Genomic DNA, 66,436 nt, shown 5'->3' with positions numbered 1-66,436 from the left:
AAAAAAAAAAAAAAAAAAAAAAAAAAAAAAAAGTGGGGTCCTGCATATTTTTATATGTTTATTAGCCACACATGTTTCTCTCCATCTCAATTGTTAATTTATATTTTTGGCATTTTCTCATGTAAATTTTAAGCTATCTTTGTAGAAATCTAAAAGAAATATATTTGTAATACTAATCGTTATTGTATATACTGTAGATCCTTCTTCAAGGCTATGACTTTTCATTTCTTCATGATGGTTTTAGATAAACAAGTTTTTTGTTGTTGTTTATTAACTAGATTTTACTTTTTTCTTTCAACTTTAATAAAATTAAATATATCAGTCGGTTCTTGTGTTCTTTTGTATCTGTTTTTTTTTTTTTTTTTTTGCGTTATGTGGGCCTCTCACTGTCGTGGCCTCTCTCGTTGCGGAGCACAGGCTCCGGACATGCTGGCTCAGCGGCCATGGCTTATGGGCCTAGCCGCTCTGCGGCATGTGGGATCTTCCTGGACCAGGGCACGAACCCGTGTCCCCTGCATCGGCAGGTGGACTCTCAACCACTGCGCCACCAGGGAAGCCCTTTTGTATCTGTTTTAAAAGTTCATTCTACACCCAAAGGTAATGATGATATCCTAAAATATTTTCTTCTAAAGAGTTTTAAGTGTTGCTCTTCATATTTGAGGCTTTGATGAACACAAAGTTGACTGGTATAATAGTGAGAGAGACAGTGTGAAGGGGAAGACTAAATATAAATTTTTAGGGAATTCCTGGTGGTCCAGTGGTTAGGATTCTGCACTTTCACTGCTGAGGGCGTGGGCTCAATCCCTGGCCAAGGAACTAAACTCCCACAAGCCACAAGGCATGGCCAAAAATACATAAATAAAAATTTTAAAAATAAATAAATATAACTTTTTCTTCCCCATGTAAATATCCAATGACCCCAGCATCATTTGTTGTAGAGACCATCACTTTAGAGTAATTGCAATACCACCTCTGTCATATACCAAGTTCCTTCTTATGTGTAGGTCTGTTTCAGTGCCCTTCATTCTTTTCTATTGGCTGGATTCTTTTCACATATATTTTAATTTTCCTATCAAGTGATATCTATTCAGGTATATTTTCTTCCTAATTTTATCCATATGCAATTTTATTCTCCTTTATAAATATTTCATATCATTTTTGTATGGTGAGTCGACATAGTAATCTCCATTTTTGTTTTATGATCCTGTTTTCTGACTGTTAGATTTTGCATTTTGATTTTAATTTTTACTCACATTTTATGAGATCATTGACTTTTTGATTGTTACTTTTATGGTGACAAATCCAGACTGTTCATGATTTAGATTACAAATGTTCCTCCTGATAGCCTGGAGCCTGGTATCAATTCCAATTATTTAAATTAATTTAATTAAAAATAAAATTAAAATCCTTTTCTATCGAAAATAATTAGCATACTCCAAAGACTCTACTCTCGATTATTCTCAATATTTTAGAAGGTTGGAAATTAATGGCAATTAGACATGCTGTAAAGTTTAAACATTTACAATAAATTAGATAACATCATTGCAGCAAAAGGCAGTCTAACTGAGATAAAGTGTTAATTATCTCCAAAGAGTTAGAATAGCATTTTTATGATAACCATTTGCATTTAAAGAAAATAATTGAATTTTTATCAACCATCTTCTGAATTAAAGAGAAAACTATCGTTTAAAAATTATCATGGCACTACTAGTAATTCTGATAATCTTCTTATCCCCTGAGATATTTTTAAAGGCACAGAAAAATAAAATAATTTTTTCAGATATGTTTCTCTGGTGCCATTGAAACTGATTATAATGAAAAAATAGGTTTATAAATGTTCAGTTTGTGTACATGGTATTATGGGAGAAATTTGAAGAAGAAAAATACCTTAGCTACGTCTCTAGTACTCGCGAAGTTTATAATCTGAGTGGGGAATCAAAACTACGAAATATAAAAAAATGAATAACCAGAGGAGAGGTTATGTGGAGTATTGAGGTATTTGAGGTGTGGCAAAGAAATATATGTCATGCAAGACCAAGTCAGGAGGCGATAAGTAACTGAAAAGAGCAGGCTTGTGGTTCACCAAGTGAATCTGGGTGAGAACACTGGGAATCTGCATAGAATGGAAACGGAAAAAATATTTATTGAACATCTAGCATAGGTTTAGCATTGTGCTCAGAGTTTGCTACCTTATTTAATCCTCACAATGCTGTGAGGTCAACGTTTTTGTTTCTCACAATTTTTAAATGAGAAAACTGTTACTGATAAAGCTTAAATAACTTGCCCAAGACGGTGGAGTCAGGATTTGTATTCATATTGCTGCGATTCCAAAGACAACTCTTAAAATAAAACATGGGAAACAAAGTCCTAAAGACCTTAATAAACCATTCTATTAATCTTTCTAAACAATCTATCTAACCATCTAAATAATCTGTATTTCTGATTTTCCCATTTGGAAAGGAGCATGTTTAGCTGGGACCTGCAATCTATTTTATCCCTAACCAATCTGGGTAAGGAAGAATAAGATTACCTCACCAATCCCCTTGTAAATTGCAAGTAACAAGTGTCCATACAAACATACCGATGGACTTTACTAGCGAGTCCTTATCTATGAAATGGTTTTAGTGTCATGTACCAGGTCCATCCTGATTGTTAAATTCAATAAATGAAACCAAAATGCATGGCTTTATAGAGCATAAACATATGACATAAGCTATGCAAGTGTTTGAGTATACATGAAGGAGGTTTTATAATCAAACTAGCCCTTTTGTTATGATGTTCCACTTAGTTGTTGAATCAGGGTCAGGATACATTCTAATGTGGTGAGAAAGGACTTGGGGAGAAAGTGGTTGCTCTATGCCTCTCATGTATCATGTGATTAGCTGTACCTTTTGTTTTCTTCTTTGTAGGATGAGCTGGTGGGGGAAAAAAAATTAAGAAAAAGTGCACACAAGGGCACAAGGGCAAAGGCAAAAAGCAGGCAGAAGAAAAGCTGGGGCTCTCTGCTCTCCAAACCTATTGGTGACCTGAGCTGGGTTTAGTGTCTTGGGAGACTCTCACCCTCAAACCTCCCCAGGGGCCACTGTCCCAGGCAGCCCAAAGGTATCTATGCCCAACAGACCTCGTCTTTGGGAATCCCTTGCCAAACAAAGAAAACACAATTTGTCATTAGGAGGGAGGTTCCTTTCACCAAGAAGAGAAAGGGGGGCGGGTCCTGGAGGCAGAAGACAAGGCAGAGTGGCAGGATGCCAGCCTTATTCAGTTTGATACCAAGCACAGTGCACTGAACACAACTATTCAATAAATATTTGTGGAAGAATAAACTACAGTTTTCTTTGTATCTTATATTGCTCTGAACAGCCCAGTGGTTACTATTTAGTTAAAATTAATAAAATAATAGATTTTTAAAAATATCATTTAAATAGATGACCGCTGTGAAAAAATATGGTTTCCTCAATATTTGAAAAATCTATTCCAACCTTCCTGTCCATTCCTTGTTTTTTCCTTCCTAAGAAGTTTGCCTTAGAAAAATAGAATCAAAAAAGGCTACTAGAGTATAGTTAATAATACTATAATGCATATTTGAAAGTTGCTAAGAGAGTAGATGTTAAATGTCCTAACCACAAGAAAAAAAAATTGTAACTATGCATGGGGACAGATGTTAACTTAGTGTGGCTATCATTTTGCAGTATATTCAAATATTGAATCATTATGTTATACCCCTAACAATAATATAATGCTATATGTAAATTATAGCTCAATTCAAAAAACAGAACCTGTAATGATACATTAAATATTAATACCACCACCAGAAAAATAAAAAGGGCCACCAGAAGTGAAGTTAAATTTAATAATTTCCTCTTATTTAACTCTAAATTTTTGTTGTTGTTGGTAATCATTAAATTTATCATACCCCTTCCAAATTTGATTAAATGACTTCCCAACAAATTTCCCTTCTTCCCTCTATCATCCACATGCAGAGCACCCAACTTCTGTATGTGGATAATACAGAGTCAGTGCTGCCCTCCCTTGTCACCATGTACTGAATACTCAGCAACAATTCCTCAGGATTTCTGAATTCTAGATAAGCCGAAAAAGATGAATCTCCCCTTTGATCCACATCAAAGAGATTTATTCATTCACTTGTACTAAACTCCACAATAGTCATGGAGTCTATATCTTAATTAACATTTTAAAAACAAAACAAAAATAACAAGAAATTGTCATTTTTCCATCCTTCTGTGTTTTATAATTGGAGTTCTTTTTTCTTATAACACTCCAGTTCAGCAGAAACAGCCAATTTTCTCAAGTAATTAGGTTGTCTATTTTGGGTAAATATGCTATAGTGTGAGAGTATGTAAAAGTGTCTGTGTGACTTGATAGAAATTGTGTTAATTAAACACACCATTGTTGTAAGCAATATCTTCTAAAAACAACCACCAGGGATTTAGTCTTTCACATAGTAATCAAATTCTGGTGCTTGGAAGACTTAAGTCTAATGAGCCCTGGGAACTAACACCAAGTGAAGATTTTATGTTCTCAGTGACCTGGATCCACTGTGGGGCAGAGATGGGGTGAGTGTGTCAATTGAAGTTATCAGTGTCACTCTGCAAGGCAGTCATCAATAGGGCTAACACTGAAGACAGAGCTGGGAGCAGAAAAGCAAATGTTTACTGAGTACAGACTGTAACCCCCAAACAAGGCCATGTGCTAGATGACATCCATGCATCTCTTTTAAAAGCTGCTATAAGCTGTTCTTTTCACAAACATATGGGGATATATTTTCTCTAAAGAGGGCTAACTTGAACCCAAGTTTGCAGACCTTGGAAGTAACTTAGTAACTTCCAAGTTACTAAGTAACTTAGAGGTCACTAACTAAAGAGAGGTTACAGAACCAAGAAGAAACTTTACAGAAAGCAAGGAAGCTGGGAACATCCCGTGTATCTGATGGAAGCTTATGCAATTGGAGGAAAACTCCTTACAGAAAAAAATAAAAAATTGTGAATAGAAAATTAAACATGGGGGCTTGGGAATTCACACATGAAAACAAGTAGCTCCAAAGATGCTGTTGTGCATTATAACATAATAAAACACCTCCAAAATGTAATAGCTTAAATCAATAAATTACTATTATCCTTCACATTTCTGGGGGTTGATAGGACTGACTAGGAAGTGTAATAGGGAAGAAACTTTGTATTATACTACAGGTTAATCACTAAAGGAATGCTGTCTATAAGCTTAAACTATGCATAGTGGCCTATCTCTGGGAACCCTGCATCTCAGGTAATGAGTATTAAGCTAAAATAACTTTGCTCAGATCATAGGAAACATCTTGACCTGACCCACCTGTGAATGGCTACAAGAAGGAAGAAATTAACATATCCCCTCTGGAGGCTGACCAGAACCAGGAAATGTTTGACTTTACTCCTTCCCTTTTTAGTATAAAGGAAGCCTGAATTCTAACTCAGGCAATATGGTTCTTTGGGACACAAGTCCATCATCTTCTCAGTCTGTCAGCTTGCCCCAACAACTCATCTCTCCATGTACTGGCCTGTCCTGTGGTAAGCAGTACGAGCTTGGACACAGTAACAGTGTTCTTCATGTAGCTGGAATTGGATACCAACTGAAGCTAGAGTCACCTGAGCATTTGATGAGCTGGACAACCAAGATGACTCATTCGCATGGCTGGCATTTCCTGCTGGTGGTCAACTGAGTGCTTAGCCAGGGTTGTTGACCATGATCTTATCTGGGGCTCTCATTATGGCTCCTTCACGTGGCTTGTGCTTCTCAGAGCATGACAGGGTTCTGAGAGGTGGTATCACAAGACGCAGCTTTCCGAAAAGAATGTAACAGATTTTACAAGTCCTTTTAAAGAGTTACCAGAAATTGCATACCATTACTTCTACTGTTTTCTACTGGTTAGGCAGTCATTGGGCTAATCTAGACCTAAGAGAAAGGGAAATAAACTCCATGCCCAATGTGGGGAGCATGACAGAATTTGTAGCCATATTTAATCTACCTCTGCAAAGCAGATAAAATCCTACTGAAGAAATTAACAGAGCACTGTGGAATTTCAACAATGGTAAACTTGAACAGACAAATAAGCTGGTGATAAACACTGGAGTTTAAAAATGACCAAAACAAATAGGAAATCTTATTACTTTTCTGCCTTTCTTTTAACCCGATGCTGATGCAAGAAATAGAGAAAATGGTAAGGGCAGAAATTTAAGAGGTTAATCTATAAATTGCGCCAAGGAAGAATGAGAGAATATTTTCAGCTGGGAGAATCAAGATTACCAATCACACTTACATTACATATAAGAAAACTGACTAGGGTAAGGTAAGTGAATTGCTCAAAATGACAAGCAAGTAAGGGACAGGATAAGATTAATTCTGGGTTTTATAATCTTATAAATTTACAAGTTACAAAATCTAAAATTAAATTAAAAAAGAGTTAAATTTTTTAAAATCTCTTTTTCACTTATTTTACGTAAGTAAATGACAATTTACTTATGTAAATTTACACCAATTTAAATTTAGCCACAGGTAAAAACGTTTGCGGAGTGAGAATCCAAGTTTTTAGTTTGAACATTCATTCTTGTACTCATCATAATGTATGCTTCCCGAAGGAAGATAATGTGTCTCCTTTACTCAACTTTGCATTTCTGGGATTGAGCACAATGCCTGGTACATGACATAAAGACATTAAATAAATACTTTAAATAAATAAATAGCTTTTATTCTTTTGACTTTCTCAAATGTCTTAAAAGGTAAATGTAATTTGTTTGTCCAGTTGATATCTCAACTTATCAGTAAGGTAATATACTATGTATATTGTTTCTTACTCTCCACCTTCTTCCCTGGAAGCCCACACTGAGGCCTGTTAGAATGTATGTCACTGAGGTTTCCGGTGCTTTATTATATAGCAATAGCTGACCAATAAAAAAAATATTTTTGTTTGTTTTTGGTTATTGTTGGTTTTTCTTTTTTTCTTAAATTATTGTTTTGAAAAAAATAAACAAAAAGAAATCCAGAAGGTTACCATTACTTTTTGTCACTAAGAATACATTAATAGTATCCTTCCATGCACCAAAATATAGAAATCTGAGGACGTGGAATCATCCAAGGAGTAGGGACAATTCTTAAAGCTAGACAGAAAAAAGCTAGCGACAAATGTCTTCCACTTTACAAGTTAACTTGAGTTTAATCATTAGAAAATATTAAAAAGAATTTTCTAGGATAATACAAACAATAAACTGGTTTAGTCTCCAGTTTGTTGTACTTGCCCCATTTTTAAATCCCATTTAATTAAATGATAATAGGAATCATTAAGCTAAATGCATAACTAGTCTCAGCAGATTTCTATGTACGAAAATGTTCATATCCAAAGGTTTTCAAAAGGTTTCTGTTGAAGTAAAACTTAGCAGTGATATAAGGGAATACACGTTCACCTAATCATATGACTATCAGGCTACTGAAGATAATTGAGGACTTGAAGCATTTTAGGTAAGAACAAAAATCTTAGTTCCAGGTTTCTTTTTCCAGGGAGACATAGCATCAATGGTTCTGCAGAACTGAGATAAGCATAGTTATACCAATCCCCCAAATTCCCAAATATAAAATTATGTCTCATGGCCTTATCAAATTTTCTCCTGTTCTGGGTTGTATACCAGTGAAAGGGAAATGCACTGGTGTACAATGCTTTAGATACTTATGATTAACAGAGAAAACAGAAATTATAAGGCCATGTAACTGGATGGATGCTCATGGGAACAATGAATACTATAGATACAATTAGCAAAGCAGGTCTCCCACCCCAAAGTCAAGATTCTGATTGGGAAGGAAGGAAACTCTAAGATTCGAATTTAGTGACATCTGGGGTGATGCATTTAAAAATCTTGAGTTCCCATGACATTTACTATTGTCCTGCTCCTCCCTATTGAAGGCCAGTTCTATCCCCATACTGGAAGATGATTAAAAACCTCTATTGATCTGCTCTCAATTACTTTTTGGCCATTACGTCATTAAAACAACATAATAGAGTCAAATAAGTGCTGGACCTTGAAAGGAGGAAGAATACTGTACACTAAATGACCTGCAGAACTAGCCATTAAGTACAAGCAAGAATTGGGAGTGTATTTATATGAATGGATTCTGAGACTTCTAGATCAAGGGGCTTAAACATGAAATTGGATAAAGTTGAGATTGTTTATAGGGGATTCATCTTCCATTTTATAGGATTTTACCCTCCGGAAAAGACCCTTGGAAATAGAACCAACAAGTGGAAACCAGAAATGCCCTAACCACTGTGGCAGATAGTGGACCCAGGGATCAAAAGGCTCAGAGAATTAGATGCTAGAGAGGAGATCCTATGAACACTTTATATTAGGGACGCAACGTGAAAAACTGTAAAGAATAAATATAACCTCCTAAACAGTACTCCGGGATCAATTTAATTCAAGGAATAGTAGAGAGATATTTATTAAACTCTTTCAAGGGCATATAAACAGAAGAACTTGCAAGGTAAAGAAAATTAATTAAAAATTTTCATAGAAGAACAAATTCAAGACAATAATTTATGACTATAATGTTTAGAGAATGGGAGAAGGAAAAGAAAAAGGCTTTTCAAGGTGTTAATGGACGTGCATTGAACTTTCCAATCCCATATTAGAGTGAAAATGTGATGAGTAGGGAAGGAAGGACATAGAGCACAGACTGGCATTTTCCCAATTGTAACATGTCTTTACAGGTTTAAATTTCCCCAGGGAACAAATGACAATATTTTTAATGACCGAGGGGATGACCTCTGCTTCTGTGTGTGTATTGGAGCTAAGCAGTTTCCTCAGTCTGGGGCATCTTCTAGCCTGCCTTGTGTCTCAGCTGAGTACATTTAAAGGGAATGGGAGTATAAATATCTCTTAGAGACACGGATACTGTGTTGGTTGACAATATTACACAAATAAAGATAACGTGAAGTAAGATAAGTGTTCAAAGAGAGGTAGTTTATGTATGGCAGGGCAACTCTAAATTCTATTCGCCAGAACTATTGTATCTGACATGTGAGCCTTATGTAAGGATTTAGATAAAATCAAACATAATACCCATAACAAGCTATTAAAACTTGGATTATTTTCACTAATATCCTTCAAATTATGACTACGTCAAGAACAATAATATTCATTTGCAATATGCCTGATGCTTACCTGCCCATACTTCCTGCACCTCTGCCCAAATTTCACATATATGATTAAATTTATTACATAAAATTGTATATGAGTATATATATATATTACATATAACTGTATGTGATATAGTTACATGTATATGTATATACTTATACATATAATTTATTTTTAGGTTTGAAGGTGAATTCCTTGGAATTTTTTTCTGAATTCAGTTTAAATTGATATGTGTAAGAAAAGTACTTCGAAGGCAATCAGCTTATTGTGTTACAGTGTTCTGAGGAAGATAAAATTACTTTGGCCTAAGGTGACAATAAAGTTTCCTTGATAAATGGGATAAGCTTTCTAATTTTTTTCTTTTTTCACTTGGAGGTTGAAGGGTGAATGATGAAATGTTCAGAAGTAATTGTTCTATAACTGTCCATGGAGTTGCTGTCATAGCCTAGAACCTCTTGCTATGGTGTCTTAAACTATTCTTTTTTTCTTTTTTCTTTTTAAAACATCATTATTTTCATAATTATGTTTCCTTATAGAGGGATCAGCATGAAAATCATCAGCCTTGTATTCAAGATCCATTATGGCTTGAAAGTAGCCAGAATTCTATTTATTGCCACTCGCCCATAAGTCACAGTAGAAACAGCAACAACAACAAAACAACAACAAAAAATGTTATCTGGACACATAAGACCATATTCTTACTTTTAGTCAGGAAACTTCCCCATTTTTCACCCATTTAAAAGTCATTGTTGAACACTCCAAGGAGAAGATACTGTGCTAGACTTACATCAGTCCACTTATATCCTAAACTTTCTTCAGGACCCATCTTAGTAGACCTCAAAAAAAAAGTTCTGGATTCATCCTGACTTAGATGAACACCCTTGGTTTTATTCCCACATAACTTAGGTGTACCTAAGTAGGTTCTGAATTATTCCAAGATGTTCTAGAACATGTTCCCTTGAAGTTGTACTCAAGCCATTTAAATTTACCTTGATAGCTATTGCTGCCTCAAATAAAGTTTCTTCCTTAAGAGCAAGGAACCATTTCTCTTTGTCTTTCCCATTTTTCTTAATAGAGTGTAGTACAATACCACAGTACTTGGCAATGTATTCCATATTTGAATACATCTTATTTTATAAATATGCTCTATAAGTCAAATTTTATTTTGTGCTCTCCTCTATTGGTTTATGTTACAATTATGGCAGCTATCTTCTTATTGATCACCCAACTTCAGTTGGCAGTACCACCACTCTAATTCCTTTCTCTCTCTTACCTAACTGTTTGCAGCCACAAAGGCTGTTAGTTAGCTGGTTGGTTACTTTAAACAGTGCTGGAAGGTACTAGGGAAGCTGGCTACCTAAGAAACTCTGCAAAGAGTGCATCAGTATTATTTATTTACTTAAAAGTGTAATTATCAACACAAATTCCCAATGTTATCAAACTACCCTTCTTCCAGACATATCCAAATTATCTTTGGGACCTGTCATTTGATAACCTGGGTTATTTAAAAATATTTATTTGTTTTATTTTTGGCCGCATCAGGTCCTAGTTGTGGCATGTGGGGCTTCTGTAGTTGTGGTGCACGGGCTCCAGAGCACACAGGCTTAGTTGCCCCGCGGCATGTGGGATCTTAGTTGCACGACCAGGGAATCGAACCTGCATCCCCTGCACTGGAAGGCGGATTCTTAACCACTGGACCACCAGGGAAGTCCCAATACCCTGGGTTTTCATAACCTAGTAAGGTCCATAGTTTCATGGGTAATTCCCTTCTGGTATCATGCTGTGTTCTCTCACTCTCTAACTCCCTATTTCTTTCCCTTTCCATCTTTGTTCTGCAGCTGATGGATACTTAAGAAACCTCCTAGAAGCAGAAACAGCATGACATTATTTATTACACAACTGGATGATGAGAAATTCCCCTCTCCAGTATGGAAACAAGAAGGAAAAGAAGACAGTACAGTCAGCTTCTTTATATACTTGAAGTTAAAGGAATTATACAGTTGCATAAAATGAGCAGTTAGTGAGATATAAAAGTATAAACTGTCTTCTATTGTGCCACTTCATATGAATTCTATCACATCAAATCATAACAACCCTGTGAAGGTATAATAGTCATTGTAGCAGCCAGCATTTATCTAATTGGAAAATAACTCATTAACTACTCTATGACCTTAGGACGTATATCTGTAGGAAGCTCTCTATATGTTAATTCAGTGCCTACAGAAAATGTGATTGGTAGGAGAATCAACTTTTTGTTTGTTTGTTTAAATGAGGCCTGCAGAACCAAGAAAGTTCCCCAAGGTATACAGCTAGAGTGACATTTTATGGATAAAATCTAAGTTCTTGTCATCCCAAACCTAGGCCTTTTCTCCAAAGGCCTATTTGTGAAATAAGAGAAATTGTTTCAACTCTTCCCCCTTAAACCCTCTCTGTCCATCTGGACTTTCATAGTTTTCAATAATACCATTGGTTCTCAAGACACCTACATCTCTCCCCTCTCTTATAACCTCCCCAAAAGCTGTGTTTTTTTTTTGTTTTTTTTTGCAGTACGTGGGCCTCTCATTGCTGTGGCCTCTCCCGTTGCCGAGCACAGGCTCCGGACGCGCAGGCCCAGCGGCCATGGCTCACGGGCCCAGCTGCTCCGCAGCACGTGGGATGCTCCCAGACTGGGGCACGAACCTGCGTCCCCTGCATCGTCAGGCGGACCCTCAACCACTGTGCCACCAGGGAAGCCCAAAGCTGTGTTTTAATAATAAAATATTTAAAAGATCTAATTCACACTATAATGAGAATGTTAAGAATAGCTTAATGTGCTACTTTTTCAGATATGTTACTTTTTTTTTCCAAATTACCTTCTTTTTTGATGTTTATACTCATAAATTTCATCTTTCACATTTTGCTTATCCTCACCCTAAAAATGTAAACTCAATTACAACAGGTCCATTGCCTGTCTTATTCAATACGTCATTACCAGTGTAATGGTATGGAGTGAGTATATGATAAATACTAATTAATGAATTGTTTGATACTGGTTATTTGTTTGAATGAATCCAATATTTTTAAAAGATTTTTTTGATGTGGACAATTTTTAAAGTCTTTACTAAATTTGTTACAATATTGCTTCTGTTTTATGTTTTGTATTTTTGGCCACAAGGCAGGTGGGATCTTAGCTCCCCACCCAGGAATCAAACCCACACCCTCTGCATTGGAAGGTGGAGTCATAACCACTGGACAGCCAGGGAAGTCCCTAATATCCTGATATTTTTCTTTCTTTCTTTCTTTTTTTGGTTATACATCTTTTTTTTTTTTTTTTTTTTTTTTTTTGTGGTATGCAGGTCTCTTACTGTTGTGGCCTCTCCCGTTGTGGAGCACAAGCTCCGGACGCACAGGCTCAGCGGCCATGGCTCATGGGCCCAGCCGCTCCGCGGCATGTGGGATCTTCCCGGACCCAGGGCACGAACTCGTGTCCCCTGCATCGGCAGGCAGACTCTCAACCACTGTGCAACCAGGGAAGCCCTATCCATCTAATTTTAATTATTCTGCTTAAAAGGTGGAATGAATTCCATAGCACAACTCTATTCCTAAGACCTGTCAGTATGAATAAAAGTCATATGAATAAAAGTCAACAAAATTTAACAACTGATTATCAATTTATTAAAAATGTTGATTTAAGTATCTGCAATGGTGACTTCAACCTCGATTCCTGGCTCAATACTGATGGAAGTGATCTGCTTGACAATCTCAGAAGGATGTGCAGGTCAATGAGTCGCTTGTGGATCCTCATCTGAAAATGATCCCAAGTCTTAGAACCTTCACCGCAAGGAGTTTTCCTTGTAGTTTCCTTGTTATTCTCAGAGTTTTGGTAGGGGTCTGAACTGGTCCTTTCACTTTGAGATTCTTTTCCTTCGCACCAATGATCAGATCAGCACATACCCTCTCCAAAGACTTCATGTTGCAGCTGGTGAGGGTGATTCTAATCTGGTGAATCACCACCTGTGTCTCCATGGGATTCTTTCTGCTATCTTTATTGTTTTATTTTATTTTTCTGGAGTATAATTTTATTTTATTTTTTTGGAGTATAATTGCTTCCCTCTTAAGCTTCCCTCCCACCCCCCAATCCCACCCCTCTAGGTTGTCAAAAAACACCGAGATGATCTCCCTGTGCTATGCAGCTGCTTCCCACTAGCTATCTATTTTACATTTGGGAGTGTATATGTCGCTACTACACTCACTTCGTCCCAGCTTCCCCACTGTGTCTGCAAGTCCATGGTCTATGTTTACATCTTTACTCCTGTCCTGCCATTAGCTTCATCAGTACCATTTTTTTTTTTTTTTTAGATTCCATATATATGCATCAGCATACGGTATTTGTTTTTCTCTTTCTGACTTACTTCAGTCTGTATGACAGACTCTAGGTCCATCCACCTCACTACAGATAACTCAATTTTATTTCTTTTCATGGCTGAGTAATATTCCATTGTATATATGTGCCACATCTTTTTTATCCATTCATCTGTCGATGGACATTTATGTGGCTTCTATGTCCTGGCTATTGTAAATAGTGCTGCAATGAATCTGATTGAAAAATGAGCAGAAGACCTAAATAGACATTTCTCCAAAGATGACTTACAGATGACCAAGAGGCACGTGAAAAGATGCTCCACATCACTAATCATTAGAGAAATGCAAATCAAAACTACAATGAGGTATCACCTCACACCAGTCAGAATGGCCATCAACAAAAAATCTAGAAACAATAAATGCTGGAGAGGGCGTGGAGAAAAAGGAATCTTCTGCACTGTTGGTGGGAATGTAAATTGATACAGCCACTATGGAGAACAGTATGGACGTTCCTTAAAAAACTAAAAATAGAACTACCATAGAACCCAGCAATTCCACTACTGGGCATATACCCTGAGAAAACCATAATTCAAAAAGAGTCATGTACCACAATGTTCATTGCAGCTCTATTTACAATAGCCAGGACATGGAAGCAACCTAAGTGTCCATCAACTGATGAATGCACTGTTGGTGGGAATGTAAATTGATACAACCACTATGGAGAACAGTATGGAAGTTCCTTAAAAAACTAAAAATAGAGCTACCGTATGATCCAGCAATCCCACTGCTGGGCATATACCCTGAGAAAACCATAATTCAAAAAGAGACATGTTCGGCTCTCTTTAAAAGCCATGGCTGTAGCACATCTTCCTGACCGACTTGTTCTTCAGCAAAAGTGAAGAGCGGTGAGTCAGGAGCAGATGCGTGTGACCCAAGGCTCCTCTGCAGCGGTGACAGAGTCTTCCTCAAAGAGCTTCTTTCATTTTTAATTATATTTTTTATCTTATATTTCCATGGCCCTTCCACTATTTGCTTTTAGCTAATCACTAATCCTAAAGTGAGAGACTGTATCAAACTTCTGAGAGCAGTAAGTAAAAAATCACCTGTGGGGCTTCCCTGGTGGTGCAATGATTGAGGGTCCGCCTGCCAATGCAGAGGACACGGGTTGGTGCCCCGGTCCGGAAAGATCCCACATGCCGCGGAGCGGCTGGGCCCGTGAGCCATGGCCGCTGAGCCTGCTCGTCCGGAGCCTGTGCTCCGCAACGGGAGAGGGCACAACAGTGAGAGGCCCGCGTACCGCAAAAAAAATAAATAAATAAATCACCAGTGTCCACATTACCGAGGTGACAAATTCACCTGTAATTCATAACACACGTGATTTATCTCCACAGCTTAGTTTCTTTTTCTTTTTTCCTATTTTTCCCATTTTATTTCTTATGTTCAACTCTTTTATACATCTAACATTATTTTTATGTGCCATGTAAGATAAAGATCTTTGTGTTTTTAAATATTAGCTCATAATTTTTGTAAAATAATTTACTGAGGAAAACACGGGTTTGAAAAGGCTAGTCTAGGCTTGATATAGAGATTTGAACATTGTGAGCACAGAGATATATTTTTTGAAGCTGACAGGTTGGATGTGATCTCCAGGAAAAGTGTTCTGAGTATGAAAGCATATACCCTTATAATTTTTTTCTACTCAAATTTATTTATTCTTGGATGAATTTAAATAACTTTTTATGAATTTTCTATTTCATTCCATCTATTTGTGTATTTATTCTTATGCATACATAAGAATGTGCAAGATTATAGATTATGCAGTGTTTCAATTTCCAACTATATTTCTTGATATCTTCTATTATTTATTTATCCTTATAAACTCAAAAATGAAGTACTCATGATATCTGCTTTGCCCCACAAAACGTCTTAGTAGCTTCTACCTAACAGCCTGTTCTTCATACTAAGCCAGGGTTTATAATGAACGATCAATGAATTTAAACTATATTACTTCTTAAGAGAGCTAACATCTGAGAAATGTGGAGAGAGTTCCATTGACATGACTGAGTATTCGCTATTTCTGGTGAAGCTGCTGAACTAATTGTTGATTTTTATATGTTCCATATAAAGAAGTCAGACTTGGACAGAGAGAAACCTCTGAAAGCACTTGCTTTAAAATTAAAATCAGTTAAAATCATGAATTTGAAGATAAATCTAAGTGAGGTAGTTCCTATGGACCCTGTATTAGTTTGCTAGGGCTGCTAGAAGAAAGTACCACAGACAGAATGGTTTAAATAACAGAAATTTATTTTCTCACAATTCTGGGGCTGGAAGTTCAAGATCAAGGTGCCAGTAGGATTGATATCTACTGAAGTTTCTCTCCTTGGCTTACAGACAGCCACCTTCTTGCTGTGTCTTCACATGGTCTTTTTTCTGTGCCCATACATCTCTGGTGTATTTTCCTCTTTTTATAAGAACACAAGTCTTATCAGATTACGGTCCCACTCATATGACCTCATTTAATCTTAATTAACCCCTTAAAGGCCCCATCTCCAAATATAATCACATTGGGGGTGAAAGCTTCAGCATATGAATATCAACGGGATACAGTTCAGCCAATAATAGATCCTATGGACTTGCCATGCTTTCTTTACCCCTCTAGATTTGGGGGTTTTGGTGGGACTATGCAATAAGTATTTCTATATTAACGCAAAATGTTGTTTGCTTCCTCTGAAAATGGAATAAGTTCTTGATGTCATTTTCAGTTGGTTCCTTTATGCACTAAATTTTGTTTTAAATAAATTACTTGTAGTTTTTTTCTTCCTGAATAGTGACAACCTTTTATATTTTCTAACGTTTTTGTAAGAATATTTTTGCTTTAAAAAACTTATCAACAGTATTCAGATACTACAATCACATATGCAAAAATCAATCACTTAATTCAATTAATCTTTGTAGTTTATGAAGTTTCATATGCATAGTTTTAGTTGTTCTTCCAGACTCACTTGTAAGATAAGTTGGGTGTGGGTGGATATGAGGCTATTCAGAGCAGATTTGACAGGAGGTAACATGTAGGAGAACTACTGAAGAATCATCCTGAGATGAGCCTTCGACAAAAGACATCAATGTTAGTTCCTTTTCCTCCCTACTAGGAAAAAAAAAAAGTAAGAGTAGCAATCTCTAATCTTCTTGATGCTTAGAAGGATTAAGTTCTAAGAGAAAAACTAAAATGAAAGAAGAATTTAAGGCAAGAATTTTATGTGAAGGGGCCACCCCTTGACTGGTAGCAAGATAATGGCTACAAAGCCCAAAGAAATTCCCAGGCATACAGAGAAGAGTGTACTCTGTTTATTCAGAGCACTACAACAAGGTTGGCAAGAGAGATGTGTGGTAATCTCCTTGGGTAATACACTGTTACAAAGGGTAAAAAAAGTGTATGTTCTATGTAAAAGAAAAAGCAAGGAAAAGTCCTTTTCCTGCAATACCTATAACCCCATGACTTCTCACCTCTTCATAACCTTGGCTTTGAGTTGAGGAACGATATATTATGTACTAAATTTTATCTCGTTTTGTATGAAAACAAACATAAAAATTACTCTTTCTCTGTGATGACTTCTTATGCAACCCAGAAATGCCCTTCTTGTTTCCAAGTCCCTCTTCACAGATCTACTTCTTTAGCCAGGTGTTTTTAAATAATAGCTGCACTAGTGTGTACTCAAACGTACAGTTTAAAAATAAGATAGCAATATTCTGAATATTTCTGAGAATAAATGTTTTCTTGTTTTTATTTTACGTTTGTGGAGTCAGTGATACAAGTACAAAACAGGAGATGCCAAGAAGTCAAGAGAAATAAGTGAGTTACTCACAATGGGCATGAAACTGTTAAAGAACAAAGCCTTCTCCAGGTGCAGGAAGCTTAGCCCTACGATCAAACAGGCTCTTGGTAGTGCAGGTATGTGTAGTAATCATCATGAAGTAAGCATAAAGACAACATCTTTAAAATGGTGGTGAGGTGATGCTGAGGCTAGAAGATATTTCTTCTTCACTTTCTTATGAAGATAGCCTGTTTCCAGGAAAAGGAGATATTCAAATATCTGATCCCACTTGAAGGGAAACATACAGGACAGCTATAACTTGTTATTCAGTAAAATATTTATTAATCTATTAGGTATATATTAAGTGGAAGGCACCAGAGGTATAGAAATGAGCAGATTTGTGCAATAGAGTTTTGGACACAGATAAAAATAAAAATGCACAGACATGAAAACAGAAACAAAAATAGAAATGAACAACTCCAAGCATAAAAGGTACAATGTCTATAGTAAAAGGAGTAAGCTTGGATTAATTAAATACTGTAGAAAAAGAAATTAACAGTAATAGTACCTGATGTAACTGAGAGGACTGAGAAAAGCATGAACCTGGTTTCCTCCTGACTTTACTTCTTCACATTTTCCCTTTGTTAATTTTGATTTGGATCCTTTTGCTGTAGTAAATCATAGTCATGAGTAAGACTATACTGATTCCTGTGAGTCCTGCCCTGACATAGTTGGTGTTAGAAGTGGGATGTGCTAGCGTGACCTTGACCCACTGAAATATGGCAAAAGCATTGTTTGGGAAAAAGCAAGTTCAAAGGGTGGAGAAGGATAAACTTCCACTTGTTGGGTGTCTATAAGTTAGCCATGGTATGAAAGAGCAGCTGAATTGCTGTCTATTGTGAAAGGTAAAAGTTACATATGGAATTTAAAAATGATTTATCTACTCCAGGAGAATCAGCTTGCTGGATTCTCTAGCTATTTTTGGTAATCCAACTACAGTGAGGAGAAAAGAATGCAGTCCGGTAATGTCTTTGGTTGTTGTCTCTCTTCCCAGTGGAAGGAGAAACAAAGAGACCAAATGTTCTCAAATGTGATCTTTAGATAGCCCAGAAATGTTAAAAGTTTATATTTTCTCTCCTCCAAGTGGGAGAAGAAGATTAAATCAGTTGCCAGAATTGGATCAAAGCTTTAGATAAACCAGACGGGGGATAAAAGGAAAAATACTCTTGCCATTTCTTCATCCTAACTGCTTCTTCAACTGCTGCAGACCTCCTGCCTCCGCTGTGCATTGCAGCTGGAGCTCCCCCAGAAACTGTGAACTTAAACCTGTAAATGTGAAACTTACTGATAGAAGTTATAATAAATTTACAATAGCATATAAAGAGATTTTTAATTGGCTTTGTACTTTGTGATTATTGCATCTGAATATATAATAAAATTTTTGTAAATGTTTGTAATTTCACAAATCCTAGAGGGAGCATCACAATCAGGGAAAGCTGCAAAGAAATGTGCTCTTAGGATACAGATTCCTTGCTTTTTATCATGGGTGAGTTGGTTGGAATTGAGGTTCTTGACGTATTTTAAAAATATGGCTTTGTAACTGATGTTTCTGATTCTGATTTTTGCCTACTATTAGAGCCCCTGAATAAAGGGAGATACAAGAACAGAGAGTCAATCTCCAGATGGAGATACAATTTTGATACTGTAAAAACAGTTTTTAATTGCTTATGAGCTCTTATAAAATAAGATATCTGACCCTTAGAGGCAGACACTTTTCTAGCCTAATGTGCATATTTTTGAGTGGATCAGTTTGGACACTCCCACTTACAAGACAAAAAAAGCTCAGGAAATCTTTGCTTGTCACTTGGAGTTGGAATACAGCTGTCTGGTCCTATTGAATTTCGGCTTTGCTGCTGCTAACGAAAAGCCACTGAATTTTTTAGAATCTGAATTCAGATACTCATTACCTGGATCTAACTCCAAGCTAAAACCTAACATTGCCTGTTATGGGCTGTTTTGGCCTCAGCATGTGCTATACTAAAACGAGGCAGGCATACTTCTCTAATAAACAGAACTCAGATTCCAAGACTGCTGCAGGTTTAGGATCTCCCTCTGTGGGATCATAAACTATGAAAATATCCTTGATGATGACTGAACCATCTCTGTCATATTCAAATGCCCACAGAAAAGGGCTTATTCTCTGATGGAACTATCTGAGCTCTGGACCAATTTTATATTTCTGAGACTGATTGCATTCCTAACTTGTGATCTCTGCCAAAGGCTGAAAGTTGGGAAGAGGACACATCATGGGGATGGTGAACCCTCCACCCACGTCCGACAGATGAGACTCTTGACCCACTGGGGAATGTTCACTGCTGTTGACCTGTGTTTGGCTTTTCTGATTAGTTATAGCTTGCAGTCATAAACTGATAGCTTGAGCCTACTTCCCTCAACTTTCTCCTGGTGCCGCAACTCAGTAAGCAATTTTATTACTAAATGCAGCTATTTCCGGAAAAAGGAATTGTGTTTGGTAGGTTGCTCACTAGGTGAGTGATCAGAATGAAAGGGATGGAGGGTGTAGAAACTCATTTCAAAAATTTTTGAAAACTCAGGATTTTGTTCTAATTTCTAAACATGAAGTGTCTTTCTGATTAAGTTGTATACAAGACTTGTTTTTTGTTTGTTTTTGTTTTATTTTGTCTTTTTTTAACTGGAGAAAAAGCTTGGACTCTCTTGCATACAACTTTTCTATATGAATGATTTGGGTAACAGTAGGGATAATTGAAAAAGTATAAAGTTATGATTGCTGAATGAGATACACTTACTTTTTACTAACAGAGTAAAAACAAAACCCTGGTACCTGGGCAGACATGGGGAATGAAGAGGGGATTAATGATCTTTACTTTTCAAAACTGTCCCTGGAAGCTTTTTCCTCCTACCGAAGCAAAGAGAAAAATCCCCAGTGTTGACTTTCCAAGCTGCTGTGAGCATTTTGAATCAATCTTACTGCTGGGCCTATGATCACACCTGTCTCTGAGACAGCAGGGGGTGGCCTCAGCACTTTCCACGCAGAACACCTCCAGATGCCATTCACATTTGCGATGAGGATGAACTGGTGTCAGGGACAAGCAAAACTATTTGGAATTGCCTGTCTCAGGCGGTTCATTTGAAACCAAGAACTGAACTGAGTTAAGTGGACGGGACTTAGAATCCTAGGGCAATAGGCCCCAGGGTGGGAGGCCACATCAAGGGCGCTATTAACTTATACTCTGCCTAATTAATGTAGATCCTGTTTGTGGGTCCCTAACAACGATAAATTCTTTATTATATTATAATGTCCTGCATGTGCCCTCTGGGATTATACTTTTTATGTGTGTATCCTGTCAAGACACTGCCTTACTCCTGGAAGGCATTCAGGTCGACTTGAACTTACAGACCAGAATGCTGCTGTGACTAAATTGCTGCTGTGGACCAGGTTAAAAAGGGTAAGGAGGACGGCACTTGTTTTCTAAGATAGACTTTTATGGTAAATGGGATTTGTTTTAACTGAATAAATTCATGACCCCTAAAGGTTATCACTGAGATAACACTGCAATTTGGTGGGTTCTCCTGATAATAATTTTGTTGTAAATATGCCTTGACCAGAGGGCAAGAGGAGGACCGTGCAGAAAAAAGTTGAAATAACAGGGCTGAAACTGCTTTCCTTAGTAAAGCCTGCTTGCAAGGCTGGCCCTGGGCTGGGGTCTGTTAACTTAGGTTTCAAGGGGGTTCCAGTCATCTCCAGAACTAGTAAGAGTGGTTCACTGTGCCTAACTTGTTTGTACAACAATATGTTTTATGCTGAACACCTGCTTTCCTTCTTGGAGTCTGTAATTTTGATACGTGATAGCCAGAGGGTGCATGCATAACCAACTCCCAATAAATGAGTCTTTAATGAGACTGGTGAGAGCGTTTTACACGTGTTATCATAACTCACTGCTAGAGAAATTATGTGTCTACTGGGAGAGGACTTTTGGAAGCTTATGCCTGATTTCCTTGATACTTTACTACATGTGGCTTTTCCCTTTGCTGATTTTCTTGATATCTGTACTTGTTTACCAGAGCTGTGTAACAAAATACCACAGACAGGGTGGCTTAAACAACAGAAATGTACTTTCTCAAAGTTCTGGATTCTAGAAGTTCTGGATTGACACGTTGATAGGGTTGGTTCCTCCTGGGGCCTCTCTCCCTGGGCTGCAGATGGCCACCCATTTTCTGCCTCTTCACATGGTTGTTTCTCTGTTCATGTGCCCCTGGCATCTATCTGTGTGCCCCAATCTCCACTTATAAAGACACCAGTCATATTGGATTAAGACCCACTCTAATGGCCTCATTTTAACTTAATCACCTTTTAAAGGCTCTGTCTCCAAATACAGTCCCATACTGAGGTACTTGGGGTTAGGACATCCATATATGAATTCGGGAAAGGGTGGGAGAGGCATGATTTTAAGCCCAGAACAGTATCTATTGCTGTAATAAATCATAGTCATGAGTACAACCATATACTGAGTTCTGTGAGTCCTCCTTATAAATTTTCAAACCTGGAGGTGGTGTTGGGGGCTTCCAACAAAATCAGTATATAGTCATTTTTTTGTAAATGTTCTGTGTGTGCTTGGTATGAAAAAAGATTATTTACCAGTTTGGGGGTATGTCATTCTATATGTGTAAATGTCAACTTTGTTAATCATGTTGTCTTCATGGTAATTTTTTTTTCTGGAATGTTTTTTGGTGTCTTTGTTATTTTATTTTATTTTGTTTTATTTATTCTATTTTATTTTTCTGCTGGTTTTCTCTCCTTTCTGTGTACCTTATTTTTGCATCATGAATCAGGCATTTAGTTGAAAAACTATTTGTAGCAATTCTTTTGTAGAAAAGAGGATTTACTTTTTCTCTTGCAAGGCGCCTGGAGACAATGGCAATCTAAATCAGTTCATTCAACTCCACGTTTTGAAATGATTTGAAATTGCTTTACAGCCACTAAGTCTGAAATACTTCCAATTAAACCATAATTTGGGGATGTAGCTTTTAAGAACCCAATGTACAGTTTTTCATACAAGCCCTACAAGGCTGTTGATACCTCTGATACCCGTCTCAGGCATTTACTTTCCTTTACTCAGTTAAAAAATCCCCTAGAAAAAATGTTTCTCAGTTTTATTTCTCTGAATTTCCCTTTTCTCTTGGATCTTATTCTAAGAATGTTTCACAATCTTGTAAGCTCTCAGGATGTTTTTTACTTTTTATCAAGCATTTCTGATCATCCTCAGTAGGTAGATAATTCCAAACTAACTAGTATAAAAGTAGAGGTCCTCTTAGCCTTCATTTCTCATTTATCAAATGTTATTATATCTCTAGTTTGAAGGTTTATGATGATGGTCAAACTAGATGTTTGAGTCAGCCCTTTGAGAAGTTTCTTGGCTGTGGTCTACATATACAAACTCCTTGTTTTCTTCATTTGATTAGCCAGATCAAAGAAATAAATCTTTTGGGATAAGCCCTTTTTTAATGTCTTTTTTTAGTAAATGATACATTCATCTATCACATGAACATTGTGCTGTTAGAAAAGGCATTTTAACCTTATTTACTAAAAGAAAACTTCTCATTTGATGTGAGACCTATGTTTTTTTCAAAGATTAATTCAAGCTCTTTGTCTTTCTGGGAGACAACTATAATCTACTTTTCTCTTAATAAATAGCACTCTAAACCTTCTAATATATTTTATATTAAATATTGCTTGTAAATGTACTTAAATCCTACAATCGTCTAATGAAAAACCATAGCATTTATAGATAGAAAACTGTAGAAGCTGCTCTGGGAATAGATATGTTCATACAGTCAACTTTTTTTTCCTTTGGCCACACCACAGGGCATGTGGATCTTAGTTCCCAGACCAGGGATAGAACCTGCAGCTCCTGCAGTGGAAACATGGAGTCTTAACCACTGGACCACCAGGGAAGTCCCCATACAGTTAACTTTTGTATCCAATTATTTCAAAATATTCTCAGGTGTCTTATAAGTAAAAAAAAAAAAAAAAAGAAAGAAAAAAAATTAAAAAGTGTACTCAAAAAAGCTAGAAAAGTATTTTGAAGGAAGTGTAGAGGAAACAAGCTACACGATTTTGAAATAACGTGTTTCCAAAAGAACTTCTATCACCAGTAGTAAGCACTAGGGAGAAGAGAGCTCTAGACCTCTCCTTAGCAAGCGTAAGTTTCTTTTATGCTTTATCAACTCTTCTAGAAGAGCAGAGTCTGATGGGCAACTTAAATTTCCACTGAATTGTATTTTAAAAGGTAACATAATACTATTGAAAATAAAAGAGATGTTGAAGGTTCCAAGCACAGTAGAGTTATACATTCTTTTCCACAGAACTGATGAACAACTAGAGCATGTTTGTGAAGTTATATTTATTAATAGAATTATATTTGTAATGCAATTCAGTGGATTTTTCATTAAAGGAATTGTGCAATAGTTTGTTAATGGATATAGTTGTTGTCTGATGATATTTAAACTTGAACTTTTAAATATTGGATTTTTTTTTCTAGTAAAATTTTTAAATTATAATATGAATCTCCAACAGCTTGAAATAAAAATTTCCATGGTCTTCAATTGAACTGTATGCCACTTTCTTTTAGAATGTCCTGTTTTTCATTAAAATAACTTCTAAACCACTCTATATGTTCAACCTTCTGCTTAACACTCAGATCTGGGTTTTTGGAAAGGCCACAGGTCATCAACTCCATGAAGTGGCAAATTGGTCCCTGTTTTTGGAAAATCCTCCAGGTATTTATCCAGAAATATATGTTCATGAAATTCTGAACCATCATCATCAAAACCTGCTTCGTTGTTAGCTGGGAACTCCTACCATTTCCCCTCTTTTGTCAACTGGATCATCTCTTCAAAACCATTCTGAAAGTGTTGTACTTTGACTGCCGCTAACTGCTTAGAAAATTCTACATCCCAAAGAGAAGGTGCTGCCTCTGTTTCAGGTGCCTCTTCAGTAACTGCCTTAAGCTCAAAATTATTAAGCCTCTTCCCCTTGAATATATTTTTCCTAAAACTTCTTCTCAAATCAGCAGCCTTCTCTTGGCCAACAAAATCATCAGTCCCTTCATCAAACTGAATCTGATGCACTGGTCTTGTGCTAACTCTCACTGTGGCAGATCTGGCAACTTTCATATCTGATATGACGTTAGTGAAACTAATTTTAGGTCTCTCTCCATCCTTCTGTGCCCTCGAGTCTTCCTCGTGCTGCTGGAGCTGCTTGAGCAGCTCTGACTTGTTCATCTGCTTAACAAAAGGGAGAGAGTCTGCAACCGCGGATGCAGCAGCCACAACTCAGGGACTCACTTCTCTTTGGGGGTCATCTTCTGGAGCTTTCTGAAGTCTGCCAATTGAAGCCTCCAAACTTTTAAGTTGGCTTCTGTTGGGTGGCTTTGTTGTTTGTACATTTACTGTGCTTAATTCAACTTTCATTCCCTTAAGAATCTTTTACGTCTTTTTACGTATTCTCCTTTACACTGTGTTGGCTCTCTGTCTCCTTGGAAATCTCACGAGTTGGAACAGACTGCTCATCTTTCTTGCTATAGATCACGCTGTTAGTGCCAAAACATCTTTGGATATTATTTTTTGTCCTGACCGTGTTCATGCAGAGACGCGAGTAGCACGATGGCGGCTGCCGATACCTCTGGGCCTCCGGAGCACAAAGGGAGGCGGGAAAGGGGGCGAAGAGGGAGGAGCGGAGAAACAGAATTGGGCACACAGGGGCGACAACGCGTCCTCTACATATTGGATATTTTTAAAGCAGTATTGCTCATAGTAATATGGGGATGAATATAAGGAAATGGAATTTTGATTTGATATCTACTGCTTTTGACTGTTCATCATCTATCTCCTCTTCATTGGCAATGAAATGGTGAGTTTCCTTTGGAAAACTACCCTTTGTTTCTCATGCTCTCTTGATTCTACCCTTGTCTAATTAAGAGGAATGTGACTCACTAGGCCAATCAGACGCTTCCTGTTGGGAATTTGAATCTTGAGCAGCATGGTGAGAATAACAAAATGTTTGGAGCTCATTTATCCCAATAATAGTGGCCTGAAAAGTCCAATCAGTTCGGCTGCCTTGGTCCCAGAAGATGCCTTGTGTCCTGTCCTCTGTATTACCTGATTACACTGCTTTCCTTTATTTGTGCCATACCAAATTTTTCCAGTAACTTTGCCCTCCTTTTCTAAGTTAATCAGAATTGTTTTCTGCACACAAGTGCCTAACCAACTGGTGATTTTTATACAGAAAGCACATGGAATAATAGGTAAATCTTTTCGTTTTTTTCTAATTTCAATTTTTAATTGTTGTTTTCATAGAAATACATTTTATATTGGAGTATAGTTGCTTTACAATATTGTGTTAGTTCATAGTGTACAGCAAAGTGAATCAACTATACGTATACATATATCCACTCTTTTTTGCATTTCTTTCTCATTTAGGTCACCACAGAGCATTGAGTAGAGTTCCCTGTGCTACACAGTAGGTTCTCATTAGTTATCTATTTTATACGTAGTATCAGTAGTGTATATATGTCAATGCCAATATCTCCCAATCCATCCCATCCCACCACTTTCCCCCTTTGTATACATACATTTGTTCTCTACGTCTGTGTCTCTATTTCTGCTTTGCAAATAAGATCATCTATACCAATTTTTTCAGATTCCACATATATACCTTAATATATGATATTTGTTTTTCTCTTTCTGACTTACCTCACTCTGTATGACAGTCTCTAAGTCCATCAATGTCTCTACAAATGACCCAATTTCATTCCTTTTTATGGCTGAGTAATATCCCGTTGTGTATAGGTACCACATCTTCTTTATCCATTCCTCTGTCGATGGACATTTAGGTTGCTTCCATGACCTAGCTATTGTAAATAGTGCTGCAGTGAACACTGGAGTGCATGTATCTTTTCGAATTATGGTTTTCTCTGGGTATATGCCCAGTAGTGGGATTGCTGGGTCATATGGTAGTTTTATTTTTAGTTTTTTAAGGAACCTCCATACTGTTCTCCATAGTATCAATTTACATTCCCACCAGCAGTGTAGGAGGGTTCCCTTTTCTCCACACCCTCTGCAGCATTTATTGTTCGTAGATTTTTTGATGATGGCCATTCTGACTGGTATGAGGTGATACCTCATTGTAGTTTTGATTTGCATTTCTCTGATACTTAGTGATGTTGAGCATCTTTCATGTGTAATGAAATTTCTGCTTGTGCTAAACTTATCTACTGCAGTGGTTCCAAAAACTGGCTTCAAATTAAAGTCAATGCACTTTAAAACCATGTTAATTGCCAATTAATTCAGACTGTTGAACATGAAGACCAAGCAAAAATGTGCTTTGTTTGTTTGTTTTATTGTTGTTGTTGTCAGTGCTTTTCATTTTAGCTTATTGTTTTAAATGTGGTTTTATTCTCTTATTTCAAAGAAAACATCTTTTATTGTGAGTTCTAAAATAATATTCCATATTCCCCTCCCTTTTCCTAAGGTCATACAGTCTTAAAGTATGGTTTACCTCAATTTTTATAATATCTTTTATCTTGGGTCAGTAGTAGTTTTATTTGTTTCATTTTTATAGAAAGATTTGTAAACAGTATAAAATACCAAATAATTTATCAAGATTTGTATTGAAAAATGTAGTCCCCTGACTCTTTCATTTCCTATTCCTATTTTTCCTTCTCTGTCTTTGAACTAAGATTTTCCTTCTGGTATTTATTTCATATTATTAAGTAAATAGTCATTTTTTCCTAATTTTTCAATTTTACATAATAAGTATTGTAATTATATTAGTCAGTGTTTTTCAGAGAACCAGTACCAATGGGATATATATTATTATTTATATTATTATTGTATAAGTATTATATTATCTTACTATATATGTTCTTATTGTAGGATATATATCAATTTATTTATTTATTATATATTTATCATTTATTTGTATACATATTATAAGGAATTGGATCATGTGATTATGGAGGCTGAGATGTCCCAAGATCTGCAGCTGGCAAGCTGGAGACCCAGAAGAGCTGATGGTATAGGTTCTAGTCTGAGTTTGAAGACAGAAGACCAATACATTATCTTGGAATCAGTCAGCTGGAGAAAGCAAATTCTTTCTTACTCAGCCTTTTTATCCTAGTCAGGCTTTCAATGGTTTGGATGAGGCCCACCTACATGGAGGAGAGCAATTTGTTTTACTTAGTCTACTAATTTGAATGTTAATCACATCTAATTATGCTAAGAAGTGAGCAAATAATGTGTGATCTCTCATCTACCTATCTATCTATCTCTCTCTCTCTCTATCTTTGGAGCTGGAGCCCCATCCCTTATTCAATGCTGTCACTACTATTGGGTTCATGTCACTCTAATTCAGTTATATTACCCTAACGTTGCCCCTGTCTCCTTCACAGAGGCAAGGTTCTGTAAGCAATTGTTTAGCTTTCTTTTGGTTATGATTAATGATTCTTGGCTTTGGAGTATATTTTACCCGGTAAGCAAGACAAAGCCAGATAAAGAAGAATCTCAGTGTCAAAATCAGTGTCATGGAAAATATTAGTGATTAATAAAATTCCATCTGACAACAACTTAGATATGCAATATGTTAAATTGGAAATAACAATGAAAATAAAGAAAAAGAATATCTTTTCTCATGTTCTCAGTGAAAGAAGTCCAATAAAAATTCAGCAAACTTCCTTAACACCAGTACATGTTTCCTGATTATTTTGTTTTTTGTTGTGTTCTCTCATAAAAAATAGCTACGCCCTTTGGAATATGATTGATTCCATGTTTTGGGGCAGGAAAAATTTAATTTGGACTTTGAATATACTATTATTGCCAGAAGGAAGGATTCTTTCAAGGCTGCCTGGTGGGAGATGGCTAATATTAAAAAGACAAAAGGAACCATATTAAAGGGGCTTATAATGGCTGACTGTGACAATTTTAAATTAATGATGACAGGAAAAAACTCTCAGAATTAATGGAAACAAATTCAGTTCTTCAAAGGCCATGATTTCATAGTAACATGAAACTGAGAGGACTTCCCTGGTGGCACAGTGGTTGAGAATCCATCTATACCAATGCAGGGGACATGGGTTCGAGCCCTGCTCAGAGAAGATCCCACATGCTGTGGAGAAACTAAGCCCATGAGCCACAACTACTGAGCCTGCACTCTAGAGCCTGTGAGCCACAACTACGGAGCCCACACTCCTAAGAATCCGTGCTCTGCAACAAGAGAAGCCATCGCAATGAGAAGCCCGTGCACTGCACCAAAGAGTAGCTCCTGCTCACCGCAACTAAAAAAATAAAAGCCCACTCAAGCAATGAAGACCAAACACAGCCATAAATAAATAAGTTAATTAATTAATTAATTAATTTAAAAAGAAAGTGAGAAATTAACATAAAGTGTATTAATTGCAATACAAAAGTAGGAGAGTATTATTGTATACACATTAACTGTTTTTTCTATTAAGTATATGTTTTTTTTAAACTGCAAAGATGTCCATGTCCTTATTTCTCTCAGAGTAATAGAGAATAATAAATTCTGTGGTGGGGGGAAGGAGTGTTACTTATGCAAATAATTCTAGAGAGGTTAGTGGCTGTACCATGAATAAGAAAAATAAAGTAGTCCCAATGCCGTGTAAAATAGACAGGTAGATGAGGGTCCTGCAGTGTGTTTCAGTTTGGTGTATTGGCTAAATTGTTCCATAAAGGAGAATTTAACATGTAGATGTGATCCTTCATCTAGCATGAAAGACATCTTTTGAAGGACCTACTAAATGGAATTACATACAGATAAAAGATCCTTATGTTTGCTTGTTTGTTTCTGTTTTTTCCCAACATTTTTATCCTAGTAAAATACACATAACATAAAATTTACCACTGTAACCATTTTTAAGTGTACAGTTCAGTAGCATTAAAATACATTCATGATGATGTCCTACCATCACCACCATCCATCTCCACAACTTTTCATCTTCTATAACTAAAATTCTATACAAGGTAAACAAGAACTCCCCATTTGCTCATTGTACCCCAGCCTCTGGCAACCATCATTACATTTCGTCTCTATGATTTTGACTACTCTAAATACCTTATATAAGGAGAGTCATACTGTATGTGTCTTTTATATGACTGACATATCGTTAAGCATAATGACCTCAAGGTTCATCCATGTCATAGCATATGTCAGAATTTTCTTACTTTTTAAGTCTGGATAATATTCCATTATATGTATATACCACGCTTGCCTTATCCATTCATCTGTCAATGGATACTTGGGTTGTTTCCACATTTTAGCTATTGTGAATAACGCTGCTATGAACATGGGTGTATAGACATCCGTATAATTTTAATAATATCTAAGAACAGACAAAACATTAGATTATATAATACTTACTAAAAATAAGAGTGTGCATAATTTGTCTCAAAAACTAGGTTAAAAAAGTCTTACAGGCATACCTCAGAGGCACTGTGAGTTTGGTTCCAAGCCACCACAATAAAGCAAATATCACGATAAAGCAAGTCATACAAATTTTTTGTCTTCCCAGTGGGTATAAAACCTGTGTCTTGTGTTTACATTATTCTGTAGTCTATTAAGTGTACAGTAGTAGCATTATGTCTAAAAAAATAAGGTACATATTTTAATTAAAAATTCTTTATTGATAAAAAATGAAAACCATCATCTGAGTCTTCAGCAGGTCATAATCTTTTTGCTGGTGGAGGGTCTTGCCTTCATGTAGATGACTGCTGGCTGAAAAGAATGGTGGTTGCTGAAGGCTGGGGAAGCTGTGGAAATTTCTTAAGACAAGAATGAAGTTTGCTCCATTAATTACCTCTTCCTTTCGCAAACGATTTCTCTGTAGCAGGCAATGCTGTTTGATGGCATGTTTCTCACGGTAGAACTTCTTTCAAAATTGAAGTCCATCCTCTCAAGCCTGGCTGCTATTTTGTCAACTAAGTTTATATAATATTTTAAATCTTTTGCTGTCATTTTCATAGTATTTTCATAGTATTTTGTTATATGTTACAATTGTCATGATACAATTTTCATAGTATTTTCACCAGGAGTAGATTCTATCTCAAGAAATCACTTTTCTTGCTCACCCATAAGAAGCAAATCTACATCCACTGAAGTTTTATTATGGGGTTGCAGCAATTCAGTCACATATTCAGGCTCCACTTTTTTTTTTTTTTAACATCTTTACTTAGTATAACTGCTTTACAATGGTGTGTTAGTTTCTGCTTTATAACAAAGTGAATCAGCTATACATATACATATATCCCCATATCTCCTCCCTTTGCATCTCCCTCCCTTCTAGGTGGTCACAAAGCACTGAGCTGACCTCCCTGTGCTATGTGGCTGCTTCCCACTAGCTATCTATTTTACATTTGGTAGTATATATAAGTCCATGTCACTCTCTCACTTCATCCCAGCTTACCCTTCCCCCTCCACTTCTAATTCTAGTTTCTTGCTATCTTGACCACTTGTTACTCCACTGAAGTTTTGAAGCCTTCAAAGTCATTCACCAGAGTTTGAATCAACTTCTTCCAAACTCCTGTTAATATTGATATTTTGACCTCTTTCCATGAATCACAAATATTTTTAGTGGCATCTAGAAGGGTGAATCCTTACCAGAAGGTTTTCAATTGGCTTTGCGCAGATTCATCACAGGAATCACTATCTTTGGAAGTTATCACCTTAGGAAATGTACTTCTTAAATAATAAGATCTGAAAGTCAAAATTACTCCTTGATCTATGGGCTACTGAATGGATGTTGTCTTAGCAGACATGGAAACAACTTTAATCTCATTGTACATCTCCAACAGGGTTCTTGGATGACCAGGTATGTTACATTGTCAATAAGCAGCAATATTTTGAAAGAAATCTTTTTTTTTTTTTTCTGAATAGTAGGTCTCAACAATGGGCTTAAAATATTCAGTAAACCATGTTGTAAACAGATGAGCTGTCATCCAAGCTTTGTTGTTTCATTTATAGAGCACTGGCAAGTAATACTGCTGTTTGGATTTTAAACAATCTTTACATTTTTATGTTGTCTCCTGACTTCTGTCTTTCAGTGTATGTGCTCAGTTATCCACGGAAAACTGAAGCCCTCCTATTTTAGTCAAAACCATACAAAAACTCTAGAAATTATCAAGCCACTAACAACAAAATGTCAGAGAGAGAAATTAAGGAAACAATCCCATTTACCATCACATGAAAGAAACTGAAGATAACACAAATAGATGGAAAGATATATTGTGTTCTTGAATTGGAAAAATCAGTATTGTCAAAATGACCATACTACTCAAGGCAATCTGCAGATTCAATGCAATCCCTATCATATTACAATGGTATTTTTCACAGAACTAGAACAAAAAATTTAAAAAATTTTGTATGGAAACACAAAAGACACTTAATAATGAAAATAATCTTAAGAAAGCAGAATGGAGCTAGAGGAATCAGGGTTCCTGACTTCAGACTATATTACAAAGCTACAGTAATCAAAATGGTATGGTACTGGCCCAAAAACAGACATTGAAGTATGTACATTGTTTTTTAGACATAATGCTATTGCATGCAATAGATCATAGTATAGTGTAAACATAACTTTTATATGCTCTGGCAAACCAAAAAAAAAAAAATTGTGATTTGCTTTATTGCAATATTCACTTTATTGCAATGGTCTGGAACCAAACCCACTATATCTCCTAAGTATGCTTGTATGTCAATGAAGAAATTGGGTTAGGACTAGCAAGGAAGTGATTTACTGAGACTTGAAGTAAAGATCACGCAATAGAAGTAAAGATCACTCCTCCATGCCCTGTTCCTACTCTGTTCCAGGTGCTTATTCTGAGAATCCCTTGTTTTAGAGCTTAATTTCCAAGCATGTGTCTCTACCTTCACGTGTGCCCCCTGAACCCACCCTCCACAAAGTGGCCAGAGTAACCTACCTCAAATGTTCAGTAAATATCCCAATTCTCTGCTGAAAACTCTGCAAAAATATTTTATCATCCACGGAGAAAAAGTTAAATTTCTTAACTCAAAAGATGAGATCCTGTTCCCTGTCTATCTCTAGCTTCACGTTCATAGCACTGTATGCCTCACACTTAACCTTTTACCAAATACTGAGCTGTTTTTATTTCTCACACATAATGCAGAGGGAAATTGTATCTGCTTCTCAGGATTGTTTTAAAATGATATATCTAAAGAACTTAATATTTGCCTCAAGGAAAGCGCTCAATAAAATTACCTTTTGAAAATTAATAGTATAGTGTTAATTCCATATATGACTTCCTTCATTCTGTTTCCTCCCTGTGGGACCCCATAAACTCCCCTGTCCCCTTCCCCTTTCTTGATCTTGTTAACTCCGACTTCCTTTCCTCTCCCACACCCTTCCCCCAACACATCTCACAGCTCATGTCCTTCAAGAATAGATACCTACCTGCTGTTTGCTGCCCCAGGCTCCTTTTATCATTAAGATATAAAGATATCCTTCTGAAATTTTATCTTTCCCACCTGTCTTTCCCACTGCTCTGGATTTGTCTCGAGAACAATAATGAAGATTTACTCATTTTTGCATTCTCAGCATTCAGCATAGTAAATGGCACCCGATAGGAACTCAATATTTTTTAACATAAGATACAGCACTATTAAAGAAGTGATACTTGAAACACCCAATGTACACAAGAAAAGCTAAAAATTATTGCAAATATATTAACTTATTTCATACACGTTGATCATTGCTGAGTTATGGCAGTCACTGTTTTGTTTTGTTTTAACAGCTGTCTATTCTGAAGCAGTGCACAACTAAATATGACATGCAAATGTTGTAGTAGTTCTTACACAGGCATACTTCAGGTTTGGGTCTTCTGACATATTTCTTTCTGTTAATTAAATCAGAATATCTGGAAGAAATAAATTCAAAATCCCACAGAACATTTTTTGCTGCTTGAAACTGGGAATTAAGTCAAAGAAATACAGACTAAATTAAAAAGAAACCATACACAGAAATAATACATAAAGGAATGTAAACTGTTTGTTGTTGTTGTTTTTTAATTTCAAGTAATTAATCTCTGGTTTAATCTCTGAAACGTATTTGAAACCCATAAATAGGAAACTATTGCATATTTTTGACCCAGTCTCATCTAATTGCCTGACTTGTTACTCTAGTAAATTGGATATTGGTTAATTGCATACCTTATCAATCTGCAAGTTGCACCAGACGCTCTTTAAAATGTAATGATTCTAGATAAATACTGTTGTGGTTTTCATTTCAATTTTTGATCACATCACAATAATACAATATTTTCTCATTACATTTCACTATAGATCATGTCCTGACAATTTTTTTTCTAACCTGCTTAGCAAATGTTTCTTTTTGCAGTATTACATTTTGTTAAAGTGGGAGTGCTTTAGAGTAGGTGACATCCTTCCTAATCAGAAGCTATTGTTAGTCATCAAAATTAACTTAAGTCAATGGAATAAAAAAAAATGCAGAATAGCATTTTATTAGATTGACCTTTGAAATGTTTTCATTTGTATAAGCAAATTTAGTAACCAAGGTCTTTAAATACCCACTATTATTTTTTCCTCCTTTAAGGGTAATACAGATGAGTTTTGGCAGCCACATAAGAAAATAGGGTATCTCTTGGAAAATATAGGGTGTCATCTTGTAAATATAGGTAACCATATGAAAAATGTAAATGCTATTGTGTTTAAAGAAATAGAAATGTGATGAGTAATATATACATGAGCTTGAAATGCTGTTTCAACTAAATTCCATTTTTTGTCGTTATAAAAACTGAATTATCCTCATATTAAGAAAGAAATATATATTTTTAAAAAGTAAAAAATTCACCAAGACTAATTTTCATTCTTCTTGTGTACATATATATTTTTACATATCGGGTTTTTTCTCTTTAGTAATCATAAGCCATTAGTAAATATTATGTCACAAATCATAACAATCCATTTAATTCTCAATAGTATCAAAAATAAATTATAAATAGCATACACAAAATTAACAACTTCAAGAAACGTGTGTTTTCTTTTTGAAGAAAATGTAAATCAGAAATTACAAAGGATAAAGGTGATAAGTTAAAAGCTGATATATATACACTACTATGTATAAAATAGGTAACTAATGAGAACCTGCTGCATAGCACAGGGAACTTCACTTCACTGTACAATAGAAACTAACAACATTGTAAAACAACTATACCCCAATAAAAAAAGAAAGAAAGAAAAATAAATAAAAGCTGATATAAAAACTTGCAAAGGCAGTGTTAAAATATGTATCTCTAGTCAAAAGATGTAAATATTTTCTCTCTGTTCACTTGGCTTCCATTGTCTCATTCTAGCTTTACCATGGTATCTTAGTTTTTTCAAGGATATGCCCGTTCCCCACACAGCTCATTTGCTTTAAGGGAATTTGATCTTAACTTTCAATCTACAAGTGCATCCTGATTTAGTTAGTCCACTCAATACTTCTAATTATTAAGCCACCACAGTTAGGTAGGAGTGACCTAAGCCAGTCCAAATAAAAGTCACGTCTTTTGTTTAGAATGCTGGGACAAAGATGCTCTCCCTTTCTGTGTGCAGGATGGAGTCTGATGGGATGCCTAGAACTCCTGAAACCATTTCGCTACCATGAGATAAGTGGCCAGAACAAAAAGTTGACCCATAAAGGAGAGAACACCTGAGAGAATTAAGACAGAGATCTGATAAAACCATAGCTGAAACCCAGACTTCTTGCTGTTTGAACCAGTAAACTTCCAATATTTATTTGCTAGGGCTGCTGTAACAAAGGACGACAAACTGGGTGGTTTAAATGACAGAAATTTAATGTCTCACAGTTTGGAGGCTAGAAGTCTGAATCAAATAAGCTCATGATCTGAGAATCCAGGCACTTTGGATTTTGGGGGGATAATATCAACCCACTACATTCTGCCCTCTGGCCAACTAAAATTCACATACTTCCCATATGCAAAATACATTCACCCTAACATCCCCAAACTTTTAACCCAATCCAGCATCAATTCTAAATCAAAAATTTCATCTAAATATCATTAACTCATAAGGTTCCTAATCTTACTATCTGAATCATCTATATCAGATATGGGTGAGACTCTGGAAATGTGCCATCCTGGGTCAAGATTTCTCTCCATCTGTGGACCTGTGAAACTAGAAAACATGCTATCAGCTTCCAAAATACAATGGCGAGACAGGCATAGGATAGACATTCCTATCAGGAGGAGGAATTAGAACGAATAAAGAGGCCAGAGGTCCCTAGTAAGCCCAAAACTTGGCAGGAAAAGTCCCAGTAGGAAAATCTCTGAGAATAATTTTCTGTGGCTTGTGTTTTGTTCTCCGGGTCCATAGCGGCAATAGACCTGCCCCCTCTGCCCTCTGCTTCTGCCACTATTTTCTCAGAGTCATTCTTCCTTTTTCTTAAAGTTAGCACATACTCATGGCCTAGTAGCTCCATTAGCCTATTTCCTGCCTGTAGAATCCCAGAGGTCTGACAGCCTTCCTACATTTTAGTCTTTTTGTCTCTTTCATTCCTAGCTGGAAGTGTTTCCGCTGGTATAATATTCTCAACATCCATGCCTGTCTTCTATGCATGAGAAGGGCATCCACATCATTAAACAAACAATGCTCCATAGTTCTTTGCTGGATAATCCCTTCTCTACTCTGGGCTTCTGTTGAGATGGCTGATGGGAGTCACGAATCACAGCCTAATCTTCTTAGCAGACGGTTGTTCAGCCATACCCTTGTCTTTCCCTCTAGGACATGCTTTCTCAATAGTAAATTTCCTAATTTTAGCATCCTTCACTATCTGGATAGAATGAGAATATACCAATGATCAGGGGCTGGTTCTTTTTTTTTTTTTTTTTTTTTTTGCGGTACGCGGGCCTCTCACTGTTGTGGCCTCTCCCGTTGCGGAGCACAGGCTCCGGACGCGCAGGCCCAGCGGCCATGGCTCATGGGCCCAGCCGCTCTGCGGCATGTGGGATCTTCCCAGACCGGGGCACGAACCCGTGTCCCCTGCATCGGCAGGCGGACTCTCAACCACTGCGCCACCATGGAAGCCCGGTTCTTTTTTTACTAAAGAGTTCCTTCCTTGATTTATCTCTTTCCTTTTTCATTTTACCATAAGCAATAAGGGAAGCCAAGCTGACTTTCAACACTTTGCTTAGAAATGTCCTCACATAATATCCAAGTTTATCACATACAAGTTCTACTTTCCACCAAACTTCCAGTCAAATTTTCTGCCATTTCTATAACAAGAATTGCCTTTTCTCCAGTGTCCAATAACATGTTCCTCATTTTCTTCTAAGATCTCACCAAAGTCATCTTTGATGTTCCTATTTCTACCAACATTCTGTTCATGTATATATATATATATATATATATATATATATATATATATATATATATAATCTAAGATGATAGAAGCTTTCTTCTATAGCGTTCCTCACTTCTTTCTGAATCCTCACTGTAATCACATTTAATTTCCAGATTTCCAAAATTCTTCTCTTCAAAGCAATCTAAGCTTTTTCTTAGAAAAACCTAAAAATTCTTCCAGCCTCTATCTATTGCTCAGTTACAAAGCCACTTCCACATTTTTAGGTGTTTGTTACAGCAGTGCTCTACTTCCCAGTATCAAAATCTGTACTAATTCTCTAGGGCTGCTGTAACAAATTACCACAAATTTGGTGAGTTAAAATAACAAAAATATATGGTATCAGAGTTTTGAACGATAGAAGTCCGAAATCAAGGTGTCAGCAGGGCCATGGTATTTTGAAGGGTCTATGGGAGAACCCTTCCTTGCCTCTCCCTCAATTTTGTAACCTTGGCTTTTTGTAACCTTGGGGCCTCCTGGCTTGTAGCTGCATCACTCCAATCTCTGCCTCCATCATCATGTGGCTTCCTTCTCTCTATCCTTCTGTGTCTTCTATTTTTATAGGAATACTAGTGATTGGATTTAGGGGCTACTCCAAATCCAGGGTTATTTAATGTAAAGATCTTTAACTACTTACATCTGCAAAAATGGAAGATTTGAATTTGAGGAGAAGGGACACTATTCAACACATTACAGTTTGCATGTCATAATGTTTTGCTTTCATTTTATTTTACAGGACACCCCAAATTGTTTTCTTGTATCTTTTTCTTTACCACAATCTCCAAAGGATGACTGTTTCTATTCACCCTCTTCTCTCCCCAGGAGCACTGTGGTTGGTAGACTGTCTCCTTAAGTTGTAAACACATTTTAGATTTGCCCTGTATCTTGTGTTAGAAAATATCAAAGCACATTTTCATTATTTTTTTAATATATAGAGAAAACATTTTCCTTCTGGGAATAATTTTACATCTTTCTTAACTTTTCCAGAAGTTGTTTTCATATCTACTTGGTTCTCTGAAATTATTTTTGTTGATGGAGCTTGAGGAACTGTTCTACCAGAGATTTATCATTATTTTTCTACTTATAGTAATTTGAAGTTTAATCAACTGCCATGTCCTCAGCTACTTTCTCCAAAGTCTGAATTTTAATAAAAATATTAACCATAGACTATAGTTTATTATAAAGGTATATTTGAAAGCTTTCTGAAGTAGACAACTAGAAATAACCTTATTATTATTTTAGATTATATTATTTGTTTAATTATATGCTGGTGAAAAAATATAATTGACAAATACCAGTTCTTGTACAATTAAGTAACACATGCATAAGAGAGGTGACAAACAGGTGTGTATGAAGTTAGGAATACAAAACAACAAATTCTTGAGTAAAAAGTTGGAAACAAAGACTTATGCAGATGCTTCTAAAATAAACAGATTTCGGGACTTCCCTGGTGGTCCAGTGCTAAAGAATCTGCCTTCCAATGCAGGGGACGTGGGTTTGATCCCTGGTTGGGGAAGTAAGATCCCACATGCCGTGGGGCTACTGAGCTCGCGGACCTCAACAAGAGAGCCCACGTACCCTGGAGCCTGCGCACCACAACTAGAGAGAAACCCGAGAGCCACAATGAAGATCCTGCGTGCTGCAACTAAGACCCAATGCAGCCAAAAACATAAAATAAAATAAATAAATAAAATAAATAGATTTCCCTGTTAGCTAAATCATGGAGTTTTGACTGTGGTTTAGGGTGTTCATTAGTACTTTTTTATTACAATTTACAAAATTCTAAGGTAGTTTAAGCAAATGATAACAATTATACGAAAAATAATAAACCATTAGCTCACTTAATTGAAATAGAAAATTAGAGTTAAAATTACTTCAGACATACCTGAATTGAGGTGGCCAATTGGTGATGTTAGACTTTAATTCCTTGCCTTAAATTCAGGATTCTCAGAGTATATGGTCACAACAGAGGAAGAAGGTATCTCTTCAACCAATGGACCTGGAAATATACACACAAATGATCCAAATTGGCCTCCCTTGGTTCATTGGGCCATTGTCCATCAATATCTGAGTGCAGAAAGGGAATGAGTACCATGATTGACCAAGCCTAGGTAATGCGTCTACTCCTTGACTCAGGTTGATGACATTGTCTTTACCTGAAACACACTGACTCAGCAAGATTACCATGGAACTGTGGAGACACTGGAAAGAAAGAAATGTCAAGCCATGTTACCTCTCTCAACCCCTTAACTCCAGAATAAAATATGAAGATTGATTTCCTATTTGACATTGTCACAAGCGACCAGGCATTCCTTTTGAATAATAAAAATATATGTTATTGCTATTTTGAAACTGTTGTTTGTTGGATTAAATTAAAAATTATGGTATAATGACTGTGCTATTATTTCTTTTTTGATCACATTCCAAAGCTGGAATAATGTACTTCAGGATTACTTTGTTCTCATCCTCTAGTTCCTGGGAGTGTGGCTCAGAGAAAGACTGTCTGGTCACTATTAATCAGGTGGCATATGGGCTGATGCATCCAGTCTGAAGAACTCAAAACAGAATCTCTCCATGAAGAGATTTATATAACCCTGCTGATTTTGGCTCTGTCATGTTCACCTTGTTTATTAATACAGGTGCTACTGTCTTCTCTCTACATGCAGACAACTGGGGAGAAATTAGTGAAGTTCTTTGTTGGACTACATCTCTGTGCAGCCTCAAAAGTTGAAAAGTCCATTATTTTCCCTTTTGATAATCACAGACTGTTTCAGAAGCAAATAAGCTCTAAGCGTTAGAAGGAAGGAAATTGCAATCTCAAATTTCCAAATTTCAATTGACTGAGATATAAAGGCAAGAGGAAATAGAAGCTAATTATGAGTTTAATTGCTGGGAGAAAATATCACAGTATGGAATATGGTTATCAAATATCTGCCTTTTCCCTCATATTTATTTCTGGGAGTGAAGCAAACTAATTTTTCTGATGCAGTGGCTGTATTTACTTAGCAGAGCAAAATGAGTAAGATATGTATGCAATTACAAACACTTAAAACAATGACAGGGTTATTGATTAGTTACTTAACCAATAGGAGTAATTGAGACAATGCACCATTGTAATTTTTATTCTACTCTTTTCATTTATAATTTTACCTTGAGCATTTTCCAATATCATTTGCCTTGTCAAAATATTTTTAATTGCTGCATACTATTTCTTTAAACATCTTTACCATTATTTACTTAACCAGCTTAGTTTATGAATGTTTCCAATTTTTACAAATCCAAAAAGAGCCAAATCTTTTTCTGGGCTTTGAAATACTTCCAAAAGTTTTATTTCAAGAAATATAAGGTTATTAGTATTTTAAAATTCTTAATACATAATCCCAAATTGCTTAAAAAATGATACCAGATTATACTATACTAAATATAAATTATATAGTAACAATATTAATCGTAATTATTTGACTTTTTTTAGCTTTTGATTTGCATTCTCACAACTTAATAGTGTTCTTTATATAATTAAAAAAATTTTTAAATTAACATCACTTAAAGATTGTATGCTACATTGGTTTGTGAGGGCTGCCATAACAAAATACCCCAGATCCTTTGCTTAAACTACAGAAATTTTCTTAAGTTTTGGAGGCTAGAAGTCCAAGATCAAAATGTCAGCAGGTTTAGTTTCCATATTTAAACCATCATTTTTTAATATAAAATCTCAAGTCACCCTTGATTATTATATAACATTTGAAAAATATGGTAAATTATAAAGAAAACCACTCATATAATCCAAAACTCTACTGCCCAGAAATGTGTCATGAAAATGTTGTTCCTTCCCTTTCAGAAATTTTATGTATTTATATCCAACTGAACTTAATTAGGGCCATACTAAATATAGTGCTGTTATTTTTAAATCCTGACATTACATTGGGTACAATTTTCATGAAATAAAATATACTTAAAAAACATACATTATAAATATTATATATTTTACTTATATTTCATAGTTCACTTATATTTCAAAATTTATTTTATCTTTTCTCCTTTTTATTAAAGATAGGAAATTTTAGTTTTTTACACTTTTGAGTAACACTGTACTGAACAAATAAATTCCTATACAAAATTCTTATGTATCAATGATAATTTCTAGGTTATACATTCCCAGATGTGGAACAGCTGCCTAGAATTTGAATCTCGCTACCAAGTTTAAAAAAAATCTAATTACAATCCTTGTCATATAATTCCAAAATCTGATTCATCTCAGTGCTGGCATTAGTTCATTGACTTTTCTTATTCAAGTTGCGATTTTCACTGCTTTTGGGTATGGAGAGCGATTTTTTTAAAAGTGTCCCGGGCATTTTCGCTATTATGTTGGAAAACGGTGAGTCCTATTTAAACCTTTTATTTTAGCAGACAGTCACCTGAAAAGGAAGAAACAGCTTATCCAGGCTAGGTCGGTGGGTGCTTCTAGATGGGGGGAAGGGAGTATCCATCCTGCAGGGACAAAGTGCCAAGACTTGTGACAAGATCTTACCTTCTGTGCTGCTCAGGTATGTGGAATCTCTATGTAGGGCTGGTAGGGACAGAAAGTACTTCCTGGACAGACGCTTGTTAGAGCAAGATTCCTTTCACCAGTGCTGCCAGGCCACTCAGAGTCTCAGGGCCTACAGGAAAGGAGAGAGCTTCCCTCTGTTTGCAATTGACCCTCCTCATTGGGGCCGTCAACAGGATTCCTTTGGATCAAGAGGAGGAATAATCCTCCCTGGGCCACCTTCCATTGCTAGGATGGTAGTCAGAAAACTGTGGGCCATGGTTACTTTTTCTGTTCGGTGGCAATTGTAAGTCATTCTGTTGCCTATGTTGTTACCCCAATCCTGGGTCACTATCCAGTCTGCTTTTCACTCTCCATCTTTAAGCGTTCTTGGTTGCCTCCTCGTGAATTTTTTCTACGGTTTATAGCTGTATTTAGTGAGAAATGAGTCTACACCACCTTGTAACAGACCGGAAGTCTCTCCGTGATATCTTTTAACTAACTATTCCTGAGTTTATGTGTATGCTATATTTTTTCTTGTGTCTCTCTTGAATAGCACATTATCACACACATACACATTATCACACACATACACAGTATAAATCATATCAGCAGTGGCTTCATTACAGATGCAGTCAACTTCACAGCCATAAAATCATGTTTCTTTGAGAAAAAAAAAAAGCGTGAAATTACCTTTAAGAAATATAGACATAAACAAAGGTTTTTGCTCCAGGACACAGCATAGTACTCTGAGGGTTTAAGTATCTGACTTAGCAATACTTTGACACTGTTCTTCAGAGAGGACATTTTCTATCAAAAGGCAAGGTTTTATTGCCTCTAAATGGAATAAAATCCTTTCTGCTTTTTTTTTCAGTCTATCTTGCCTCCTGTGGCCTTATTGCAGCTGTCTCAGGCTTCAAATTTGAGATATGTCTGTAGCATGAGTAAAAGAATACAGTGTTCTGAACTTGGCTCTTCCATGCTCCTTCTCTGGTTTTCTGCTGAAGCCTCCAGCAAACTCCACTCCTTCTTTGAACTTTCCTTGACCAGAGTCAGTGAGTGACCAGCTGTGCATAGTATGAAGATTCTGGAAACAGCATTTATGATGCTCTATGCCCAAGGTTGGAGGTGTCCAGCACATTCTATTTAGAAGGAGAATGGTATAATGGAAAGAACGTGAAATTTGCAGGTAAAGAAAACCTGGCTTTTTAAGCTCTACTTCTTACTAGCTATGTGACATTTTGCAAGAATCTTGAGGCTGAGTTACCCCTTCTGTAAAGTGGGGAATAATGCCCCCATATTTTGGAGGAAGATTAAGATTAATGTAAGAAAAAGACGATACACACAGTACAGATTTAATAAACACAGCTATTAAGGTTATGTGCAAAACCACAAGAAAGATAGACACTCAGAACAGCCTCCCAGAGTTGCCAACATGCCTTTCCAGCTCGTTTCTGCCTAGATCTGCTTCTCAGCACATTAGAGCATGAACAAGGACGCTGCCCTTACCCAGTCAATGGTCCATGAACGAGTATTTGTTTATTTATGTCAACCATATTTTTTCTCCTCCTCGGTATGTCATATGAAATTCCCAGAGAGAACTGTAGATGTCTGACATTTTCTGCTCTGTATTTCTAAATCCTACATATGTCTCATTACCCTTCTTCCTACCCAACTTGTTCACACAGTCCCTTTTACGTATAGTTTTTGTGTCTCAGTTGACCTTGAAGTAGGAAGGACATATCTTGCTCTGTATTTGGTCTCTGAACTGAGCCTCACTTTTTTTTAACTAGTCCTCATTCTCCATGCTATTATTAACTCTAAAAATTCTCCTTTCCTTTCCGTACTTGGTTGTCTCCTTTTTGATATCCAGCATGATGCACATTCGATAAGTAATGGTGATCCTGGGGACAGACACTGACAACGGCAGGGCCGGTAAATGGCTCCACCAGCAACTTGTGCAGTAGCCATGGGAGTAGGCTTTAAAGACAGGAGTAACATCTCAAAACAAACTTCACTTTCTTTATAAGTTTGCCTCAGGATGGTCTGATCATCATGAGAGTTTGGAGACCAATGACTTTTACATAATTTCAGAGCAAAATAAATACGAACAATTGATGCATTTTTAAAGTGATGACATGACTAAGATGGGTCTCATTTGTCCACTCTCCACTTCTGGGTTAGAGACAGCAAAAAGATACATTTGCATGAATTTTGGAAAGTAGAAGTGAAGTGGCAGACATTACTCTCTGAAGGTTAAGTTCAGTGAGAGACTGCAAAGGTGCTGGGGAGTTCCAGCTCGTCCTGGCTCACCCCACTTCATGGCCAGCTCTTCTTCCTGGCTTCTGGTTGACCAACAATAATCCCAAGAGCACCACTGGAGGAAGAGGCAACAGTCTTCTACAGGCATCTCCATAAGCTGTCCTCCATGCCCACACCCTGGCAGGTGGGCACCCCTGGCTTACCAGACTTCCCTGCAAGCTCTGACTTTTCCACCTGCATCAGTGTTTAGGAGGGCTGGTTAAGGACTCTTCTCTGATCCTCCAGAACCCTTTGTGTCCTTAGTTCCCAAACTCCTCTCTCAATTGTGTTATGTCTAGTTCCTCTCATAGGTGCTTATTCTATAATAGTCATAATAGTTCAACTTCCCTGATCTAATCCTGACTGACACAGAAATGTTCTATTTTTTTTTTTCAGTACGCGGGACTCTTACTGTTGTGGCCTCTCCCATTGCGGAGCACAGGCTCCAGACGCGCAGGCTCAGCGGCCATGGCTCACGGGCCCAGCTGCTCCGCGGCTTGTGGGATCTTCCCAGACCGGGGCACGAACCCGCGTCCCCTGCATCGTCAGGCGTACTCTCAACCACTGCGCCACCAGGGAAGCCCAGAAATGTTCTATTTTTAATTTTCTATTTATAATTATAGCCATTAGCAGTTGTTTGTTTTATTTCTGATTCCAAGGACTATAGATTTAAGTAGTATTTTATGGACACATATAAAGGACATTTTATTGCTATTAATGAATGGAATGTTCAGCATCAGGTTTTTATCAAGAGTATCCTAAATATTTTGTATTAAAACAATAAGTTGAGTAGAGGGGTCAAGAGTATGATTTGGAGATCAGTAGACCTGGTTTGAATTCCATCTTCCTCATTTATTGTTTGGGTGATTTTTTTACAGTTATTTAACATCTCAAAATGTCAGTTTCTTCACATGTAAAACTGAGATAATATTTATTTCGTGGCGTTGCTCGAATTATTTAGTTCATTTAACGAAATCTCTGGCACATAATAGGTAATATTATTATGAGGTGACTACCATTTATTAACTCTCTGTACTAAGCATGTACTTTGCATCACCTTTAATTAACAGCACTCAGTGTGATAGTTCTTATAGTTGTTCTTTTCTGGACAGGAAGATTGAGGTTCAGGCCCTCCTCCTTACAGACTGAATGTCTGTACTAACTTATAAATATGTGTCATAAAAAAAGCTTTATTTAACCTCATGGAATAATAATCAGGAAACACAGTAATTTTGATTCACCAGACTAACTGAAGAGTGAAAAGACATGAATAAGCCAAAGAGGTAGGTCACCCAAGATTATATTTACCTCATGTTTCACCATGAATCACATGCATTTCTCCAGGAAATTTGTTTCCTAAGTTAAAACAGTGAACTTGTTCTGCACCTTCTCAGTAAATATGACAGTGCAAAAACACGGAGTTAGTTCTGAAGGGTAATTGAAAAACAGAAGCAAATTGACCTCATATTCAAAACTTTCCACTGATAATTCTCCACACACACATAGTTCGCTAAAGCCAGCTAAAAATTAATAGACTTTTAAACCTTAGACGAGCACATCAGCTTCTGTGGCACTATTACAGCAGCAGTGGCTGTTATGAGTTGCGTAATCAAAATTTTTGTCATCTTTTCCCTCCAGCTCTGACACCTAATATCTGTGCATCTTTGAACATATTTTTAAATCACCCTGAGATTCAGTTCTGTCATCTGTAATAGGAGAATAACATGTACTACTATGGGAATAGTGCGAACATGAAAATGAAATTATAAAAAAAGTTTGATGATATACAGACAAAAGACTTGAAAAGACATTTCACCAAAAAAGATAGCTAGATGGCAAATGGGCCATGAACATATGCTTAACATCATTATTCATTAAGGAAATTGAAATTAAAATTACAACAAGCCATCACTACACACCTATTATAATGGCCCCCAAACAAAATGAAACTAAACAAACGAATCTAACAATAGCAAGGGCTGGAGAGCATGCAGAGCACCTAGAACTCCCATGCACTGATGATTGGAATGAAATATTATGCAGCCACTTTGGAAAAGAGTTTGTATTAAGTAAAATATACACTTGCCCTATGACCTAGTAATTCCACTCTCAAGTATTTACCCAAGAGAAATTAAAAATTATATTCACGCAATACACTTTATATCTAGGTTTATAGTAGATTTATTCATAGTCACCAAAAGGAGAAAGATCCAAATGTTCTTCAGCTGGTAAATGTGTAAACGAACTGTCATAACTCCATACAGGGAATGAGCCCCAGCAGTAAAGGGAGTAGACTACTGATGTGACAGCATGGATGATCTCAGCTGTGTCAGGCTAAGTGGCAGAAGATAGACTCAGTAGAAATCTATGTGGATGATGGAATTGTTCTAGATCTTGATTTTTGTTATAGTTACATTAAAGTATAATGGTGTCAACACTCAAAGAACTGCACACTGGAAAGAGTGGGTTTACCCCATGTAAATTACACCCCAATAAAAAGACAACCTTGCATTTGTTCAGCTTTTTGTAATTTACAGTGTGCATTTCGTACATCTTCTATTCTCTCTTCAGACAATTCAGGTGGTAGATATGATTCTTGTCTTCATTTCACAGTAAAGAATGAAACACTGAATACAAACAAAACAGGATCAATTCCAGGTTTCCTAACCAGATTTTCTCTCTGGCAGACATTAAGATGCTGAGGTATGTTTCTCTGAACCTAAGTAGTTTGGTATTTTAAAAACACCCTATGGTATTTTTCCTATTTAATAGCTTTGTGACAAAAAATATCCCAAGGTAGCACACTTTTGAAGCTATTTTTTCTCATTCTAAGAAAAGAGTGCAAACTTTCCTGGGATAATGGACTATCCATTGAAGTTTCATATTTTGAATCTTTATTCTATTGCTATTCTTTTCCTGAAAAAAAAAAAGTTAAATCATACATCAACACACCTCCTGCGAAACTACCCCAAGGGAGCTGCTTGTGGAGAACCTAAGAACAGGTTAGTTTTGTTTCTTCCTGTAAATTTTCTCTCCAGGGATGGTAAATGAGACAAGCTAGCTGGTCAGCTTTGAAGACACTCAAAGCATTCATGTGGCACCATGCAGATTACTTTTCTTTAGTGAGACAGGCATTTATCCTGCTTCTTTTCTCCTGTAGAGAAAGGCAGCCACACAAAGACATTTAAACCTGATGCGACAAGCAGAATAACCACTCACCCTGACATAAAAGTACTCCCTGAGGAACAATAGCAGACCTCTTTTCCCCCAGTATTTAACCATTAGATGAACTGAGAGGCCAAACCAGGGCACTAACACTTTTCTAGCTATTCAGACTGGTGACCACCAACCCCTCAGTGTAATTAGGGAACGATCTTAATCTTCTACTTTGCTAAAGAAATTTAGGTTGATTTTAAGTGGGAACCACATGGGTACCCTCATAGGAACTGAGACAGAATTTACTTTGGTTCCTTGTAACTTATGAGCCACATTCACTGAAGGGGAAGGATTAGTGGAGAACCATTAAAAGACCCATAGAACATGTGGTTATTTGGCATCAAATTGAGATACGTAGGAAGGGTCAATAAGGGGGAAAAACACTGAATTTAGAGTCACTTCTATGTCTGCTACTTATTTATTACTGGTAACTTTAGCAAGGCCTGGGACTTTTGTTTGGTGGTTAGTCAGGACTCTTTGATCATGAGACAGAAAGTCAACTGAAATAACTGAGAGAAATGGTGGTTTGGGTATAAGAGTACCAGATGTCTTTTGGAGCCTAAAACAGAACAAAAGCTGGGTTGACAAAAGAGCTGAAATAAGAGCTGGGGTTCCAACAAAACGCTCTGCTCCCAGGTGAATTTCTTTATCAAATTTGTGTCAGATGCCCCCTTCTAGAACAAAAAAAATGTAATCAGAGGGATGAACAACTAGACTGACAATATTGAAGGGTAGTAACCTCTGGGCAAGTAAACTGTGTGGGGCTGGGAATAATTTCTACTATATCTTCTCTGCCTGCCACTCTGTAGGCAGGGGTAGGGGAAATTTCTAGTCAAGCACTCTAGTGATGCATTCTGGTTATTCTCCAGTGTGGTGAACACATACTTTGCAATCGAGTTGGCAGAGATGCTGCTTTGTGCAATGTGGATTCCTGGGCGCTACCTAAGATTCCTCAGGCTGGAATGCAGGAATTGGCATTGTCATAATATTCCCTAGAACATTCTTAGGCACATTAAGAATTGGGACCCAGTGCGCCACACCTTTCATTTGTAATTGAAAATAATCAGTTTGATGCTTGCTAAAGTCCTTTTAATTCTAGAAATGGACTCTTCTTACCAAGTGTAAGGTCTAGAAACTATAATCTGCTATATGGAACCTTTTGAGTACACTCAAATGTGGAATTTGCAGGGGTACAATCTGTCAAATTTGTTCCCTAATATATCACTGGCACTTAGAGCAGTGACTGGAACATAGTAGGCACTCAATAAATATTAGCTGCCTTTGTTAAACCATTGAATGCTCTTATGCATATTATTATATGGTAGCAAAATAATGCAAAAGTAAATAGTAAAAGAGAAGAACAATTACGTTGTTGTCTAAGAATAGACTCACAGTGCTGCTAGATCATAAGCTGGAGTAGTACATTGTTAATCCATGTTCATCTCTTTATGTACTCTTTATATTCTCTTCTTAACCTTCATCACTTATAGTGAGCCAAACCACCAGCTTCCACCCCAAATTCATGTTCTTTTCACTGCAAGACATTATTTCCTCATGGGCTTTTTTTCTTTCTAGTTTGTAAGTATCAGCAATTTGAATAAATTTGCTTAGTAAAGTGCAATCCACCTGAGTTTACCTTTACTAGTCAAGTGAAGTATAATAACAAATCTCTGTAGGTATGAGACAGAACTTTGGAAAGACATCTACTATCTTGATGACATATGTAGAGTACTGATGATCTTGTTTATCTTAACCAATCCCCTCCAATGTTTTCTTTTTTTAATGTTAAATATATGTTTAAATATTTTGCTGTACATGACCAGCAAACCCAGTGAAATGATCAGTAAAACCAGTGAAATCATACAGAAAAATACAATTAATTCCACCTATCACTTCTTTATCTCCTAAAAAGAAAAGAAAAAAAAGCTTACAGCCTGACATATAATATGTATTCACACATAGAAGTTTTTGTTGTTGTTTGTTTTTGTTGTTGTGTTTTTAAAGGGAAGGTATTCTCAATCTCAAGATTGCTTTGGCTATTCGGGCTCTTTTGTGTTTCCATACAAATTGTAAAATTTTTTGTTCTAGTTCTGTGAAAAATGCCATTGGTAATTTGATAGGGATTGCATTGAATCTGTAGATTGCTTTGGGTAGTATAGTCATTTTCACAATGTTGATTCTTCCAATCCAAGAACATGGTATACATGGTATATCTTTCCATCTGTTTTTATTGTCTTTGATTTCTTTCATCAGTGTCTTATAGTTTTCTGCGTACAGGTCTTTTGTCTCCTTAGGTAGGTTTATTCCTAGGTGTTTTATTCTTTTTGTTGCAGTGGTAAATGGGAGTGTTTCCTTGATTTTGCTTTCTGATTTTTCACTGATAGTGTCTAGGAATGCACGAGATTTCTGTGCATTAATTTTGTATCCCGCTACTTTACCAAATTCATTGATTAGCTCTAGTAGTTTTCTGGTGGCATCTTTAGGATTTTCTATGTATAGTATCATGTCATCTGCAAACAGTGACAATTTTACTTCTTCTTTTCCAATTTGGATTCCTTTTATTTCTTTTTCTTCTCTGATTGCTGTGGCTAAAACTTCCAAACCATGTTGAACAATAGCGGTGAGAGTGGGTAACCTTGTCTTATTCCTGATCTTAGAGGAAATGCTTTCAGTTTTTCACCACTGAGAATGATGTTGGCTGTGGGTTTGTCATATATGGCCTTTATTATGTTGAGGTAGGTTCCCTCTATGCCCACTTTCTGGAGAGTTTTTATCATAAATGGGTGTTGAATTTTGTCAAAAGCTTTTTCTGCATCTATTGAGATTATCGTATGGTTTTTATCCTTCCATTTGTTAATATGGTGTATCACATTGTCATAGAGAGTGAAGTAAGTCAGAAAGAGAACAACAAATACTGTATGCTAACGCATATACATGGAATCTAAAATAATGCTACTGATAAACCTAGTGGCAGGGTAGGAATAAAGACATAGATATAGAGAACGGACTTGAGGACATAGGGTGGGAAGCAGAAGATGAGATGAAGTGAGAGAGTAGCACTTACATATATACACTATCAAATGTAAAATGGATGGCTAGTGGGAAGCTGCTGCATAGCACAGGGAGATCAGCTACGAGCTTTGTGACCACCTAGAGGGGTGAGATAGGGAGGGTGGGAGGGAGGTTTAAGAGGGAGGGAATATGGGGATATATGTATACTTATAGCTGATTCACTTTGTTGTACAACAGAAACTAACACAACATTGTAAAGCAATTATACTCCAATAAAGATATTTAAAAAAATAAAGGGAAGGTATTATACACATTTTGTTGCAACTTGCTTTTCTCAATTAATAGCACCTATGGATATCCCTCCAGTTATCAGATTATCTAAATCAGTTTTAGAATTTGGATTTAACACAACATTTTTACTCTTTACTATAAATAGATATTCAGAGTGGCTTCAATGCTTTGCCAATATAAACCATACAACAGTGACATTTTTTCACATATATATTTAAACACATGTTTAATTTTCTACAGATTAATTTTTCAAAAGTGTAGGTCAAAAGGCATACAAGTTTTCAACTTAAATGGGCTCTTCCAAATTAGTTTTTAAATAAAAGTTAATATTTTCTCTACCAATATGTCCATTTCATAATACCTTCACCAATATTAGATGTTGCTCTATTATTTTCCCTTAATTTTATAAGACAACATTGTGTCTCACTATAGCTTTACCTTTTATTTTCCTAAACTACTGATGAGGCTGGGCGACTTTTTATACGTTCGTGAGTCATTTTGCTGCAATTAAATTTCAAAGAACTTGGAACAATTATTTAAGTTACCCCTTCAGGAACCTCCTTAGAAACATTCCCTTTAACTTGAAAAATGAAAATAGGTTACTTGGTGTCAAGTATATGGATACTGACATTGTGAGAGAGTGGGACACTGGATGGGAATGGGCCTCAGTCTTGATCAGGGAGAAGTGTGAGGAAAGCCACGTGGGGGAGCTTGAGCTACTGGCAAAAGCTGGGGACATTTAGCGCTAAAGGGAGACTAGACCCAGTGTCCTTCTGGAAGGACTCTGGGTACGTGGAGAAGCAGGGCTGTGCTGTTACGTCTGGATAGAACAGAACTTAATTAAGGAGGAAGAATAGATGTAGAGAGGCTTTGTTTTCTCAACCACATGCCAGGCCAGACTGGAAGAAGAAACAAATCTGCCAGCAGATCACAAATGAAACGTGCTAAGTAGTGATCAAGAGCCAAGTTTTCACATGTACATCAAATATAGAAACACCAGCCAATGAGTCCTGTAGTTTTGTGTAAATTCTGGCCCTACTTAGAAGGCTATGTTTTCTTCTGAGAAAAAAAGAATAATCAGCTAAAGCTTCTGAGCAGCAACCAGATGGCCAGGGGTATGGGTGACCACAAAGCCCTGGTGATTTACTGAGGGAACACCTTCATTACCCCCTTGCCATCTACATCCTGTGGAATGTCAGGCCCTTGCATGTTTACAACAAAGGAAATGTAGACCTAACTGGATGAAATGACCCCTGGAAGCCTCTCCCATTCCTTGAAGCCATTTCTCACTCCAGACCCTAGACACCCACCTATTCCTTTGTAAGCCTGATGCATTTGGAATTCTCAAATCTGTTGATATGGTCATTGCCGTGCACCTCAACTTGAGGGGTGATCTCTTTCTAAGCCTCTGAGTAAGCAGCCACCTTTTACTCTCCAGGGCCCCTCTACACAGAGCTATCATTCTTCTGGCAGCCTGGGGACAGCAGGCTTACTAATTCACTTCCCTCTGCTTGGAGATAGGTCAGCTTGAACATGCCCAGGGTCTTTCTGAACGACCTGATTCAAGGCAGGCTAACCTTTCAACAGAGAGAGTCACAGAGAATTGCTGGTTCTCTGTGGGAAAATCACACAAAAAGAATGATTTTGCTGCCCTTTGGAGAAATTGAAGTCTGCCTGAGATACCCGTTGTTTCTTCTATTCTAAAGAAGATGCATTGTCCACAGAGTGAACACCAATCAACTGAGCTAATTTGACTATCTTAATTCAAGGAGGGTAAGCAAAGAAAAAAGGACTATTGGAATACAATGTCACTTCTGATTTTTCCCCCTTCAAAATGGATGATCAGTCCTCCAGATGAGTCACTTTTTCAGTGACTCATTTTAATGGAATAGACCAATGCCTCTAATTCGGAAAATCTGTCTCCTCTTTAAAAACAATTTTGACATAATCCCATTTACAATATAAGTAAGTGGCTGCCAGTTCCCAAAGTGTTTATCCCTGAGTATAATATGATACAGCAAAATGGCACAAGATGCAGGTCAAGAGAGTTGACAGAAATAAAGAGGGAGGGTCATTTGTGAAGATGTTGCCAGTGGGGCATGTTATTGCTAAAACACATTGTCGGAAGCAAATTGTATATTAGAGCAGCCTCACTGATAGAGCTGCAGCTTCTGAAATAATGAAGATGCAAAATTACATGGTATTAATCCTTTGGTACCTCCATCTGATTCTCTTTAATGACATTTCATGCTTAATAATGCCATAATGATAGTTTGTATTGACTGTTCCATAAACAGAATGCCATGTGAGCATATGTCATGTGCACGCATGCATAGCAAACGGAAAAAGAGAAGACTTAATTGTATGTGTGAAAGATAATGTCAAAATACTTTTACAAGTTAGGTTCCATTTTATTACACATGTGGTAGGAGATGATGTTCTGTATCAAGCTGATAAGGTCAAATTTGGCAGATCTACATTACATTAATAGTGCTTTATATGAGATGAAATTCAAGTAATCACTTTGGAAAATTTAAAGAATGAGATGATTCATATATTTAACTCTTCCTAATTTTCTATTTTGGAAATGAATTGACAACTACAATACCAAGTATTCAATTTGACCAACAGCTATTGGAGTGTTCTATACATCTGTTAGGTTTTGACTATCTCCTGACCCCCCAAAGTTCACATCTGTCTCCGCCACAGAAGACTGTCATCTTATCCCAAGGTCCCCAAAAGTCTCAACACATTAAGCATCAACTATGAATCCAAAATCTCATTTATATCTTAGAAGTCCCAAATATTATATAAATTAAGTATCTGTGAGACTCTAAGAATAATTTATTCTGGGGCACAATTCCCCTCCATCTGTGGACCTAAAAATACTTAAGAAACAAGTTATTGGGTCCCAAAATATGTTGAGACCAGCTTAGAAAAATATTTATAGCATTCTGGCTCCATAATTGAGAGAGTAAAAGGGAAAAAAGGAGTCACCCTTACCAAGTAGTTTGGAAATCCAGCCAGGTGAACTCCATTTGCTTTCAAGCCCTGGAAATAATCCTCTTGGACTCATGACTCCAACCTCTGGGCTTACAGCACTGTCCCCTGGATTTGCAACTCTGCCCTCTGTTCAGGCCAGGAGAATTCTGGAGACCTTTGATATTGCACTCTTTCTGCCCATTTCAGTGCAAGCTGGAAGAAGTTCTGCTGTATAACGTTCTCAAGAACCATGTGGGTTTCCTAGGTATGTTAGTGGGGATTCTCTCCATTAAGCAAGAGGCTCATCTATAGACCTTTCCTAGATAATCCCTTCTCTATTTTTGTTTTTTACCGGTATTTCCGAGGGAACATACCCTTATGTTTCTGAGATGTTCTCTGGTATCATTGGTCAGATCTGTGGGTTGTACCCTTAATCTCTTCAAAGAGTCTTTGTGTGACTGAATGTTCTGATCTTTTCATCTTTCTAAGATGTTAGCAAAAAGTTGCACAGCCACATCCTCAGTCTTTATTCTAGAGTATGCTTTTCTGATAGGATAGCTCTTAATTTTAGCAGTTTTGCCATCTGGAGAGGCTGAAAATTCCCCAAACTACCTAATCCTACTTCCTTTTGGTTTAACAGGTTTTTCCTTAAATCATTTACCTCTATCCTCTCTCATTTTACTGTAAGCAGTAAAAAATAAACCAGAACATATCTCTAACACTTTACTTGAAAATCACCTCAGATAAAGGTCCAATTTCATCATTTACAAGTTCTGCTTTCCATGTAACTTCAGGACCCAATTGCACTAGGCTTACTGTCACTATGTAACAAGAATTTCCTTTCTTTCACTTTCCAATAACATTTTCCTCATTTCCTTCTGAGGTCTCAACAGCAGGGACTTAAAAGCTCGTATTTCTATTAACAGTCTGTGCATAATAATTTGGAAATTCTCTGAGATGACTTGCATTTTTTCTGCCATGCTTCTTACTTCCTCTGAGCCCTCACTAGCAGAATCTTTAACATCCATATTTCTGTTGACAGTCTGTTCAAGGCAATCTAGACATGTTCTATCATGTTTCTCAAAATTCTTCCAGCCTCTGCCCAATTCCCAAGCCACTTCTTCATTTTTAGGTATTTATTACAGAAGCACTCGACTTTCAGGTACCAAAATATTCAGAAACTTTCTATTGAAGCTGTAACACATTTTCACAATGGTAGTGTTTTAAAATAATACAATAAGTCAGATATCTAACATAGGTCTCACCAGGATAAAAATCAAGGTGTCAAGAGGCCTGCGTTCCTTTCTGGAGGCTCTAGGGGAGAGCCATTTCCTTGCATTTTCAGTTTCTAGATGCCACTGACATCCCCTGGCTCATGGCCCCCTTTCCCCACCATCTTCAAAGCCAGCAACACTGCAGTCTCTTTAATCTTTTTGCAGTCCTCTTATCTTTGACTCACTACAGTTGGTAAAATTTCTCTACTTTTAAGAATTCATATAATTAGGTTGGTCCCACCTGGATAATTCACAGTAATTTCCCCATCCCAGTGTCCTTAATCTTAATCACATCTGCAAAGTCCTTTCTGCCAGAAGGTAACATATTTATAGGTTCTAGGGATTAGGACATAGATAACTTTTTCTCTTTTAGGGGTGTGAGTGCGGAGGGGTGCATTATTCTGACGACCACACTATAGAACTCATTGTCCCACAATAAAATTAATCAGATAGGTGGAGAAAAATTCTGTTCATGATAAGTCAGGTAAAAAAGAAAGCTTGAGGATAAAGCATTTCCTTATTTAGTGGGTTAAAAAATAAGACAAGTCTAAAAACATCTCGGTTTAAGGAGTGATTAACTCATTTATAATAAACATATGCACAAATTCCCTACTGTGTCATTTCCTGGCTAGTTAACAATTTCACATACCATAAAAAATTGAATAAAGCTTTAAGGCCAACCTTGAAAGCTATTTCCAAAGGAAAAATAAATTGGAAACTCATCTTCTATCCAGTCTATCCTCCATGTGTAGATGTGCTCCAAGAAAATGTTAGAATTGAGGTCAATACCAAAAGAGACAGTGTATCTTTATATAAACTCAAGCTAACAAGATTAATAATTTAGGAAATTGGCAGAAGAAAGTGAGATTTGTTCAAAAGTTGTAAGGAAAGTATGGACAGTAAAAATCAAATTTATTTCACCAAAGTCTCTGGACACTTGAATGAATCCTTAGTATTGGAAGAAACAATTTTAATATAAACAAAATGAAGTCATACTCCAAGCAGCTACTGTGATTGGCTTCCCCAAATCCATTTCCAACCATTAATTCCCCTGCTGCCTTTAACTACAGAAGTTTGAAATTGAAAACTGTGTTTCCTAATCTACCTACTATAGCTCTGCATAGCCAGGACATCCAATTTAGGTGTGTAAGAAAATGTTTAGGTCATCTGTAAGATTCAAATGGATAAAACATTGCTTTCTTAACTACAGCTGTACCATTTCCCCCTTCTTCCTGCCTTAGATGGGAAAAGGAGGCTTAGAACTGAGGAAGTGATATTGTTACCATAATGTCAGCGTAAGGAGAATTGCAGAGGTTCTGGCCCTGACCGCGAATCCCACAGAAACTGCCTATCTTTTAAGCCACTGTAAATCAAATCTTCTTTGAGTATAATCTTAACATTTTGCTAAGTAATAAAATCAGTGAAAGATTTATAGTAATTTTAGTTTTATAAAAATATTTAGGGAAATGAATGAATGCTAAAGATCTGAATTGGGGATGGGGAAGGGCAACTATTTTATAATACATTGGATCATTGAATATTATTCGTTTTTTGTTTTTTTTTTTTTTGGTGATATGCGGGCCTCTCACTGTTGTGGCCTCTCCCGTTGTGGAGCACAGGCTCTGGACGCGCAGGCTCAGCGGTCATGGCCCACGGGCCCAGCCGCTCCGTGGCATGTGGGATCTTCCCAGACCGGGGCACGAATCTGTGTCCCCTGCATCGACAGGCGGACGCTCAACCACTGCACCACCAGGGAAGCCCTGAATATTATTCTTATACTGATGCAGGACCTTGTCAGATACAGAGAGCTGGACTGAGCAAGGGATAAGGGGGAAGGCCTAACTCACGCCATTGGGAGAAGATATAATTACCAAAATCACTGTGAATAGAAAAAAAAAAAAAGAAAAGAAGAAAAAGAAATGTAATCAGAGAGTAGAAGCCATAGTCTTTGGGAAGAGTGATCTTAGAGAGAAATAATGATTTTTCTCTGTTTCATCAAGCATGCTTGAATTGTATTCTGTCAATTTTACAGATTTATTTTTCCAAAACTTTCATATCTTTTACAATTGTCCTTTCATTGACGATGTCAGATTCATGGAAAGAATTTTGAAAGTCACCTTATCTTCATGGGAACCTGGCCTGTACTCTGAAAGTGTCAGCAGCCTGCCTCAGTTTAACAGGGTCTTATTCATGTCAAGTAGACTACAAGAGAAATAGCAGAGACACAGACAAATGTCACATTGAGCATTCTTTATTTGGGAAAGGCCTGAACAATAAAACTGTATATTCCACAAAATAAGATGCTTCCCACTTGTGGCATCTGATAAGTCTTAAAATATCTCTGGGATGATCCAGATTTTACACTCAGATGTCCTCCAACTACTTTGCATGCACCTGAGGGAATAATTGACACTATTCTAGTTTATAGGGAAGGAATAAGTTCTGGTTCTATTGGACCATTAAGTTGTTAAATGGTTATGAACCGCTTCTGCCCCTCCTTAAGGACCGTCACCACTAAAACTTCACTGCCTTCATTTGGGTGTTTGATCTGGGCAATTCCACATGCTCCATAAGAAATAATTTAGTATGTCTGTGAGATAGATGACAAGGTTTGGATCTTTTCTCCTGGGAGATTTAACCTGGAAATTCTTTTTAATGCTAATAGCAGTTATTCATGTCAAGGCTGGCATATTGATGGAGGAATACACTCCTAAATCTGTTCTTACAGTTTGTGCATCCTTTGAAGGATTTTACCACCATATGGTCTTCAAAGATTTGTTGTCATTCGACCCACAGTGGTTACAAAGTAACATGTATATCGTTGTTACAGGTACACTACACCTCTATCCTGAGAAAGAAGTCTACACTAAAAATGTTAAAGGCTAGAGGAAAGGGAAGAGGTGTAACCTATGTGATGAAATAGAATCTCCCTTATACCACAGCAACCTGGAGAGACATAGATGGTCGTTGGATGAGAGATGTATACATTTTTCCTTATTATGTGTCTACAAAGGGATGAAAGAAATAAAGGAAGGGTAACACCAGAAACTGTTGCTCTCTGTGATGAAAAATCTGACTAGGAAATGGCATACAGCTTACTAGTTCAGGGACAGGACTGACAAGGTTCGAATTCTGGCCATGCCTCCTTTTACCTGCATCATCTTAGCAAAGTGATTTAGTATCTCTTTGCTTCAGATTCTTCATATGTAAAGTTGGTAAATAATAATATGCCAACTTTGAATTAAAATCAGCTCATCTTTCACATGTTTTAAGAAGACAATTGTTCTTGCCTAACCTACATTGCCACTTTGGTGGGTTGTGGGAGAAGAAACTTAACAATATATGTGACCGGGGTTTGAAAATAAATAAGTGTAAGTGAAGATTACTTCCATGTAGGCCCTCATCTATGCAGTAACATATTTAAAGTCAAAGACACCATAACTGAAAGAACTCACTCATTTCTTCTGTTAAGCCCAACTGCTGCATATACCAAAAAAACTAAAAAAAAAAACTTACAGTATATGATTTTGAATCATATAAATATTGCCCATTCTGTAAATCATGATTATTTGTTCAGTTTTCCTCCAGAAATCTGGTGTGTTATCAAATATATCCCCACAGATTCCATCTCAATTTTCTTCTATTAAAGCTACTAAAACTACTCTTATCATTTTTTCCTTCAAAATTTACTTATCAATGTTTCAAACAACAGCAATAATATAATAAATTACAAAGTGTCTAATAAATTATCATGGAGGAACGCTTCAAAGTATCTGCAAAATTTGGATTGGACTTTGTAATAGCTGGTGTGGTAGGCAGAATGATGTCTCCACAAAAATGTCACATGCTAACCCCCAAGTCTTGTGAGTACTTTATATAGCAAAGTGGACTTTGAAGATGCAGTTAAGATTAGAGACCTGAGATGAGGAGATTATCATGGATTTTCCAGGTGGGCCTAATGTAATCATACAAGTTCGTAAAATCAGAGACCATTTCCCAGTTTTGGTGAGAGAGACATGACAGTGGAAGGAAAGTCAGGAGAGATTCGAGAGAGAGGGATTCAATCCACCATTGTTGGCTTTACATTGGATGGAAGGTCATGAACCAAGGAATGGGGGCAGTTTCTAGAAACCGGGAATGTCCCTTAGCTGACAGCCAGCAAGGAATAGGAGACTTCATGCCTACAACAACAAGGAAGTAAAAGCTGTCAATAATGAGAATGAGTAAGGAAATGGATTCTCTCCTAAACCTTCCAGAAGGGAGTACAGTCTTACTGACCCACGTTGGACATCTGACCACCAGAACTATAATATAATAAATTAATATTTTTAGGCCTCTAAGTATGTGGTAATTTATTATAACAACAGTAGGAAATACAGTTGACATACAGTATACCCTATGTGTTTATTATTTTTATTATTTTGCGAATATATTATTCCTAATTAATTTAGTAGAGTCGTGTGATTATCTAGGACAATTCTTGGTCCTCAGTTTACATATGTAACCCATTCCTGTGGATCGATATCTGAGCTCTGCTTTATATGCTTGTTTATGGATATTCACAGAAGCAGTGATGGGCTTAAAGGTGTAATTCTTTAAGATAAGCAGAAGGGGATGGGAATTAACCTTGGAACAAGTGAGTATCCTGGGGATGGGGATAACTTCAGTGCCTAGCCAAAGACAACCGTGAGCTAACTTAGAGAAGGCCATCAAGACAGTTTCTTTTAGAAAACTCTAGGGGGTTCTCAAAAATTGGATTTCCTGAGAAATCTTGTGCCTTGAAAAAGTTAACCAATTCCAAAGTTGAAGTTAGAGAGCTCAACAAGAACAGTCATTCCCAACTGCTTTTTGGTCCCTGAAATCCCACTTCACCAATGTTTGTTGGCTTCATGTTGAGAACTTGGGGATGTGACATGCCCAGGAAACTAGGAAATGGCATGTGTGAGGCACGAATGAGAACCTCTCTGGCCACCCTATCTAAATTGCAACCTTGTCGAAACTCCTGATTCCCTAACTCACTACATCTTTCTCCTAAGCACATCTACAATATCATATAAATGTAATGAGGAGTCTGACCCCATTTTTTGATGTTTGACTGCTGACAGCTTTAAAACCTCACTGCCTCTCTTTTTCTCTTGTGCCCCACATCTGAGCAATGATAAGAAAGCCTGGGTGATCCCTGTTAGTACCGGCAGGTGATTCAAAGTATGCAAGCCCCTGACCACATGGGGAAACTCTCCACCAGCACAGACTCTTAACCACGATAAAAGCCCAAGCCACCTCCTTTCCATGCTCTCTCAAGCCACTACAGACCTGGTTGAGAGTTCTGCTCTGCTCTCCTTAGAGACCCCAATCATGTAATAAATATTTTTACAGCCTCTTTATGAGTATAGTCAACTATACTCTAAGAACTAGAGTGCAATGCCAAATAAGAGAAACTTGGTATCTATTATATATCTTTATTCACTTAGGAAATATTTATCAAGCATCCTGTGATGAATAAGACAGATAAGTGCCTTGATCTCACAGAGCTGACAGCTATCTTTCTAATCTACTTCTCTTTTTGGAAATGTGAAAATATTAGATTCTGAACTCTACCAACCTAAGAGTCCATGTTTAAATGTTAAAAATTAATATTCTTCTTCAAAAATATTACTTGTTTTTTATTCAATCATCCAATATCTTGTTGATTAGTGAGGCAGAGGCAAGTTTACCTCAACTTTCCTTCTTCTTGAGTATGCAGGAAGACTACATTCCCAGCACCTAGATGGAGAGACATATGACTGAATTCCGGCCTATAATAGGTGGAAGAAGTAAATTGTAAGCTACTTCCACTTCCAGCCTCAGAAATTATCCATGAAATACTTTTCCCTTTCCATCATGATTCTGGAAGCCATGAGTTTCAGATGATTTCGTGATAAAGTACAAACTGTCTGGACCAGCAGATCACCCTTTGGAGAAGAATCATTGAGTATAGTTCCCTCATGAATGACTGTCACAAGAGCAAGAAATAAAAATTAGTTGTGCTAAGGCTTTGAGATGTAGGGGCTGATTGTTACTGCAGCAGAGCCTGGACTAACCTGACATGTGAGGTAAATGAGATATTTATTTTCCTGAGTATTCCGATGTCTAATACAATTGTTGGTCATATTATCTCCAATGATAATATCTCTTGATGTCAGCAAATATACTGACCACTTACCATTTTTAAGGATATCATTAAGAACAACTAGTGCAGATATAAATGGAGTTGTTCGATCTTTGCTCATTTTTAGACTGTGATATTAACAGATCCATTCACTATTGACTGTATTAGCTGTTCAATTTGAGTGGATCAAATGCTGGATATTTCAAAGAAGAACAAAAATCTGTCACTTGGTATTTCATTACTGTGACAGAGAGGTAAAAATAAAGACATCGCCTTAGATATTTCTGTTGCTCAGTTGGCTCCCTTCTCATTTTTCATTAGCTGCAGGGAATTGCCCTCTAAATGATTAATTAAGACTGGTGTCCTGAGGTACCCAGCACTCCTAAGTGATAATTACTTGAGATTAAAAGCCAAAGACCAACAGGCTTTAAAGTGTTTAATGGGGCAAAGTAACAAGGCTGATGTATGTGCTTCACTGGGTTTGTCACAGAGATGGTCTAGAAAACAGATGATTCTAACTTACTAGGAAGAGTATCACTTTCAACACATGCTGCTCAAATATCACGAAGCTCATGGAGCCAGTAAATCAACATTTCTATTACAGAAGCAGCACTTGAACAAAAGTCAGAAGCTCCTGAAGTGGCAGCTGTTAAAAAATATGTCAGTGGAAATTTTTCCCGTTAATTTTTAATTTAAATCCATAACATTTCCATGGGTTCATGGGGTTATCTTCATAGGTACATATGTTGGATTACTATTATACAACTTTGGAATAAGACCTGGCAGCAGTGTTGAGGATCCAATCCCTTCATCTCCTATGACAGGCTAATTGGACCATTTGACTTTTGGAAGACAATTTGTCTCAACTATTAGGAACTGGGATTCAGAGAGCCTATGGAATCTGTCTTCATCATTTGAGCTGAGATTTAGGCAACTTTTGGTGGGCATCTTCTACCTTATGTCTGGAAAAGAAAGACCACAGATTTATAGGGAGAGAACATTGAAGAGACATCAGGGGATGAGTAGAAATGATGGACTACGCAATCCCAGAGAAAGGGACACTAAAGTGTAGTTATTTTGGTTTTGGTTTCTAATAATAGCTACATCTTTCTGAACCTGAATGTGGTGCAGTGTCCATATGGTTTTATAATATGGTATATTTGTTTGTCTAAGTGTTGAAGTAGTCTTTTGTTACCACCACTGCCGTTAATAACAACAAAACACTAAGAAATGAGTGGATTTTAAGTTAGCTTAAACACAATATCTAAGATTGTCTCATCTCATCTTTCTGATATTAAAATCACCATTTAGTTTTACTTACCGTCTGCCATAGAGAGAGTAGGTGCTGAGTATAAAATGAGTGAGTGATCCTAGACACCAAAGGAACACCTAGTCGGTCATAGATCCATGGAGAAACCATGATTATTCATGATAGAATCAACTGGGTACTTGTTTGATTTGGATGGATTAATCACCAGAGACTGGAAACTAAGAGATGCATGATAGTTTTTAATTTTTTTCCCCCAGTTCTTACTCTCCTGTTTAGTTCTTACTCTCCTGTTTAGTTCTCCTGCCAAAGGGAAAAGCAGCAATGAATGTTACGATTTGGGAAGATGCTTTCTAATTTCAATGTTCAGCAACCACGCACTGGCTGCGATATATTTTCAGAAAGGAAATTTTTTGGGGAACATAATTTTTACAGGATGTAACAGTACTATATGCTTTTCACAGCTTCCACTCATAACATTTGTGATATTTCAGGGAAAACTGCAAACTTTTATAAAGCTACAAAACAGATCTCTAAGGGGACCCATTTTAGCTCAGTTAATAAAAGTTCTCAGAGTATTTCAAGTTTTAAAAAATAGGCAAAGCATGGAGACCAAGACATCAGGACAGTCCTTCTTTCAAAATAAATTACCCTGGATCCCAGAAGAAGGGAGAGTTGAAAACTAGCATCAATATATGAGGAACTTGTATGGGCTTTGTGGCATATTTTCTCTAAACTTCTTTCTATTTAATTTTATATTGGAGTGATATAGAGAAAAGTGAAAGGATTTTTTCAGACTTATTGTTCCTTAACTTTAGGTTGGAGTGATATATATAAAATAAAAACTGAAAGAAGGAAAGCAAAAGAAATAGAGACATTGTGGGAACAGGTATTAGAAATTCCACTTAAGCATTTCTCAGAATAATGGTGTTAAAATGAAAAGTCATAAAAGGAAAATAAAGTGCTATACATTTTCACTTTTGCTATGTGGGGCATTATAGTTCATAAATGTAATTTTGTAGTTGATTAAGAAGGACATAAACTGGAGATCAGATAAGTAGCTGTGAAAAAGTTTGGCAACTTAAACAACATTCCTGTGCTTTAGTACACTTGTCAAATGGAAAATAGGAAATTCAAACTAACACTTTTACCTGAATTTGATCTTAATTATATTCAAAAAATTTTTGCATGCCTTATTTACTGTGGTAGATGTTTCAAATAGTTTATACAAACTTCAAAAAATATTCTAGCCTTAGTAATACCAACTTTAGAGTATTTTTGAAGATTAAGTGAGTATTTGGAAGCATGTAATATAGTCAGGGTTAGAAACAGAATTCCAAAATATTGGATCTATTTTAAATATGACTCAAGTGAAGAGGTAATTTAAGTTGTACTATTTCCTTCTAACATAAAATTGAAAGTGAATAGTCTTAAAATATATCCTTGAAACAGAGAAGTTTATAGGCATGTTCAAGGTTTCATAGAGGGAGAGTGAAAATTCAAACCTACGGTAAGTTCAGTACTCTCTCACTTTACCAATTTTCTCATAATATATGGAATAATGTATGTTAAAATGTTTTCTGAAGTGAAAAATAGTACAAAATATGTGTATATTCATGTAAGAATGATTCAATAATTCATCCTTTTGACCAATTACTATTCTACATATACTCACGTGACAAGCACTGTGGTAGGATTTGGGACACAAATTCAAAAGACAAAATGGCTTCCATTTTCCAGCATAACACATGAGCAAGTAAACAGAAAAAGTAAATCCAGAATAATATGATATGAGCTGGAATGGAGGCATATTCTAAGTTCTATAGGAATAAAGAGGCATAGACCTGCCTAGGTCTTTTGGTGGAAATAAAGGTGGAAGAGGATGTATTGAAAGCTTCCCAAAGATGGCAGTTATTCCCTCCTACTTTATTGAAGTATAATTGACAAATAAAATGGTATGTATTTAATGTATACAATGTGAAGATTTGATATATGTATACTTCGTGAAATGATTACCACAATCAACAATTAACACATCTATTACTTCATATAATTACTGTGTGGGTGTGTAAACGTGTGTGTGTGGTGAGATCTACTCTCTTAACAAATTTCAAGTGTATAATACATAATATTAACTATAGTCACCATGCTGTCCATCAGATCCTCATAATTTATCTATCTTATAACTGAAAGTCTGTACCAATTTGTAACTAGTGGGAGCCGGAACCAAACTCAGGTTCGGCTGCTCTTTGCTCAAAAGTCAATGTTCAAGAGACAATGGCTGATGGAAAATGAAAGAGGCTTTATTCAGGAAGCCAGCAACTTGGGGACACGGCAGACAAGCATCCCCCAAACCATCTTGCAGTTGCCAACCAGGCAGCAAGAACTTTTCAAAGAAAGTTTCAAGGGTGTGCAGATGGGAACTACGTGCAGAACAGCATAGTTAGCTCCAATAAGTATCCTGAAACTGGTCATGTGGTGGTCTGGTCAGTGTCATCTTGATTGTTTTAAGCACAGTTCATCTTCAACTCCAGGGTCAGTTTATTCCTATTTCCTTGAGGCCAGTTCTTGGAATTATGCAAGCCATAGACTCAAGATGGAGCAGCTTATGTCATGGCTACAATCTGGTCATCATGCAGTCAGCTTTTTCCCTCTGGTGGTTGTTTTAGTATCTGCAAAACAACTCAAGAATATGTATCGGATACTGTTATCTATGTCCTTCAAGGAGGAGCTAAAGATTCTGTGACTCTATTGTTCTAATCATTAACTGCTTGAGCCTGCTCTTTTGTGACTCAGGGGAGGCCTGGGAGACTACAGATCTTCTACAAACAAGAGACAGGGGACACAGAAGGGCTTTTGTACCTGGGAAGGTCCTGCAGGGTCCTGCTGAGTTTCACGTTGACCAACATCTCCCCATTTTCCCCACCTCCCACCCCCTAGCAACCTGAATTATGCTAAATGGAATAAGTCACACAGAGAAAGACAAACACTGTATGACTATCATGTAAAAGATCATGTACATGGCCAGAGAGTAAGGTCAAGTTCCAGGTGTGGAGAATTCCCTTCTATCTCTTGTTTTCTCTTAGCTAAGCATACCTGGACATACCCAGACTTATTACTGCTCCTATAATTCTTGACCCACTGGCAAGGAGACTAAGTCACTCATCCCCTAGTACTAGAGTCTAAGTGTTATTTTGTTCTATTTCACATGTTCACTTTCCTCTGGGTGGATAATTCAAACCAGAGATATCAACACAGATCCACACATCTTAGATTAAGGGCAGAAGAAGTCAGATGTGAGAGGCTACCCCAGATCTTGTAGACTAAGCTGCTTTGTATAATCCATTTGGTACAAGAGTTCTACATTTGTTGTAGACACTTACCTGTCTATTATTAAAGTTACACTTTGTTTCTTAGATCAATTAAGGTAGCACTCAACTGCAATTATATTGTAAATACAGAAAACAGTGGATCAAGCAGGATTTCTTGGTTGGTGGTATTATCTTAAAATTTTTATTCTTTTCTTACATAACAAGAAGACTAGTATTAGAGGTAGACAGCCCAAGGCCGATGAAGATGATAAACAATCATACAAAGAGTACAAGAGATAGCTAATTAGTGATGCAGCAGTCCAAAGAAGGAGTTAACTTTAGCGGTTATAACATGGATTATATTTTAGAAGTTTCAGCAGTAGTAAACATTTATGCTTTTTAACAGAAAATTCCTGAATGCTTTACATACAATAAATCTATTAATCTTAACAACAGCAACAACAAAACTCTAAGAAAAAGAGCATTATTATTATGGCCCTTGTTTATAAGTGAGGAAATATTCCTAAGCAGAAGCTTTGAAGCCTGGAGTAGATATTAGTATATCAGACAGGTGTTAGACAAGTAGCACAGTGTCAGGTGTAATCTATTGTAGAGTCAGGACACATAAACAATGTATAATCAGAGTCCCAAGCAGAAATCACAGAAAATTTGCGATCAAGCCAAAGTGACAAAGGAGACTCTGAAAGCAGAGTCACTACCTAGTAACTGCTAATAAACTAATAAGGGCATTAGCCTCTAGTTTGCTCTGACAAGCTGTCCTTAACTGATATCTAGGAAGAGTCTTGAAGTAGGATTCAATCAGCAGGATTTTCCTCCCACAGTGTAAACTGTGCTGGGTAGGATGTGGGGGAGGTGATGACAATGGCTCATTTCCCCTGGGGTATAGCCTGGAGTGAGGGCTAAAATTAAGGGGAAGTATCCACACTCCTTGGTGGGTATTGCTGGACAATAGTCATCCTGAAATGAAACTGGTTATCCAAATTATTAGGACAATTTAAAAGTAATTTGATTTCTGCCTCAAAGGATACAGTCAACAGAATGAAAAGGCAACCCACAGAATGGGAGAAAATGTTTGCAAATCATATATCTGATAAAGAGTTAATAGCCAGAATATATAAAGAAGTCTCACAACCCAACAAAAAATCAAATTGAAAAAAAATGGACAAAGGAATTGACTAGACATTTTTCCAAAGAAGATATGCAAATGGCCAACAAGCACATAAAAAGTGTTCAAAGTAAATAAAATCAAATGCAAATCACGATGAGATATTATGT

General features: G+C 36.8%; 2 pseudogenes; both read right to left on the bottom strand.

Annotated features, from left to right (window-relative positions):
* Window positions 1-12,847: 12,847 nt before the first annotated feature.
* Window positions 12,848-19,330, bottom strand: LOC113607257 (40S ribosomal protein S20 pseudogene; annotated as a pseudogene).
* A 4,640-nt stretch (window positions 19,331-23,970) lies between these two features.
* LOC113607256 (28S ribosomal protein S31, mitochondrial pseudogene) lies at window positions 23,971-25,411 on the bottom strand (annotated as a pseudogene).
* Between the last annotated feature and the right edge of the window lie 41,025 nt (window positions 25,412-66,436).

The sequence above is a fragment of the Aethalodelphis obliquidens genome, unplaced genomic scaffold (genome assembly GCF_003676395.1).
Source record: "Aethalodelphis obliquidens isolate GAN/ISIS:26980383/991018 unplaced genomic scaffold, ASM367639v1 scaffold47, whole genome shotgun sequence".
Lineage (NCBI taxonomy): Eukaryota > Metazoa > Chordata > Mammalia > Artiodactyla > Delphinidae > Aethalodelphis > Aethalodelphis obliquidens.
The sequence above is the reverse complement of the archived record's forward strand: the minus strand, read 5'-3'. Positions and strand labels throughout refer to the sequence as shown.